Raw genomic sequence first — 72089 nt, 5'->3', positions numbered from 1 at the left:
GGTGGGTGGTCCTTCGTCCATACATGTAGACGGGACTGCAGATGATCAGCAGCTGCGGTAGAGGGAATATCTTGAATATCAGGAGAATCTGTGGTTGGAGATGGCAGTTGCCCTTGGATTTGAGAACATCCTGCTGAGTCATCTTGGTTTGTTGGACGAGAATGGAGTTTTCTTGAACAGTTGGGAGAGGTTCCCCCTGGATTGCTGATGGAAGTTCCTCTAGAACCTGAGAAGGTTCCCCCTGGACTGCGGATGGGAGAGTGATAATCCTTGGATCGGTTCTAGTGTCAATGTTTTCTATGATTTCATCATCCGAATCCGAAGATATGTTTGATGGTAATGCTTCTCTGCGGGTGGGACTTTGAACAACATCAAGTACTGGAACCTCGACGGTTGTTGCTTGATCCGGAGTAGAGCTTTCCCCCTCAACCGGAGAGGTGAAAGTATTGAGAGATGCTACTTCAGATATAGATGGTCCAGAAACATCAGCGTGTTGTTGTTGAGCTGCGGGTGACACAAGAACTTCGGATAGTTTCGCCATTTCAACAGGGTCGAAAAGATCGTTATAATTGACTTCAACTAGATTTAAGGGACCTGAAGAGGCAGGAATATCGCTTTCCATGATTGCGGTGGTTTCAGTGGATGGAGGGGCGTTGCGGATGTGAGAATCATCAAATTTCACATCGAAGCTTTCAATGATCAGCCTTGTACGCCTGATGAGCACTCGATAAGCAACCTTGTTAGTGGAATAGCCAAGGAATATGCCTTCATCAGACTTCAGTGCAAATTTGTTGAGCTGATCTCTGTTGTTGATCACGAAACATCTACACCCAAAAATATGAAAGAAGCGAACATTTGGCTTGCGGTTGTTAAGGCCCTCATATGGTGTTTTATTGAGGCGTTTGCACACAATGCTTCGGTTTTGGATAAAGCATGCGGTTGCTACAGCTTCAGCCCAGAAGTAGAGAGGAAGATGGGCGAAGTTAAGCATGGATCTGGCTGCTTCTACTAGTGTGCGGTTCCTTCTTTCAACTACTCCATTTTATTGCGGTGTATATGGGGCTGAGAAGTTGTGAGATATGCCCTTTGACACCAAGAAACTGTTGAGAAGATGATTAGTGAACTCAGTGCCATTATCACTGCGGATGCGTCTAACTGGAAGCTTGATCTGAAGTTCGATTTCTTTGATGAAGTTGATGAAAATCTGCGGTGTCTCTGATTTGAGTATGAGGAAGAAGACCCATGTGAAGCGTGTATAGTCATCAACAATAACCAGTATGTACTTCTTGTGGTGGAGACTGGCTACGGTTGATGGACCGCAGAGATCAATGTGCAATAGCTCCAGTGGTTCAAAAATAGAAGAGTCCATTACTAGAGGGTGACTTGCTTTGGATTGTTTACCACATTCACAAGCCGGACAGAGAGTATCGTTGCTGAATTTGAGAATAGGGAGACCGCGGACTAGTTCTCCGGTGACCAAGTTGTTGATGTACCTGAATTTGAGATGAGCTAGCTTGCGGTGCCATAGCCAGCTGACTTCAGATACAACTTTGGATAGGAAACACAACTGCAGTCTACCAATGATCAGAGAGACATCCAAAGGGTACATGGTACCTTCGGATCGGGATTTGATCAGGCATGTGTTCCTGTCACTTGTCATTACGTAGCAAAATTGATCATCAAATTCAACACGATGTCCTGCTTTACATAGTTGGCCAACACTGATGAGATTGTGTTTGAGGCTTTCTACATAAGCAACCTTCTGAATGGAAAAGTTCTCCGTAGTGAGAACACCATAACCTCGGATGATACCATTCGCATTGTTGCCGAATGTGACATTTCCACCATTGCATATTTGCCTGAAATCCCGAAGGTACTCTAACCTTCCGGTCATGTACAAGGAGCAGGCACTGTCAATTAACCACTCATCTTCTTGTTCCTCCTTGCACAAAGCCTGAGAATTACACGATTAATTTAGGCATCCAAACTAGTTTGGAGCCTGGGACTACTGATGCGTTTCTGAATGATGCATGGACTGAGGTTGCAGGGTCAGGTCTCTTGTCAACTTTTGATCCTAGTCCTGGGTGTTTGAGCAGATTTGGAGTGTTGTGAGTTTTTTTTGAAAAAGTACGAGGTTTCTGACTCCGATTAGATTTGACATAAGATAAATCCTTCTGACAACTACACTGACATTTACAAAAAGAGGTTTTATTTTTTGATCTGACACTATATTTGGTCAGTGGTTTAAAGGATGAATTGGACTTGTTACCAGTCCGAGGTGGGTAATTCCTGACATGAGTGTTGTTGGGTTTTGAAAAAGTGCGTTTTTGAAAAGATTTAGCACATGTAGATCTCTGAGTTCCTTTTGGTGGAGTTGGTAGAATACCCTTCCACCTTTTGAAATTCTGATGTGACTTTAAAAGTGTTGGAATGGGTAAGATACCTTTCCATTTTGGATCGTCCAAGGAATACACTTGAAAACCATTGTTTTGAGAAGACTTTTCACTCTTTTGATTTTTGTCAGATGAACTAGGAATGACTGATGAAACTTGACATTCCTTTTTGTTTGTTTTCTTGATAGGAGAGTTTTTTGAAATGTAGTGTGAGAAAACAAATTTTTCTGGACTCTTGGACTTTGGAATTCTGACATGCTTCTTATTTTTTGAAAAAATTTGTCTGTTTGTGACTCGAGATCTAATTTCATCTTTGAAGGCCTTTTTGGCCAAGGATTTTGGTGAACCGCACTCATTGTTGTTCAACTGTGGTTCCCTGGAATTCTTAGAATGATTTTGAAAACGTGGGATTGAGTCATCCGAACTTGAAGACTCTGGGATCTGAGAGCATTGTCCCACTTCAAAGTTCTCTATAGGTAATTCATGATGAATCGCCTGAAGAGTCACAGTTCCTTTTACTGAGGACTGCGGTAGTGACGTTTTAACTACTGCAGAGTAAGTCTGAGTTGAGACTGCGGTGGGATTTTTGTGGGATTTTTGTCTGCAGTGTGATGAACTGCGGTCTGAGGACAGAGGCGGAAAATCTTTTGAGACTTTGGGACCTTCAATGACAATTTCTTCATCAACTACGGATGATGTTTGAGAATTTGGGTAAATGGTGCCACAGATAGGAATTTGATCACCTGTGTGACCTGAAACCTCAGGCACAATTTCCTCAATGACACAATTATTGCTTAGAGTATGCAATCTACCGAAGTGAGTTTTGATATCTTCGGGAAAGGTCTTGTCATTGACTGGGAAATGAAATTCTCGGTTTGGAGGGACATACAGTCTGTCTTTGTTGAACCGGGGTGAGGAATCCATTGCGGTAGGATATCCATTTGACCAACCCCAATTGTATGTATTGTCCACGGTTCCATTGTTCACCAAATTTTCAATAGCTTCACTTTCATTAAACTATTTTTCAATTAAGAGATTTAAGCGTACAATTTCACTCTGAGCTAAATCTCTCTGATTCAAAGCTATCTCTAATTGGGTTTCACTTAACATTCTTGCATCTTTTTCTAACTCTAGGTCCTTCTCTAACATAGCCATATTAAGTCTTTTGTTATCCAGTCGTCCTCTTACGTGGAACATCTCTTGGGACGCAATGTTCTACTCATCTAAGGCTTTGTTATAGTCTGTAAGGACGGCAACAAACGTGTCATTAAGATCATCTAAGTAGGGTTGACAGTCATGCATGCTATAGTTTAGAGTTTGGATCATGAGTTGTACCTATTCGACGATGCTTAGAGTTCCATCCTTTGCCATGTAGCAGTAGTTCTTGTTCAACATTGTAGACCCATAATCATCCGCAGTGGCCAGCATGCAGATTTTCCCTTTTCCTTTGACACTGCTGATGGCTTCATCTTCGTCTCCGGATGACCAAACTTGATGGTCTCTTTTGACATGGGCTACGTATGCCCTTGCCTTTTCCGCCTTTTCTTTGTCTTCCAACTCTTGTGCCATTCTAAGGTAGAAGGCTCGGTCTTTTACTACATTGGCCTTACAATCTCTTGCAAAGTGATTCTCTTTGTTGCATTTGTGACAAATTACAATATCAGTCTTGTCTTCTGAAGGAGTAACGGAGTCAGTGGTTTGAGGAGACTGCGGTACCTCCTTTGGTTGATTATTTTGAGATTGCGGATATGGATGAGAACTTTTGGGATATCGAGAATGGTTATTCTAGGAACCGAAGTTACGGTTGAATGGAGGTTTGTTGAGCTGTTGATTCTTACGGAAGGAAGGAGGTGGTAGATGGTTGAACTGTTGGCTAACCAGAGCAATAGCCTTCTGAAATTCTTCTTCCTCATCATACTCTGAATCGGCTTCGTATGACTGCGGTGAAGTGTCATACAAGGAAGAGTGAGGTGACTGCGGTGGAGCTTGTGCTATGAGAGCAAGTGGTCCTCCGAAGTCATCACAGTCTTTGAGTACGGTGGATTCTTGTGCTTGCAACTCTCCATAGAGCTTGTAGAGTGACAAAGAGTGAATCTTTCTATCGCCTTGGACTATCATCTTAGCCGTAGTCCAATGTCTTCCCAAACCATTAAGAAACTGAAGGTTTGTTTCATGGTTACTGCGGATGGTGCCCGCATTGGATAACTTGGTGACTATCAGATTGAACCTTTTGAAGGAGTCTTCTAAACTTTCTCCAGTATGAGCTTTGAAGTTGTTGAACTAATTGAGTGCGGTAGTGAGCTTCTTGTCTTGTGCTTGTTCTGAGCCTTCGTACAAATTCTTGAGAACTTCCCAGATCTCTTTTGCTGATTTGCAATTTATGATAATATCGAAGTTGTCAGGAGCAACTCCACAGGAGATTTCATAAAAAGAAACAACATCATTTTCCATTTTATCGAGATCATCCTTGGTGGGACGGCTCATGACTGGTTGACCTCCTCCTAATCTCGTTGTAGCGCCGTCGGTTTGAACAGGTGTAAGGACTGGGACATGTGGTCCTTCTTCTACGGATCGCCATACATCTCTACCAAGTCTTCTCAAGTACCTTTCCATTCTTTGTGACCAGTGATGATATTCATTTTCTACCAATATTGGGGCTCGGTTAGAACCACCAACAATGTTGGAAACATTCAGAGGTAACGATTGTGCCATTTTGAAGTTGTTTTTTTTTTTGAGAAATGAGCTTAAGTGGTATAGAAAGCCTTTTGGAAAATCAGAGTTCCGTTTTCAAAAAGCAACCACTATGGCTCTGATACCAATTGTTGAGAGAAAAACTTTGAGACACACTTGAACAGACGTTAGAACAAGTAGTAATGCGGAATAGTTAATCTCGAAGGATCTAAAAGCTCAACAATAATATTAATAAGTTAGAGTTAGATAGTTAGAGAGTTAGTTGCGGAAAAGTAAAGAAATAGAAACGACAACAATTGTTATATCAAGTATACACATAAGTTGATTCATAACAAGGAATGCATTCAAACCAAGTTAATAAGGAATATCAAACTTAGTGATTAAGTCACAGAAGACTTGCTCCGAAGAGGGATTATGATCAGTAGAATTATGATAAGATTTATGTAAGAAGAGATGAGTAAAGAGAGATAGAGAGATAATTTCAGAAATGTGTATTCAGATAGAATGCATAAGTTGTCGGATACGAATACAAGAGAATGAGCTCTTATTTATAGAGACTCATAAAGTACACTAGATTACAACTCTATGAGTAGCCATGCAAGGCATACTGGATAATAGAGTGTATTACAATAAAGACAAGTAAAGTAATCTAGCTAAATTGACTGCGGAAGATTGACTCCGGTTGCGGTTGCGGTTGCTGATGAACAAGATGACTGCGGGTGCTGAACCGTTGTGGTAGCAGTAATGGTTGCGGTAGCTGAAGTTCAAGATGGTCACTTTTATGATTAAACAGAAATCGATTGTACCCTCTCATTGAAAGCGATCTTTTACTTCACCGACGAACATCGATTTCAAACGCATCGTCGGCGACGATTCAGTCAATATCCACAATCAATCTTGCCGAAAAGTTCGTAAAAATCAATCTGGAAGGTAGATTTGATTGCTATTCATTTCCGATTATCTCATTTAATGCATTTTAAACATCAAAATTTTCGATTAATAAATTTCAAAACCAAAAATCTAAACTATCTGTTACATTATGTAATCGATGAATCTGTGAATACAATTTTATTAACAAAATCGTTTTAGACTGATTTGAAACCCTCGGATGATGAACTTTTAAGAATTTGTATATATAACGAAAACCTAATGATTTAAATTTCTTCAAATCGATACATAAATCATGAATATCTATATTACAAACCGTAATTTCCTAAAACTTTGTGAATCTAACTCGAATATGAGTTTATTAACTACATCGAAACCCTAATTTCATGAACTTTTGTGAATTTGTATAATTACCAAAAACCTAATGATTTAAATTTCTTCAAATCGATACAGAAATCATGAATATCTAAATTACAAACCGTAATTTCCTAAAACTTTGTGAATCTAAGTGGTTTTTGAGTTTATTCATTAAACTGAAAAACTAATTTCACATTTGGAATTCACAGTGTGCTTTGTGATTTACATTTGATTATTTCAAAAAATTCAATGTTTCTGAGTATTACATTTTTTGACAATTCACAAAGTGAATCATCATTACATATCAATTTAACATATCATTGATTCAAATTGTGAATTCACATGGTGCTTTATCATTTACATTTGATTTTTTCATCTTGTGCAAATTCACATTTTGCATCTATGTTTAATTGATATTGTATCTCTTATTGTGCTTCTCATTGTAAATTTATAAAGAGTTGCATTGGTAATGTTTTGATTCACACTGCATTCACAATGTGAATAAATGTTATGTTAAATTCATCTGTAATTGTGATTCACATTGTGAATTATATGAATAAATCATAACTTTCATACCTGGAAACTGATGTTTGAATTAATTTGTTAATCAAAAACATGAAATGAAGAAAAGATCAACGAAAAAAAGGATAATAAGAAAAGAATGAAATTGACAAGAAATCTAAAAGATGTTCTACCTTCAACTACAAGTGAAAAAATTGAAGATATTCAAGATAAAAAAAAAGGTTAGAACATTAACATTCAGATTAAAATAACTAATTATCTAATCATATACTACATACTTATTAAAAAAACTAATTCACAATGTGAATCTTTGATGTAACTCATATCCTCTATACGTGAAAAGATTCACCATGTGTCTGTGTACATCACTTGGTGAACCTCAAACTATTTTGGTATAAAATGTAGAGATTCACATTGTAAATCTTCGATGTACACTCAAGTTCTCAAAGATTTACAATGTGAATTTCTTAAAGAATTTTTTTCAAGTTGATTGCCACTTTCGCTTGTTTTCACTATGCACACAATACGTGAAAAGATTCACCATGTGTTTGTGTACATCACTTGGTGAACCTCAAACTGTTTTGGTATGAAATGCAGAGATTCACAATGTGAATCTTCGATGTATATCTCACATTCACACAGATTCACAATGTGAATTTCTTAAAAATATTTGCAAGTTGATTACCACTTTAGTTTGTTTTCACTATGCACACAATACGTGAAAAGATTCACCATGTGTATGTGTACGTCACTTGGTGAACCTCAAACTGTTTTGGTATGAAATGCATAAATTCACAATGTGAATCTTCGATGTATATCTCACATTCACACAGATTCACAATGTGAATCTCTTAAAAAAATTTGCAAGTTGATTAACACTTTTGTTTGATTTCACTATGCACAAAATAATTAAAAAAATTCACCATGTGTATGTGTACATCACTTGGTGAACTTCAAACTTTTTTGGTATGAAATGCATAAATTCACAATGTGAATCTTTGATGTAACTCAAAGCCTCACAGATTCACAATGTGAATCTCTTAAAAAAAATTTTGCAAGTTGATTACCACTTTCGCTTGTTTTCACTATGCACACAATACGTGTGTAACGCCCGTAGATCCGGGCTAGTCAATTTAGAGACGATAAGCGTCAAAAAAATGACTTTTTGATAGAAGATTATTTAGAATGAATAATCTTAACTAAGTTGTAGTATATCTTACAAGGATTCCGTACATATAAAGAACGCTGAAATCCGAGTTATAACGAAGAAGTTATGACCTGACGAAGTTTCGCGACAGAACCGGCACGACACAGTGCGACGTAAATAGTGAATTTACGATAGAGCGAGATTTGGCCTTAGTGATCTAAACGAAAGTCATAGATTACGTTAAACCGAGAGCGTACATAAAAAGAACGTCCAAATCTGACTTCGTATGAGTAAGTTATGATTTTTCTAATTTTCGACTTAGCGGTATGCAGCCCGAATACTCGACTTGAGATCGAGCGGTTTTTAGCCGAAACAATCTAAATGAGAATCGAATATCTCATCGATAGTAGTCCAACAGTAAAAAAGCAGACGAAAACGGGTGTCGGATGAAAAAGTTATGAATTTATAATAGAGTTTTCCTGTCCCGGCCTACTAAAAATAAATAATAAAAATAAAGTCAAAATTAGCCGACGGAGTCTAAACGAAAGTTGTAGAGCGTAGTCTCACCTACGCGTGGATAAAAGAACGTCGAAAACGGAGTTCGTATGAGGAAGATATGAATTTTTGAAGTTTATTAAATAATTAAAATATTAAATTTAATTATGAATTTCGATATTATCCGAAGGGGGGGGGGGGAGTCAGCGGCCTTATCCGGGTTACGTCCAACGTACCTAAGATTACGCCCAGGGTAATCGAAGGTTCCAGCCCCTATAAAAGGAAGTCGAGGCTGACGAGTTTCTTTGCTCATTTTCTTTCCTTCTCTCGCGTTTTTGCCTCGTTTTTCGTGCAAGAAATATCCTGAAGCCCCGGTATTAATCCCGAGCCCCGAAGCAAGTCCCGAAGCCCCGAAGATCCCAAGGAGTAAAATTCCCGAGCCGATGCTCTGCCCGCAAGGAGCCCGGTTTTTGTGAAGATCTTCCAGATCTACCGAAGAATACTACTTCTACAAGCCGTAGTGTTGTCCGATCATCTTCTGATCAAGCGAGTGTGTGGTTACTTTCTTCTAACACATAAATATGAAGTATTTTCTTTGAAATACGTGTTATGTGTATATATTGTTGTTTATTTGGAGTGAGTGTATAGTCCCTTTCATAAACACAATTTTAATACAAGTATTGTTTGAATGTATTAATTATATGTTTTGGGTGAGAGTGTAGTCACTCTCTTTTAACACATAAATATGAAGTATTTGCTATGAAATACATGCTATGTGTTTATATACTATTGTTTATTTGAGATAAGTTTGGAATGGATGTTTTATATGGTTTTTAAATGAGTTAAAATGTATATGTATTTTATATATACTAATATGTTGGGTAGAACATGGGTAGATGAGATAGTTGGTATGTGATAAAATGATGAGGTATGTAAGATGATTAAGAATAATATTAGTAGATGCACCAATTAGAGAATGTCATAATACTAGCAGATGCGCTTAAGAATAATATTGGTAGATGCACCAAATAGAGAATATCATAATACTAGCAGATGCGCTTATGGGATAATCTTGGCAGATACGCTTATAGGATAATGTCGGCAGACGCGCCTAAAAGAGAATGTCATAAACCTGGCAGTCGCGCCTCATAGTGTATGACGTAATCCTGGAAGAGGCGCTTAAAGGATGATGTTGGTAGATGCGCCTTATGTAGCAATAGATTTTGTGCCAATTCCTTAGGTCAATCCTTAGGAATGAATGAATGACGGGTAGTTGAATTCTTAGGGTAAAATCCTAAGAAATAAAGAAGATAATGGGGATGGGTAATTGGGTTGATTGTTTGATGGTTGAATATAATAATTATATTATTGTGGGTTGAAAACCCTATATGCTCACCAGGCTCCCAAGCCTGACCCACTCAGTTTTCTTTGTATCACAAGTATTAATACGAAGACATATTTCACTGAGAGATTAAAGGAGATGTAAATCATTAGTGTAAATAAATGTAAGTTCTGTTTATGCTTATGTGTCTGTATCGGAACATGACATCCCGAGATTTTGTTATATAATGAAAATACATTTCTTTAAGAAATGCTTTGATAAATTCTTATCATATTTTGTTTTGGGAACAAATTCTGCAACATTTTTCTTAAAACGATTACTCTGATTTTAAAAACAAAGCGTAAACAAATCGGTCTTTTCTGCCCGTGAAATTAGGGATGTCACAGTTGGTATCAGAGCATTAGTTTAAGCGAACTAGGAATTTGTAGGAAATTTCTAGACTTAAACTTAGAATGCTAAGTATTGATCGTGAGGAGTGTGTCTAAAATATGTTAGGTAATACACCTAAATAGACACAAGCACTAGTTTATTTTAGGAATGATGCCTAAAATGCTTTTATGTGCTAATTGTTTTGTGTGATAGTGATGAGTTGAAAGATATGAAGAAAGTCTTTGAACAAGAATTCATTTATAAAAGTCAAAATGAAGATGAAACAAATGTGATGAATGAAGATGAAGAAAAAAGCGATGATAATTTGCATGAACATGAAATAAAGAATCAACCAATCATGGTAACACCAGGAAATTTGTACAATGATCCAATAATGCATGAGATTGCTGATTCTATTCAATGTATTTTAAATTTTGATGATTATGATGATTTTGACAATGTAAAAAGTTTTAGAGAACAAAAAAATAAAAAAAAATAATAGATGATAAAAAAAGAAAAAACAATACTAGAAAATCATCAATGCCTAGTTTTTCACTTGGACTTGGTGTTGGTCTAACACAAGAGTTTCAGGAAGGAGATGAAAGCGGTGAAGATGAACACGAGAAGAAAGAAAGAAAATATGAAAAACTTGATGAAGAAGAAAGTTATGATTCAGAAGAAACAAAATGTGACAATAATATCTTGGGAATTGAAGATGACCAAAAGGGAAAAAGAGAAGCAGGAAAAAGATTAAAAAAAACCATCACTGAATGTATCTTCTCCTTATAATAAAAAAGAGGTTTGTGCATCAAAAATTATAGATCCAGATGAAGTAAAAGTATCTGATAGAATATTTTCCAGAATAGGTAATAGCAGGTAATAATTCATGTTATCTTTTTTTAAATACAATAGTATAAAAATACAAATATAAATTAATTTTCTATTAACTGCTTTTTGTTTTATTTGATTACAAATTAAGTGAGAAGGTATTTCAAACTAAGAGAGGTTATGTGCTTGGAAGAGGAATGATTGAAACCATGCAGGTAGGATTATGGGTACATGCACATGTCATTGATGTTGGACTGATGTTATGAACTATGAAGAAAAGCTTAAATCAAATTCTGCAGTGAATCGGTATTTCTTTGATACATCAATGGTAGTAAGTTAATATATATATATATATATATATATATCATGATAATGTTGATAATATAATAAATAAAATTTTCAATAGTTCTGAATAAATAATAAAATTCACACAGTGAATCCTATTATAATTCATAATGTGTATAATTTTAAATTTAAAATTTACCTTATTGTGAATTTAACAATTTACTTTTTAAAGTTTGATGTATTTTTAAAATTTTTTGCAGAGACAGTTCATATTTGACAAAAATATCCCTTTCATTGAAAGATCTGATAAATTTGAGTCAAATATCAAAGATGCAATGAAAAAGGACAAAGAACTTCTGACATTTGAAAATTTTCACCTGGTAATAAATTGTTCTTTTTGTTGAGTATATTACATCTTTTAAACAAAGTTTAACAATTTAGAATATTAAACAAGTGTTTTTCCCAGTTCATCAAAAAAATCATTTTTACATCATTTGCATAAACTTAGAGGAACCAGCGGTTGATGTCATTGACAATAGGAATTCAGTTGCAAAGTTTTCTAGAACTTATCGTGATGCACCTAATGAATTGGTAAGAATAGTAAATTTACATTTTAAATATAAGTATTAATAGACTGATAATTTGAATAAAATAATAATGATAGAAAATGACAATTTCTTTTTTGCAGAAAATACTTTTTAGTGGGTACTTGATGAGGGTCAATCACAAATAAGCTTTAATTTTGGAGGGTGTTGAACCAGAAAGGGTGAACATGAATTGGCGCACGAGGGATAATCATGTTGACTGTGGAGTTTTTTGCATGCGTCATATGGAGACATATATGGGAGATAAAACAGTAAATTAGACATGTGGGTTGCCAAAAGAATAAAAACAACAACAAAGTGTGTTAAACGATTTACGCATTAAGTATTTGACAAAGATACTATTAAGTGACGCAAAGACATACAAGTTAAAAATCATTGCACAAACAGCTAAGTTTGCAAAAAAGACTAATGAAGAAATAAAAGATTTGCTCAACAAGGGATGAGAAAAAAGGGGAGAAAGGATATAGTACTTCAAGGATTGGAAAAAGAAGTGTAAAACTTAAAACTTAGTTTTCTATTCATAATTGGTATAAGTTTAGATGCAATTTAATTTCTTTAAGAACATATACACGCTTGTTATGTTACAATTTGATGTGAGTTTCTATATCAAAATGAACTTTACTAATACTTAAAAGATGTTTATATTTTCATGTGAATGTCTAAATTTATGTTATACAATTACATGTTTTATTAAAGATATGTTATTGGTGTGTGTGTGTGTGTGGGGGGGGGGAGTAAGTATATTTCTATTTTGAATAAAGAATTAAAGTACATTGTCATTTCATACATTTACTTCATTTCTTTTGGTCTAAATGATTAAATGTTAATGTAATAACAATACAATAGATGTAGAAAAACATTGTTTATATAAAGTAACATTAACCTTGTGAAAATTTTATATGTGATATTCACAATGTGAATTAAAGTACATATTATAACATGTATATTTTATATGTGAGGTTCACAATGTGAATTACGGTACATATAGACCATTAGAACAATTAATAGTTGAGCTTCACAATGTGAATTAAATTACATTAAGACAATCTTTAACATGAAATTTTTATATGTGAGATTAACAATGATAATTAATATACATAAATTAAATCATTAACATGAAAATTTTATTAGAAAAAATTCAAAAAACTAACAATAAAAAAATATATTTTACCAAAAACAATAAATTCGAAAAAAATATATTCTATTATTAGAAATAAAGTCTAAAACAATGAATATCAAAATTAACATGAATATTTCAACATTTCTATCCATTGAATGATCATTACAAAAATCAAATCTTATTTTATTAGTCTTAAAAAAATTAGAAACAATCAGCCTTCTGTAACCTCAGATTCTAAGTCAGACTTCTTTAACCTCAAAATGCAACTCCTAGCATTGTGATTTGGTTTATGACATAAAATGCACAACCTAGAACCCTTTTTAGATGTCTCAATAACTTTATCTCTAGTGCTCTTGATTCTTTTACCAATGGCCCATCCCTTGTTTCTGATCCCCTGTGGATTATGAATGTTGATAACATCAGGTACTGCAGCTCCAATAATTTTTTCAATGTGAACTGATCTACTCGAAGATGCCCTTGATGAGGTACATAAAGGAATACCACTATCAACCTCCTGAAATTGCTTTATATATTTAGCCAACTCATCCTCATTATTTGTTATATTGTTAATGGACAAACGAAGAATAGCATACGCATCTTGAATCAAACATTCATTTTTACTGCCTTTATGAGGATACACGTACTTTTTTCTCAACAATCCATCAGTTATGATATATTTTCCCCATCTCCTCAAAATGAAATTTGATGGAATTTCATCATACTCTTTCATACTTAATATGAAAAACATATGACGACATAACAATCCTTCCTGGACAAAAAGCATGCAGCTACAACTGATGCTAATGCTATCACCCCTTCTACTAAATACAACCTACAAAATTATCATTAATAAACAAATTAACATTGATTCACATTATTAATCAACGGGACATCAAAAATCATAATACTATAATATAAATATGTACTTCAAATCAAATTCACAAAAAAAATACATATTCCATACTAATCTAATGAAAAGTACAAACCAATTTATAACTCTATAAGAATTCACACTATGAAATGGCAAAACATCCTACATTCACAGTGTGATTTTTTAAACTACATTTTATATTTAATAAAAACTCTATTAGGACAAAGAGACATACCTTGTAACGAGTATTAGGACAATGAGAAGGAAGACTATTTCGATAAAAATCATCAGAATCTTAATCCTCATTCACATTTTTATCAATCAACTTTTTTTTTCTTCTTATCTCTCAAAACATAAACTTCACTTTCATCTTCAATAACTACAAATTCTTGAACACAATAAAACATGGATTTGTATAACTCTTTTTGATTGTCCAAGAAAATATTATGTGTATAAATTTCCGATGCATGATTTTCAATAGCCAAAGGAGTCCTTAGCTTGGGGGTAGTAGTTGTGGACTGATAATCTAATAAAGATTGATGATGTCTTTGCTTCTCCATTGCACTAGCAAATGACATCATGAACATCACCAAATTTGATTTATGATACAAAAAATGTGAGAAAGCATAATTCATACTCTCTGATCTTGAAGTAGTTCACATCAAACCACAAAGTTCAAGATCTCTCATAAAAGCCGGAATCCATAAATCCCTTATTTTAAAAACACTCTTTAACCAGTCATTTTCTTTTAGATGAAACTTATCTAACATTGTTGACCCGAAACTTTCAAAATCTTGTGGAGAACATTGAAGATCCCATATAATATAAAAAAATGTCTTTTGGAAGTCCGGATGGTTATAAAAATCGATAGGAATATAAAAAAAAGAAACACATAAGAATCATTACATAAGTTGAATATTTGATGTAATTCATAGTAATATAACATTTGTTTCACATTATGAATTCACAATGTGATTTATGATTTAGATTTGTTTCTTTCATCATATGCAAATTTACATTGTGAATTCACAGTGTGCTTTATGATCTATATGGTTATAAACATATATATGAATCAAGAAACAAAGAATATACCTTTTCCTCAAGTTTTTGAGTGATGTGCCACATGCATAGTCTATGCTTGGATTCAGGAAAAACAAAATTAACAACTTTCTTCATTGATGAATCCTGATCTGTTATAATCATCATGGGTGGCTTGACAAATACTTTACGGAACTCTTCAAGCAACCACACATATGCATCTGCTGTCTCATGAGCTAGTAAACCAACACCAAAAGTAACACAACGCTTGTGGTAATCAACTCCAGTAAAAAGAACAAAAACTATGGAATACCTGAATTTTTTTTTTATAAGTATTATTAAAAAGAACAAATACCATAAAAAGAACAAATAAGGATTAGGAATTACTTGTTTGTTTGATAAGTAACATCAAAAGATAGTACATCTCCAAATTCCTTAGAGTTGGCTTTCGAAGTATCATTAGCCCAAAAAAGTCTAGTAAGATGATCATCAACATCTTTTTGGACCTCAAATGAAAAATTAGAGAAACACAATTTTCTGTTTGTCAATATGTCCACAACCATTTGGGAATCTTTGACACCAATTTTAGAATTCAATTCTCTATGAAAATTTTCGAAGTCAACTGCAGTGTCCCTCCCCTAGAATCAAAGCCACCCTTCATACTACTCACCAAGTTATAAGCTTTTGAATCACCAATGTTACAAGTACCAACCTTATGTATAAAGGATTCATCAAGAAAATCCATTGTCCTATTAATCCTTAATAAGTGCAACTAATCTTGAGCAACAAGTTCATGGTTGTGATCTTCAACAAACACATAAATGTAGAACATTAAAGAACATCGGAGATTCTTGAACTTTGAAACAGCAGGACATCCGTTCTTCTTAGAAGAAGTTCTCATTCTCTTAACATCTGAAAATTTCACATTAATATTTTCATTCTTGAACGACTCCGTGAAACCAGATCTACTACATGTGGAATATCTAATACGAATTGTGCCATCATTGTATCTTTTTTGACTTGACATATTCACATCAAAACCAGATTCTTGACCATAAGTCTTATAAAAGTCAAGACCAATGTCCAACGAATCAAACAACAATCCTTTGAAAGGCTTCTTATGTATCAACTTATCATAACGAACAAGCTTAAAAGACTCAGTATTGTAAAGCTCAAAATAAAAACTATAACGAGAATTACTGCTATTTGAATGATCAATATTCATACTTGAAGATGATTGATCATGAACTGCAAAAGAAAAAAAAACATCTATTTTATTACATTACATAGAAAATGTGAAATTTATATTAAGAAAAAAAAACTTACGTGATTATTCATTAATAGTTGAATACAAATCTGAACAAGAATTATTGCTATTTGAATGATCAATATTCATACTTGAAGATGATTGATCATGAACTGCAAAAGAAAAAAAAAACATCTATTTTATTACATACACAGAAAATGTGAATTTTATATTAAGAAAAAAAACTTACGTGATTGTTCATTAATAGTTGAATGCAAATCTGAACAAGAATTTAAAGAACTCATAATGAATCGGTAACCTGGAGTTTATATAGAGATTAGAATTGATAATGATACAAAAAAGGAAACAAATAAACAAGATAATCACAAAACTTTAAAATATATGCACAAGATAAGATAAGATTCTCAAAATCACTAAAAGTTTGGAAAAAACTTAAACGCCAGAAGATGCACAAGATAGAATTGATTATCTAAATGTCGAATATGCATTACAGACGAATGATTACAAAAACGACCGAAGGAAAAATAGTAACATCAAACGGATATTCAACATACGACATAAAATTAGCAAATTAACTATAAAAACATAACTATTTGAAGATTAAACGGTAAAATCAAGAAAATTTGACAATCAGACGGGTACAATAACAATAAAAATAAGTTGATAAACAATGCATGGGAAGAACAACGGTAAAATGAAAATCTATAATTGACCTAATAATCATAAACGAAAGATGAATACATGTTAAAAATACCTGATTATTAGCTTAAATATGAAGAAACTATTGGTCAATTGGATGAAAAAGGTTGAGATTTCGAAGAACAGGCGAGATTTTGGATCGATCGGTGTTGAAGATGAAGGAAAGTAACAGAAGAAGCTAACGGAGACAAACAGGAATATTAAATGAGACACTGAAATTACCAAAATGCCCCTCCATGTTTTTTTTGGTTAATTAAGGGTTAATGGCCAAGATTAAAAGAAAATAGATGGTTAAGATGGGTTCCTTGGTTCCTTGATCCATATTGGTTATATATTGAACTTTTCTATATATATATATATATATATATATATATATATATGATAAAATTACAAAAATGGTCCCTGTGGTTTGCCAAAAGTAACAAACTTAGTCCCTAAGTATTTTTTTGATGTGTTTGGTCCTTGTGGTTTGTAAAAGTTGCATTGGAGGTCCTTTTTCATAACTCCGTCAGTTTATAGCCGTTTGGAGTGATTAAGTTCAAAAAATATGGGGGTATTTTGTTATATTCGCATTTGCTTCTCCACCCCCCTTTAAAAAGCCCTAGCCAACATTCAGAAAAATCAAGCAACCATCTCTGAAAAATCGAAGCTCTCCTCTCTACCAAGAATGGTGATATGTACATGTGGAAGTGTTGCTGTGAGAGTCATATCTTGGACGGACCTCAACCCAGGAAGGCGATTCTGGTCTTGTGCCCGAAACAGTCGAAGCTGTCCATTTCTTGGGTGGGTGGATGATCCGATGTGCCATAGAGATGTGGAGGTGATTCCTGGCTTGCTAAGGAAGCTGAACAATTTTCAAATGATGTTGAGTCAAGCTCGTGTAGATGCTGTGAAGCTGAAGTGGATGCTTCTTCTATCTTGTTTTTTTTTTCGTTTATATATGTATGCACTAAGTAGGAGTTGGATTTGGGGATGTATTTGGTCAGTGTATTTTGGGGTGTATTTTGGGATGTATTTTGGATATGTAATGTCGGATGAGTGTATAGATCTGGAATGGGATATTACCAGTTGATTTTGGGATGGGATGTCATGTATTAGAATCTTAATGTAATGTATGGTTTTGGTTAATCAGTTTAATGGTATTTTGTATTATGATAATTATAAAACGTTGTTTTTGTGTTATTGATCAGGAATGTTGGCATGGAATGGAAAGAGCTTTGTCCATTTATCAAACATTTGAATGGAATGAGTAAAAAAACAAGATCAAAACATTATAAGTAAACAATGGAATGGAATGAGTTTTGGTCATTCATTTAAAAAACAAAGGAATGGAATGAGTTTTGGTCATTTATCAAACAATGAAATGGAATGAGAAAAATACAAAATCAAAACACTATAAGTAAACATTGGAATGTAGTCAGAATCATCCTCTTCTTCTGTATGCTCTTCCGAATCATCTTTTGAATCTTCTGCATGCCCTTGTTCATCTTTTTCATCCTGTTCTTCTTCAACTTCAACCTCTCTTTTAAAGTTACCCATATTTTGATATCCATCACTATTAAAAGGCTCAAAATCATCTAGTATTTCCCTATGATCCTGGCAATTAATATCAACTGTAATATCTTGCATTGTATCAGTTTCTTTTGGTACAGGGAAATACGAATCATCCTTAAAATCATTAACCACATCTTGTTTGTTTGGCTCAAAAGGAACTAGGGACATGGAAAATCATACACACCATCTTCTATTTGTGCTTGATTAGTTGATTCTTTAAGTGGGACATTCATGTCTAATTTCTTGCTACAAGAACCAATTCCCTTCTTCTTAGGCCTAATCCTATTAAGTTCAGGAGAAGGATCATCATCCAATTGCTTAATAACAACGTTACTCGGGGACATGAAGTAAGTGTGAAGTCTTGTAGAACCATGTTCAACGTACACATTAATCACTCTGTTTTAAGGGACATATTGAGCCATAGATATAACGTCTTGATCATTTCCTAGAGCCTTCAATCCAAAATCTAAGTCTAGATTAGGAATTCTATTATGATAGTACATTGTGTCATCCGCAGAATACCCTATCTCACGAATCATGTCATTTAGATCATGAACTGAAAAAAGATTAGTGTCAACAAAGTTAAAGAATGCCAACCTTCCCTCAATGTACTTTCTTCATGGGAACTTTGTAAAAAATCCACCATGATGTATCTTTAAAGTGAAGAAATTGTCGTGACCATCTGAAAAAGAAAAATCGATGAGCTTTGAATATACACGCCAAGAAACACCAAACAAAAAATTAAACAACTTACTGTAATCTTTATCAAGGTCGGGTGCAATCGTATGAGGACCACGTAAATTCCACATACACAATACCATTTTTAGTTGATAAACCCTAAAATCAGATGCGAGGGATGAAGGATGAAGATCGTCAAGATGATCAGTAAGCTAAGGTGAAGTGGAGATGAAGGGGGGTTTCTTGGACTCTGGTTAATCAGAGGATAGGTTAATGACGTATCACTGCCTAATCCCATCTTAAATGAGCGCCAAACATAAAAAGACGAATATACCCCCACATTAATGACCCCAAACGGCTACAAACTGACGGAGTTATGAAAAAGGACGTCCAATGTAACTTTTACAAACCACAAGGGCCAAACACATCAAAAAAATACTTATGGACTAAGTTTGTTACTTTTGGCAAACCACAAGGACCATTTTTGTAATTTTGTCTATATATATATATATATATATATATATATATATATATATATATATATATATATATATATATATATATACACACGCGCGTGCAAAGCGGCGGGGTAAAATAATTTCTAAAATTTTTATTTGGAGGACCGCATATAGTTAGGTTTTGTTATTTGTTTCCTTTTTGGAAACATGTAATATTCCAATGAGTCAATGAACATGTAGTGCATTAACAAATATAATTTATGATTAGAATATATATATATATATATATATATATATATATATATATATATATATATATAGTATGAGCAGTTTGTCCCAAATCCCGATCCCGTATCGGTAGCGTACCGGAACCGGTACCGAACCATACCGAATTTAAAAATACGGGACGGTACTTGGTACTCCAAATACATGAAATTCGGGAATCGGTACTGCCGGTACCGGTACCGGTGATGTTAATTCGGTTCGGTACTCAGAATTAACTTTCGATCAAATTCGGTATTCGGGAAATCGGGAATGGGACGGATTGGTACCGGTTCCGTCCCACGCTCATCCCTATATATATATATATATATATATATATATATATATATATATATATATATATATATATATATATATATATATATAATGTACATTGTTATTTTAAGTTAAAAATAAAAAATACATTACTCTTTTGGTATAAAAATATGATGTTGTTTGGTGATAAAAAAATATTTTGTTTTTTTAGGTTAAAATAAAACAAAATTCTTGTTTTGGATTAAATGTTAGTATTTTACTATTTTTGTTTAAAAATAACAATATATTGTTTTGATTAAAAATAAAAATATAATGTTGTTTTGGATTTACAATTAAAAGTATTTGTATATAGCGACATCTAAAAATAGTTTCATTTCTATGAATAGTTTTTTTCGACCAATATTTACATTTTGACGATTAGGGTTGTTGATCGGGAGGGGGGTATGGAAGGTTTGCAACAAAATTTGAAGGTCATTTGGACCAGACCTAGAACTGGACCGGTACTAGTTTTATATAGCTGGGTCAGTTATTAGTTCTTGGATTGTTAATTTTCCGGTACCAATTTTACATACCCACGCAAAATGGCGATGAAGAGTAGTTGTAAGAATTGTTGTCAAAATAAATAGAATTGACCATGTCAATTATAAAATAAATAGATTAGTTGTCTAAATTGTTTTCTTTTAAGCAAGAGAACCATATTGTATTTTTATATATAATAAATCATATATCTATATGGTTCCACTTTCCCTTGTGACATGGGTGTTGCTTCAAAGTTGTTTAACGTGCAACTTTATCACAAGTCTTTTAAATAAATACAAAACTCATCAACAGAAAAATGCTTCTATATTATCAAAACAAAGTCATCCATGCGGCTGTTGCATGTAATATATTTCTTGCAACATAAATCAATCCATTTTTACCTGCAAAGGCCAAAAAAATAGAATTTGTTCAACCCCACAAGAAGCAAAGGCAATATATGTAAAGATGGAATAAGTAAAAACAACACACACAAGAAGCAAGGGAGATGTATTAGAGATAAAAGTTAAAAATAACAAGCAACTGAACATCAATAACAACAAAAATAACATCAAAGGATACAAGGGTGGATACATAGTTTGATAAACTGTTGAAATACTTCCTACTGCAAGTCTCGGGCAAAATGTTACCACTCAAATTAACACATTGCCATTACCAAAAATGAAAAATAACCAAAAAAAAAAAAACAATTTCAAGATCATACCTCCATCACTCCCTTCTTCCTCTTCTGCTTAGTTCAAACCATTTAAAGAAACATGGTTGGCCATTATTAAATATATGTATAGTTATTAGGTTGAATGAAACATTTTTTATGACATTTCTGGTAAAAATTAGATAGTAATACACAAATAAGGAGCAATTTCTCTTTTCTCCTTACCTTTGAAGCCATTCTGAAAAATCTTCTTCATTCCTGCAAAATATGAACTGAGAAAAACAAATAATCATCAACTAATTAATATAAATTAATTCTGTTAAAAAAACTAATATAAAAAATAGACAATTAAAAGAAACATTAAATAGTGATGAGGTTCTGAATCCTTATAAGCATTCTCTTTACCAAAATATAACAAAGAAATCAAGTATTATATTATCAAACCTTATGGGTTGAACCTTTCTACAAGTTGGGGCATTCCTTAAAATCCATCCACCCCAAAATGGCAATATCGAACTAAAAACTAAATGAAGTGAAAAAAAAATATTACCTTTCTAAGAGATTGAAGAAATTTAGTATGTTGACCAGATGTAAGACATAAACACCATTTATAGATTATGTTTATTAGACTTTGTAAGCCACTTCATTCTTCTTCCTCATTTTTCTGTTTGTATTATCTCAAAAAGATAAAATGTAGTAAGAATCCGACATATAAGAAGGAAAACATATAAAATGCAGAAAAAAAAGAACCGTGTACCTTGGAGTTGTCAAATCAAACCTTCACCAGACATGTTTTTCGGCAAAAATCTCAAAAGAAAATGTGGGGAAATCTAAAAAAAAGTAAAAAATGTACTCTAAAAAATGCGAAGATTGAAAATGAAGCACAATTAAAAACGTATATGAAGAACCCTATGATAATGGTTACTTTCATTTTTTAGATAATACTTGCAAATATCCCACAATCAAACAATGTTTATGAAGATTAAACAGGAAGCACAATCAAAGTTGTCCAGATAGTTACCATTGCTAGTTTAGATGATTATCACCTAAACCTGCAAAAACCAAACCCAACAACAAAAAACTTCAATTTTATTGTCTTCAGAAAGCCAAATCACCAAAAGATTGTTATAATGCCCAACATAAATGAAGTATTTCTGAGAAAGAATAACAAATTAATATACCTAGATCGTGGGTTTAGGGTTATTGTCATTGTGAAGCTTGAGTAACAGCAACGAGTGGAGACTAAAAATCAGATATAAGTCTATAACATATAAGTATATAACCTGGTACGATGATAAGAAACATATGTGGAGAAAAAACCCACGAACAAAAAAAAAATACATTAAACAACATCATGAAATTGAATCTTACCAGATATCGTTAAAAATTTCCAGGTTGGTTCCCTTTAGATCCAAACATAGCTTTGATGCATCCTCTCATCAGCCCCGTTCTCTTTTCTCTCTTTTTTTGCTTGACATTTCTTTTCTTTCATGTTTTTTGTTCAGCCCTAACACAAACAGAGACTATATGGGAAATAGGACGACGACGACGAAGCTCGTGGAGGTGGTAGTGACTGGCGGTGAGAGTGGCGGCTGACAGTCGGCGATTTTAGGGCTAGTAGAGGTTAGGAGATCTATGTTTAGAGAGAGAAATGTAATGTATAGTTAAAAACAACTGAAACATGCCATATACGAGGAAGGAGGATCAACATGAAAGATCTTTGACTGCATTTTAGGGATTCGAAAAGGCTGGGTCAAAATTTCCGCCGGAGGTAGGACAATGGTGGTGGTGAAGGAGATGAGGTATGGTGGTGGCTGATGATCTTTAGGGTTATTCTAGAGAGCAGAATGAGCATTTGGGGGAGGAGAAAAAGCATGAAGCAGGTGGGTAAAAGGTTATTATTGTCGATTCAAATTTGTAATTCCCAGGTTAAATGAACAGAGGAAGATATGAAATCTGATTTCAAAATATCAAATTTGAAACCGTGTTTAAGAGCATGAATATATATTCAGTTTTGGGGATTCAATGATCACAACATTCTGCGGTGTTTGATGGGTTTCAAACTACAAATCAGTCCGATAAAATAGAAATTCAAACGAAAAAAAATGAAGTCAAAATCAAGACTCGATCAAAAATCAAATATGTGTCATTGGCAAGTTGTATATTCAACTTAAAGGTTTGGACGATTTTAAATTTAATATTATTTGTACCGTCTGTTTAATGGTTTCTCCCTCTTAAAAAAATAATATTATTATATTCAATCTATTTATAGAAATAGTAAGATTTTTTTTATAAGCCGTTTATCCGCGCCAAGCTCTGGGTATGAATATATTTTTTTTTTCAGAAATTAGTTTGTAGAGATGATTAGTTATAAGTTTTACACACATTAGTTAATAAAATGGTAACAAACTAAATGGGAAATGGAAGACGTGTTTAACAATTATAAGATAGTTTATCTAATGTCTAAAGGTTTACCACGAAAAAAGGATATGATGAGGCCATGGTTCGATTTTAATTAGCAACATCAAAACATTGTTTCCAAATACCATGTTGCACTCTAATCTTCCCTCATGATTTTTTGGAGATAGCAAAAGATGATCCATGAACTTGAATGAAAATTTTGTTTGAGTTCATCTAATAAAGTCATGAGTTATATTTTTTTTACCTAACACCAAAAAGACATTATCTTTTTTCTTATATCACTTCATTTATAAAGTAACCTATCTAAATATCAGTACAAAGTGCTAACAATATTTTCAAACTTCTTTATTTCTAACAATATTTTCAAACTTCTTTATTTCTTTTAAACAACAAGTCTTCGTGTATTAGAGCTAATAACAACATTTGTCGGTATAACTTATATTGTTAACCAAATGAAAAAGGATCTTGATAAAAATAGTTTAGTTAATAGTTGATGTTAGTATTAGTCAAAATTTAAATTTGCTATACGTTGGAAAAAAAAAAGTTAAAATCTAACATGTTTAACATATTTGACTATTTCACAGGGAAATCAACATGTCAATTTATTTTAAATAGTTTCATTAAAATTTAACCGGTCTAACTCAAAGAAAATTAAGAGCTTTAATATTATCCACGCACTAAGACAATAATACAAATTTATAAATCAATAAAAATATTTTATTTTATTTCTCCTCTTGTGAAAAGTATGGATTTTACTTGGTGAAAAAGTAGCCATAAGTTACATAAAGAATGGCAGAACATCAGACTAATTCACCTCAAATCCTAACATTAAACTATTGATCAATGGATTAAAACTCATTAAACGTACATAAGACTTTGACTTCTTTATAACCTATATTACTTCTTTATAATCTATATTGCGTTGCAGATGTTTTATCAATACAGTGTGTCGAGTAGTTTTGTTGAATGCTGGATTCCATTGGCCACTTCCATCAAAATGTCAATTAACAACAATATGAGCCTGTAGGTATTGCTACAAACACAAAAGGTAACACACGTTTATAAATCATATTAAATCACCTTACACAGATAAAAATTCATATGATTAATATACTTTCTATAACCATCTTGTTATTATATTATTATTTTACTTACAACATGATATACCCTCATTCTTCATATTTGAAGCAATTCCTAAGTGAACATTTATACAACTAACCATAAATCGAATGGTCATATTTCCTCTGAAGTATTCCAATAAACTAATAGTTAACTCTTTTAGTGATAAGATAAAAGTATAAAACCGACTTTAGTAGTATTAAGGAAAAGCTCACTCCCTACAGGATATGATCTCTCGAGTATCAAGCAAAATACATTTAACACATTATTTCTAGTTTTGGTTTATTTTATTCAAAACCTTTCTATTTAGCCCGCAAAACTAATAGCTCCACCATATATAACAAACAAAATTGAAACCCCACCAAAAATATCCCACATAATTACTTCACCTTGAACGACTCCACCACATTGGCATGTGCTTCATATTTGGTGGTTTCAACAAATAATGATATAAATCCCTTGATCGATTAAATTAATTTCTCAATGTTAGCAGCTTCCATCACTTTCCTCTTTCAGCTCAAGCCTAGTTCATTCTAGCAAGTCCGAACCTCTGCGACATCAATAGTGGCTTCCTTAATCTTCAAATTCCCAATTGAATTTTTGAAACTGCCAAAAACACAAATGGAGGAGATTAATAAAACCCACCATAAACATAAAATATAGAAACAAGAAAAAGGGGTCATTAATAGGATAATAAGATGATAGATTTGAGATTTATAGGAGGGAAAGTTGTAGTGTAAGAACTATATTGGCTCAATCATTTATAAATAAACAATATAATAGAAGTCCTAAAAATAGTTCAACCAGGATATTGCATCATCTAGTAGCCTGAATGTATAAGCATCATTGTCAACATGAGCGATAACTCCATACCCTTAAAATAGGAAAGCCCCATAAAATAGACATCATAAGAAGATAGCATACATTTTTTTGCATGTGTGAGCTCATGAGATTCATCATCAGATTATCTGTTTTTCCTTGCCAAACAACCCACAAGCTTATAGATTGATCCTGAAAACATCTATAAAAGGATAAAATGGAACAATCAATATAAGTTTTCCTACTTTCTGAAAATTAGGTGTAATTACACAAATGGAAAGAAAATGATAAAAAAGGATTATAAATCATACCACAAGGGGTTACAAGGAAACTGAAAGGGTGTCAACCTGAAATCGTGAAGAAAAACAATGAAATCATGAAATTGTGAAGAAAAAACTTACCTAGCCAAGAAATTGTGAAATGTGCAATATAAAACATATCTAATGTTGACCGATTCAATCAACTTGAAGCTAAGGAATGACCGATTCAACTTTGATCGATTCAGTTGGAATAATATAACTGGGTGACCCACAAAATAAAAGTAGCTACGCTATAGAATAGAATAAAAAGAGTGTTGGTGAATTTTTTAAATAAAATGTTGAACTAAGAAAAATGAAAAATAAGAGTATATAATGTTCTAAAAAACAAATAGACCGCTTATACTCAAAAACTTAAATTATAGTGGTTTTTCTTGGTTGTAATCCTTTGTTGTATATATATATATATATATATATATATATATATATATATATATATATATATATATATATATATATATATATATATATATATATATATATATATATATATATATATATATGAGTAAGTGTCAAATTATAACGATGTATAGAGATCACAGAACTTATATGATGAACTACATGCTTTTCTTATTTGACAACTGGTTACTCCATTTCTTCATAGCCATGCCATAAACCCCAAAACATAATGGAATCATTTTACCTATCCCCATATCCATATATAAGCATCTGTAGGATTTTTTTTTTAAAAAAAAGAAAGAAAGAAAAAAATGATAACCATAAATAAATAATTGTAAAATTCACAAAACCAAAAACCATTCGAACTTACCTTTAAAGAATACGGAAATGGAGTTGAAAATTATTGCCAAAACATTGTTAAAGGTCACTTGGAAATCTTTTGCTAGGAAGCAGAGATGTTGTTGCCAGATTCGCGTGAGGAGGTCTGAGATGAATCACAGTCAAAAGAAATATCGATGGGTGTAAACGGTGGTCTTATAGCGATTATGAATCACAGTCAAATGACAGAAGCGTTGATGAACATGGCTTCTGAGGGAAAGAAGCGTCGGTCATCATCTCGTCATCCAAAGTCAGTCTAACCTGCCATTAATCATAACAAAGGAGAAATAGTGAGCTGCCGTGGTGTGTGTGCATCAGTGTTGTAAAAATCGGTCTAGGCGGCCGATTAATCGGGGATTAATCGCTAGGCGGTCTTCAACCGAATAGGATTAAGGCTAATCGGTCGGCTTAATCGGTTTTGGTCAAAGGGGGTCAAAGTCGGAGCTAGACGGTTCTAATCGGTCCTAGACGGTCGTAATCGGTCCTAGGCGGCCTAATCGGCCAAATTTTCAAATTTTCAAAGTTTTAAATATTAAAACAAAATTTTCAAAATTTCAAAAGTTCATAGTATTTCAATGTTCAACTAATATATAAAAAAATTAAATTTTAAACTTTTCTCCAAAATTTTCAAAATTTCTATGTTTTTAAATATACAAATACCCAAATTTACTTCTTTTCTTAAGATATATTAAAATTAGTATAACTTTTCTTATTAATTGAATGATAAATTGTTGTGCTTGTTAAACTTATTATTAAACTTTTATGCTTATTTATTTATATTTTTACGATTAAAGTTAGATTTATAAATTTTTGAATAATTTTCTTAATAATTAATGGTTCCTGATTAATCCTCCGATTAATCCCCGCCTGGCGGATTAATCCCTAGACCCCAATCCACCGACTAGCTAACGTCTAACGTTTTCTGCAACCTTGGTGTGCAAGGACAGAGTGAGTGGGTGAGTGGCGGACTAGCGTGGTGGCCATCCTCTTCATCTTCTATCACAGAGAAATTGAGGGAGGGGATAGCGAACCCTAGAAGGTCACCGACTACATTAAAGAGGTTTAGAGAGAAATAGAGCATTACATGAAATCAGATTTCAAATTTTCAAATTTGAATCTGTGGTTGAGAGAATGAAATCCAATTTCAAATTTTGAATCCCATTGTGAGTGTAGTATGTGATTGAGGGTTTGGAATGCCTTTCTTGATACATGTTAGAGAAAGTGCAAGATAGTGATGTTTATGGCTTTTTGAGCAAGAGACGGAGATGAGAGCGAAACAGAGAAATTACTCCTAAAAAACCCAACAAATCAAACATTAACATAAATTGATTCCACAATCAAAAAGAAACAAATGGAAATAAGAAAAAACGAAACTTAAACCTTTTTACAGGGGAGAGGAAGAATCTAAAAGAGAGGGGAAGTGGTAGGGGTACAAAGGCTTTTGATCGAGGGTGGTGGTGAGTGATGGCGGCTGTGTAGGGGAGAAGGGGATACAGATGCGAACACTATGACCTGGAGACGAAGACGATGGTGAAAATGGCATATACGATCTAGGGTTTTGGAGTGGTTGTGAAGTGTGATCAGGTTTGTGGAATTAGAGGAGCACATCAATAAAATATAGAAGGAGATGGTAGAGATAGGGGCCGAGAATAAGGGGACTTTGGTATTTAAATATCAATCCATTAAATCACAGTTGGATAAGAACTTAAATCAATGCCTTACTTTTTCAGCCCCAACTAAGATTCCTGTAATGCATAAATTGATAGTATATACTTAGGGGTTGTACCTCTTAAAATTCCACTAGTTGTGGGTAAATGCTTATTAAGGTGTATATATATATATATATATATATATATATATATATATATAGTTCAATAAACGCAGCCTCTGTTGGCTTTGGATTGGAACTCTAAAATGTGTTGTAGGTTGTAGGTCTATTCTTGTATTTTTATCACCCTCGATTGAATTTTTGGAAATTGTTTATTACGTTTGCCTTTAAAAGCATATGGTATGGGCAACTTAAAATGATGTTATAACAAGAAGCAACAAGAAGAGGGGGTGGTGTTCATGGTGTTATAACACCCGTTAAGAGGAGAGAGATAGAGAGAGAGAATTTATGCAACCAATAGAAGATCACGTTTCATCTAGTCATGACTACAACAAGAAGCAACACAACTAGGGGGTGTTTGGCTTGTCTTTTTGAGAGGCAAAAGTTCTTTTTGGAAAAGTTACAAAAAGTCAGATTTTCCTAACTTTTCCAAAAAGTCGGTTTTCCTTCTATCTAAAATCCAAAAGTAGCTTTTAAAATGTCTCTACCAAACATCTTTTACCTTTTATATTTTTCAAAAAGGATTTTTGTCTATCAAAAAGATAGCCAAACACCCCCTAGATACAACAAGAAGGCGGGTGGTGTTCATGCATCTTAACGGCGTTGAGGATGCTCCACCTCAGCAACAACGAGATGCAACATGCCCCATACCTTCTACTCTAAATCAATTAGAGTTGTGATTTAGTGAAATTAATGAACACGTTTATTGAGCTTTCATTGTTGAGCCTGGTTGGTATATGTTCATTATTTTTGTTGTAAAATACGACGGATCCAAATTGACTTAAATAATATTAGCTCAATGCGGAATGGGATCAAAAATTATCAAAGCGTAATAATCACAACGTAATACGAATAAAATAAATAGAATAGAGACACAGGAATTTACGTGGAAACCCAAATCGGGAAAAAACCACGGGCAGAGGAAGCCGAGAAACAATTCACTATAATTTGCAGTGTTTACAGGGATTATGAAAGAGATTACAAATAGAGTGGGAGAGCTAATATACTCGGTGGTGTATCAATATATATATATATATATATATATATATATATATATATATATATATATATATATAATGCTTTTATATATATATTTGATTGTGGTTGGGTTGATATTAAACCTTTCTGTCTTAGGCTATTTATAGCCAAAACAAAAACATATGAAAGGAAAGAAAGAAGACGTCCAAAATTGTAGGCGGAAAAATTTGTAGGCGCCTAATAATTGACCACCGTCCATTCTTCATTCCAAATTCTCATATATATATATATTATAATATTTGACCACCGTCCATTCTCATTTCAATTAACATATATATTACTATTCATAGTCAAACTATGAATAGTAAATGATAAGTTACGGAAATAACCCCTGAACTATTTGCCACTTGCTAATTTTTGAGGCAACTTTTTCCACAATCTCCACCTTGACATCAAAATTAAGCAAGTCATGCTTTACGATTAGTCAAAACCTATAGCTCATAAAACTCTAAAACTTCCATAAGAACCTGCAAATTTTATATAGAGAAAAATTGTTTCCGAAAATAAATAATACTTCCTCCACCACGAGCCTTCAGGCTCAACTGCGATTAGAAACACCCACCATGTCCAAACATAATTTGAACTTGGCTATAGGAAGAATTTTAGTAAACATATCAGCGTGATTATAATCTGTATAAATCTTGTCCACAACACAATCACCTTTTTCAATGATATTCCGCACAAAATGATAACGAATATCAATATGCTTTGTTCGGTCATGAAACATTTGATCTTTACTCAAGAAGATAGCACTCTGGTTGTCACAGAAAACTGTGGTCACCTTTATTCTATCATCGAGTTCTCCAAATAACCCCTTCAACCAGATATCTTCCTTAACTGCTTCTGTAATCGCCATGTACTCTGCCTCGGTAGAAGACAGGGCAACTGTAGACTGTAACTGGGCTTTCCAACTAACAACACAACCATTTAGAGTAAACACATACCCTGTAATTGATCTTCGTTTATCCAAATCTTTGCCATAATCTGAATCAACATATCCGAACACCCCAGTGTTAGATTTACCAAAACGTAAACACATAGAAGACGTACCGCGTAAATAACGAAAAATCCATTGTACTGCTTTCCAGTGTTCTTTCCCCGGGTTCGCCATGTATCTACTAACCATGCTAACAGCATAAGCCAAATCAGGGCGCGTGCAGATCATAGCATACATCAAAGATCCAACAGCACTAGAGTATGGAACACGTGCCATGTAAGCCATATCAGTCTCATTAGTAGGACTCAAAGCGGATGATAGCTTGAAATGAGCTGCAAAAGGTGTGTTGACAGACTTTGCTTCGTGCATACTGAAGCGTCTTAGGACTTTCTCAATATAACTTTTCTGAGAAAGATGCAAGATCCTAGACTTTCTGTCACGAATAATTTCCATACCTAAAATCTTTTTGGCAGCTCCTAAGTCCTTCATTTCAAATTCAGCTTTCAACTGGTCTTTTAACTTCTGAATCTCCTTCATATCTTTCGCTGCAATCAACATGTCATCCACGTACAAGAGTAAGTAGATCTTTGAACCATTGTCACCTTTCCTGAAATAAACGCAGCTATCATAGGTGCACCTGCTGAATTTGTGACTGGTCATGAAAGAATCGAACCTCTTGTACCATTGTCTAGGAGACTGCTTGAGGCCATAAAGAGATTTGTTCAACTTGCATACGTAGTTCTCCTTTCCAGGAACTACAAAACCTTCAGGTTGTTGCATAAAAATCTCTTCCTCAAGCTCACCATTTAGGAAAGCTGTAGTGACATCAAGTTGTTCTAACTCAAAATCGTTAGAAGCAACCAACCCCAACAATACACGAATGGAAGTATGTTTGACAACTGGGGAATAAATGTCAGTGTAATCAATACCAGGAATCTGACTATAGCCTTTAGCTACTAACCGAGCTTTGTATCTTGGTTTATCATTTGGGTTGACAGGTTCCTTGAGCTTGTAGACCCACTTGCATTTAACTGGTCTCTTCCCTTTCGGAATAGGAACTAAATTCCAAGTACTGTTTCGCTGCAAGGATTCCATCTCATTTTGCATAGCGAGCATCCAATCATTTGAGTCTTCAGATTTGATAGCCTCGTCATAATTCGCAGGCTCCGTTGCGGACTCGATATTATCAGCAATAATAAGAGCATATGCAACTAAATCAGATTCAGCATACCTCTTCGGAGGAATAATCTGTCTTCTCAGTCTATCTCTTGCAATGCTTGGAGTAGTAGCTTGTGGTTGTGAAGGTGTTGAATCTTCACCAACAACATGCTCATCCGACGAAGAAGAATCTTGATGCTGATTTGTACTCTGATTAGTGGTAGGTGAAGTAGGAAGCTCCACCTCCATTTGAGCATTCTCTTTATTTGCTTCGGATGATACATCTGATGCATCTGTTCTTTTAGAAGAGTCAGCAACTGGTTGAATCATAGCAGACTCATCAAAAGTAACATCTCTTGAGATGATAATTTTCTTCAAATCAAAGCTCCATAACTTGTAACCCTTTACACCTTGATTGTACCCAAGAAAAACGCATTTGATTGCTCTTGGTTCTAGCTTCCCATTGTCAACTCGTGCATACGCTGGACATCCGAATGGTTTTAAATCTGAATAATTTGCAGGTTTACCGGACCATAACTCAAACGGAGTTTTCTTCTCGATTGCTCGTGACGGTGATCGGTTGATAACATAGCAAGCAGTCGAAGCAGCCTCCGCCCAAAAAGACTTTGGCAATTTGGAGTTAGAAAGCATACACCGGACCTTCTCCATAATGGTGTGATTCATCCTTTCAGCTACACCATTTTGTTGAGGTGAATGGACTACTGTGCGATGTCGAGTAATGCCTTCCTTTTGACAATAGACATTAAACTCTTCTGAGCACAACTCAAGTCCATTATCCGTACGAAGATACTTTACCACCAGACCTGATTGCTTTTCAACCTGAACTTTCCAATTTCTGAAGGTAGAGAAAACGTCTCCTTTATGTTTGAAGAAGAAAGACCATACCTTCCTGGAGAAATCATCAATAATAGTGAGCATATAAATAGCTCCACCTTTTGAAGCAACTCGAGCCGGTCCCTACAAATCCGAGTGAACATAATCAAGTGGTCCTTTCGTTGTATGGATACCACTTGCAAACCTCACTTGTTTTGCCTTGCCATATACACAGTCTTCACAGAAATCCAAATCAACAATCTTTTGTTGACCAAGTAAACCTCTTCGACTCAATTCTGACATGCCTTGAAAACTCATATGGCCGAGTCGAAGGTGCCAAAGACGGGACTGATCTGGATCAGAAAGAGACTTTGAAACAACAGCAGCATCACTCGAAATTGTTTTCCCGTCAAGAAAGTAAAGATCTGAGGTTTTTCATTTGGCTCTCAGTTTGTCGGAACCGTCTTTGAATACCCTGAGAACTCCACCTTTACCGGCAAACTCGTATCCCTTTTTGTCAAAGGAACTGAGAGATAACAAGTTTCTTCTGAGGTCAGGAACATATCTAACATCCCCCATGGTTCGAATAACTCCGTCAAACATACGGATCCTGACTGAACCATGTCCAAGAACTGGACATGTAGTATTGTTACCCATCAACACATAGCCCTGGTTAACCTTTTCAAATGTGTAAAACCAGCTTTTGTTGTGACACATATGAAAAGTACAACCAGAGTCGAGTATCCAATCGCCAGTGGAATCCAGTTTATTTGAATAAACTGTCAAAAGTTCTCCAATACCTTCGACCTCAGCTAGATCGGCTTCACCCGAAGTGCTAGCTTGTTTACCATTTGATGCCGTCTTCTCTTTTTCTTTATTCTTCAAATTGAAGCATTCTTCAAGCACATGTCCCTTCTTGTGACAATAGTTGCAAAACTTTCGTTTGCCTTTTGACTTGGATCTGGTTTTGTTGGAAGATTGAGAAGTTCTACTTCTCTCTGTTGTTCTTCCTCTGGCATTCAAACCTTCGGCTTTAGCATCACTTGAACCACCACCAGTAATATGCTTCATCTTCTCTTTGGAATCCAAAGCTGTATAGACTTCATCTAAAACTAGAGTGTCACGGCTATAGATAATAGTATCACGAAAATGGCTATAGGATTCTGGCAACGACGACAGTAAGAATAGAGCCAAGTCTTCATCTTCATACTGAACATCCATATTCTCTAAGTTATTTACTAACTCTTTAAATGTGGATATATGTTCAGTTAAAGAGCCTCCTTCAATCATCTTGAGATTGAACAACCGTTGCTTCAAATGCAACTTGTTTGGTAAGCTCTTGGTCATCAATAGTTGCTCCAACTTTAGCCATAAAGAAGCCGCTAACGTTTCTTTTAGAACATCTTGCAAAACATCGTTTGACAAGTGCAAACGAATCTGGGATAAAGCCTTCAGATCTTTCATCTCCTTTTCTTCTTCGGTCCATGTATCGGGCATCTTATTGAAACCCAAAAGCGCCTTGTGTAAATCCATCTGAATGAGAATGTCTCTCATTTTTACTTGCCACAACGGAAATCGGGTGTTACGATCCAGTAGTGGAATATCGTATTTTACCGAAGACATGATTAATTACTTGATAAAATGATCCCAACGAGCTAATATCACAACCCGGATGCTCTGATACCAATTGTTGTAAAATACGACGGATCCAAATTGACTTAAATAATATTAGCTCAATGCGGAATGGGATCAAAAATTATCAAAGCGTAATAATCACAACGTAATACGAATAAAATAAATAGAATAGAGACACAGGAATTTACGTGGAAACCCAAATCGGGAAAAAACCACGGGCGGAGGAAGCCGAGAAACAATTCAGTATAATTTGCAGTGTTTACAGGGATTATGAAAGATATTACAAATAGAGTGGGAGAGCTAATATACACGGTAGTGTATCAATATATATATATATATATATATATATATATATATATATATATATATATATATATATATATATAATGCTTTTATATATATATTTAATTGTGGTTGGGTTGATATTCAACCTTTCTGTCTTAGGCTATTTATAGCCAAAACAAAAACATATGAAAGGAAAGAAAGAAGACGTCCAAAATTGTAGGCGGAAAAATTTGTAGGCGCCTAATAATTGACCACCGTCCATTCTTCATTCCAAATTCTCATATATATATTATAATATTTGACCACCGTCCATTCTCATTTCAATTAACATATATATTACTATTCATAGTCAAACTATGAATAGTAAATGATAAGTTACGGAAATAACTCCTGAACTATTTGCCACTTGCTAATTTTGGAGGCAACTTTTCCACAATTTTATTAGGAAATAACTTATTAGCTCAACTAAATTAATATAAATTTACCCTTTTACTGCTATACATTATCCTTAGCCATGAGTTCCAACAAATTTACTAAATTTTTGTAAGAGTTGTATAAAAAGGTTATTGTATGCAAAGAAAAGGTAGCACCAAAGAAAGGAAAGAGTGAGTTTGAGGTTTTTGCTGTTCCTACTAGGCTAGGATGACTTGACCAACAATTGAAGTGGGTCAAATTTTCGTCTTTTGGCAAAAACTTTTAATCGAGGGCTATACTTTTGATCAAAAATAAAAAAACATATACTCTTATCTATAAGCTTATTCCTCATGCTCTAGCTACTTGTAACAGGTGTTGATGTTTCCTTTCAATCTTGCGGTTTTGTTGTGGGGTGTAAGGTACAATGAACAAAAAAAAGTTTTTAGCAATTTTGGTTCACAAACTCAGTACCATTATACTGTTACTGCAGCAGGAACAATGCAGAAAACAGAAAAACAACAGCTAACCTTGCCTCTGTATTAAATCCCCGTTTTTGCCCTTAGACCCAAATCAAACAATGACAATAACCAAGCAAATGAAAGTAAATAGAGAATAACAATAGATTTACGTGATTCAGCAAGCTTGCCTACATCCACACTAGAAGAGAGAGTAATTTGTATTAGGTTAAGAAATTGACCTCACTTTTCCCTCTACAATTTTCGTGTTGTATTTTTCTGTCTTCCTTCACCGAGTATATCATAACAAGATACGTGGGCCATATAACTTGCGCCAAAACAATTTGGGCTGTTAACTAAAATAAACTGGGTTCAACTTACAATTCTCCACCTCTAACTCATTTGATAGCACTACAAGAATAAGCATCTATAAGGACTTTTGTCTTAAAGGACTTTTGTCTTAAAGGCTCTTTTGTCTTAAAGAAGGTTTCCAATTTCAATTTCTTTATTGTCTCTTGACCTTATTCTTGGATTGCAATCCTTCTATTCTTCACCTTTGAGAAACTACTACTTGTATCACCTGCAGCTTGGAATTGAAATTGGAATGGGAATCAGAAGCAAACAAAGGATTCTGCAAAACTACCAGGGTCACCAAAGGACTACATCCATGTCCGAGCAAGAAGGGTTCAAGCTAATGATAGCCATAGTGTTGCTGAAAAAGGGCATGTCAATTCCATTCCATTCTATTCGTTTCAATTCCGTTCCATTCTTTTCTTATGAAGCCAATTGACATTCTTCTTCTGGAAATCTCCGGTCAGAAGAGAAAAAATCAGTGAGAGGATGAAGTTCCTTCAAGATCTGGTTCCTGGTTGCAACAAGGTACAAAGAAAAAATTATTATTTATTATATATGAAAATTTTGTACAAATTGTTTGTAATTTGAGATGGGATTTTTCTTTTTATTTTTTATTTTTAATTAAAGGTGACAGGAACGGTTGTTATGTTGATGAGATTATGATTTACGTACAATCATTACAGAGGCAAGTTGAGGTATATACAGACTAATTCAAAGATAAATATGTTACTTTTCTTAATTGTCTAAATACTAATATATCGATTTTGTGTAGTTCTTGTCAATGAAATTGGCAACCGTTAATCCTAGAACAGGTATGAACATAGAAGCTCTTTTATCTAAAGATATAAACGCTTTTCATACCATATCCAACTTTTTTGTCAAGGGGCATTTTAGTAATTCCCATACTTTTCTGTCTATTTTTTAGAGTTTCAAAAGGGCATCCATATCAAACGGCATGAAACCTATTAGTAAATGAATTCAAAGGCAAGATAGTCTAAGGCCCATGTTAGAAGGAGGAGGCGAGAACACATTTGGTGGCAACTTGTGGGGGTGAATCAATGTTTAATTTGTATAAAACTTTTAAACAATTTCAAATTATATAATATGTTTTGGTAAACAATTAATTGTATAAGATATTCAAATGCTTTGATATTGTATGATATTTTAATGTTTTTGTAGTTAAATTTAGTGTTTTTGTTCTTTTGTGTTTGAGAAAAGTAGAAAAATAATAAAAAAAATAGGAGCTTAATGTAAATTTTGTACATCTGTGGAGAAGACATTTTGTTGCTATAGACCTTGCTATAGGGATGGCAGGTTGTCTCTATAGGTCCAACAATGTGACGACAACCATGAACCAACAACGACGATGTCATATTTAAAAGGTACCTATGGTGAGGGTATCTATAGTGACGACTGAAACTATCTATTGCGACGAGGCTATAGCGACAAAGGCTATAGGGACAACTTGTCATCACAACCACCTATAGGGATGAATTTCTATAACCTATAGAGACAAAAAATGTCGTCCATATAGGTTTCGTTTCTTGTAGTGTAGACCTTAAATTATAGTTGATTCACCAAGGATAAATTGCACACCTTGATCAACATGATCTGATTCCACAAATCTAATAATTTGACATGTATTTCCACCTAAACATAAACCCACATCAATGGTTCATTTCAAATATCTCAGGACCCATTTCACAGCTTCCCAATGTGCCTTCCCCGGGTTCGCCATGAACCCGCTGACCATACTGACCGCCTGTGAAATATATGGACGTGTACACAACATTGCATACATCAAACTGCTGACTACACTGGAATAACGCACATGATCCATGTATGTCTTATCTTCCGTTGTAGTGGGAGATTGTCTACTAGAGAGCTTAAAATGTGGAGCCAATGAAGTCACCACTGACTTGACATTTTGCATCCCGAACCTTGAAATAACCTGCTCAATGTAGCCTTTATGGATCGATGATTCGATCTCTCTCTCTCTTCTAATCTCCATACCCAAAATTTTCTTAGCAATTCCCATGTCCTTCATCTCAAACTCTTTACCAAGTTGAGATTTTAGTCTATCTATCTCTACCTTGCTCTTCGAAGCAATAAACATGTCATCCACATACAAAAGAAGATAGATATAATCACCTCCATGAATTTTCCGTATGTAAACACAATAATCATACAGACTTCTGGAGAACCCATGCTTCAGCATGAAGGAGTCAAACTGCTTGTACCACTGACAGGGATATTGCTTCAATCCGTATAGTGATTTCCTGAAGCGACATACTTGACTTTCCTTCTCCATAACCATGTATCCCTCAGGTTGATACATATAGATTTCCTCGTCCAATTCTTCGTGCAAGAAAGCAGTTTTTACATCGAGTTGTTCCAGCTCCAAATCACCATGAGAAACAATACTAAAAAACACTCGAATAGAAGTGTCTTTCACTACTGGAGAAAATATCTCATTATAGTCCACTCCATCTCTTTGTTCAAACCCCTTAGTCACTAGCCTTGCCTTGTACCTTGTACCATCGAGTTCAGAAGGATCCTCATTTTTCTTGTACACCCACTTACAACCAATAACTTTCTTCTCTACGGGCAATGGGACCACCTCCCAAGTTTGGTTATTCCGAAGAGACTACATATCTTCTTCCATCGCAGCCGATCATTCTCACTATTGCCAGAATAGCTTCCTTAAAGGAGACCGACTCGTCTTCCTCCATCGAGAGTACGCACTCAACCAAATTTGAATGTCCAAGGTGCTTAAAGAGTTGATCAAACCCGAACTTTTGAACTTTTATATATGCTCGCCTCGACTTAAAATAAACTATCGTCGGCTTAGTACATCTACTTGCTAAACCGTCTCATATTCAATATCGTGGTGAATACCACCATGATATTCCTCGTGAACACAACTAGAACCTTGTTAGGTTTTAGGTGCTATATTAACTACTTGAGACTTGACCGTCTCAATGTCATCACCAATTGACACCGTAGCTTTTGAAGAAACTACATTTGAGTTCTCGTCAAAAGTAACATCTCTACTAATTATAAACTTAGAATCTTCCAAACACCAAATATGATAGCCTTTTACACCTGATGTATATCCCAAGAAAATTGCCTTCTTGGCTCTTTCTTCAAGCTTTCCTTCACTAATATGTTGTTCACCCAAAGATTATGAGTTTCTCATAATCTGCAATGTGACATCCCCATTTTCACGGCCAGAAAAGACTGATTTTGTTTATGCTTTATAAAAATCAGAGTACCTCTTTTAATAAAAATGTTGCAGAATTTGTTCTCAGAAAAACATGATAAATACGTTATCAAAGCATTTTCGAAGAAATGTATTTTTATTCATTTAAAACATTTGGGATGTCATCGTCAATATAGAAACATAAGCATAAACAGAACTTACATTCATTTTCACTAGTGATCTACATCTCTTTTAAATCTCTCAGTGCAAAGTAGCTTCGTATCGACACCTGTGATACAAATAAGCTGGAGTGGGTCTGTAACACCCTAAAATTTCAAACCAATTTTTCAAAATTGTAAAAACACATTTTTATTCATTAATTGTTTATAAAACACCATTGTATCACATAGTCAATCATAACATCATATCCCAAGATCATAATCTAGAAATCTCCTCGTGTGTGTACTGATCAAGCCGGCGCCTTCCCGCGATCCTCACTAGTACCTGAAACACATAACACAAACACTGTAAGCACGAAGCTTAGTGAGTTCCCCAAAATACCATATATAACACATATTAGCCACTCGAGGCTATAATTCTGTGGGTCCGTGCACCCAAACTCTGTGAACCCTCAGGTTCTAACTCTGTAAACATGCACAACATAAATCACATAGAATAACGCAGTGCAACACATACATAGCATACAACACTGTATCACATAACTCTAGTTACCTACTCAAGGTAAAGTATAGTGAGGAGACTCACCTCGGATATCTCAGTAAATCTCTGACTCGGTAAATTCTGGTCTAGCCCCTGCCTAATCACATGAAATAAATACTCTAATTAATACAACCCTCCGGGCTAGGCTAAACTCTATCTCTCTATACATCCTCTAGGAAGGGTAAAAGACTATCCTACCCTTCCGATGACTCTAAGGTCCAAACATTGACTAACCCTAAAAGTCAACAAAGTCAACGGTCAACCTTGACCAAACTCGCCGAGTGCACAACTGTGACTCGGCGAGTCCACACGTGCTCTTCACTCTCCTAGTCCTTATTCGACTCACTGAGTCAACCTCAACTCTGCAAATCATCATTAATCACATTCTGAGAAATGTCCCGACCCAACTCGCCGAGTCCGGCTCCTGACTCGGCGAGTACCATCGTGCACTCTGACCTCTAGATCCCCTCTGACTCACCGAGTCGTTCCCTAACTAAGTGAGTCATCAACTGTGTGATTATCGGGGAAAACCCTCGCTCTACTCGCCGAGTCGGCTATTGAACTCGGCGAGTTCATGCCATGCTCAAGCTGAGCTGACCTCCTGAGGTCAGATCCGCTCCCCTAAACTATAGATCCAGCTTCCCAAAGCATTATAATTACGTAAAGCTAGCATCTTGGTGCTCATGCAAAGGCTCAAAGGCCTTATTTGAAGATATGGCCTCTAAAGTGACATCCCTAGCTCATGACCTCCAATATCACCCATAAAGCTCAAGGGAAAAGGGTCTCTGGACCTCTTTGGGTCCAGATCTACAGCACCAACACGAAAAGGGACCAATTACTCCATATAACCATCCTCTAAAGGGCTAAAAAGGCCCTAACTCTAAGGATTACACCATAAACTGAAGAAGGGTCAAATGAATACCTCAAAATGAAGTCTTCTGAACTCTGGAATCACTGGATTATCACCCTCTTCAGCCTCCTCTTGTCTTGGTCCTCTTCTATTTGCAAAACACCAACAAATGATCAAGAAATGCCTCCTTTCTTCTCACAAACGCTCTAGCTCACTTAGGGTTTCTATCTGGGGTTTGGTAGCCACAAATGACGGCCATAAGGCCCTTTAAATAGGCCCCAAACCCGAGGAATTAGGGTTTCATTAATCAACGTGGACTCGCCGAGTCCACGTATGGACTCGCCGAGTCCACGTATGGACTCGCCGAGTCCGGCCATTAACTTGGGTGAGAATCCGCGTCCCTACTCGGTGAGTTCATGCACCAACTCGCCGAGTCCCCCCTCAAACTTCAAAAATAAAGGAACAAAATACTATACCTGGGAATTCGGATGTTACAATTCTCCCCCACTAGAATCAGACTTCTCCCTCGAAGTCTCTCTTTCTGCAAACATCTCTGGATGCTGCTCACGCATCTCTCGCTCCGACTCCCAAGTCAAATCTGACCCTCTCCGATGTTGCCACCGGACCTGCACCAAGGGCACTTCCTTGTTCCTCAGAACCTTGATCTTTCGATCCACAATCGCAACTGGCCTCTCGACATAATTCAGGCTCGCATCCACCTGAATATCCTCCAAGGGTACCACTGCCGACTCGTCGGCTATACATTTCCTCAACAGAGACACATGAAAAGTGTCGTGAATCTGGCCCAATTCCGCAGGTAGCTCCAATCGATACGCTACCCTGCCTACCCTGGCCAGCACTCGGAAGGGACCAATATAACGGGGTCCCAGCTTGCCCCTCTTTCTAAACCGGATCACTCCTTTCCAAGGAGATACCTTTAGGAGTACGAAATCACCGACCTGGAACTCAAGCTCTGACCGACGTCTATCCACATAACTCTTCTGACGGCTCTGGGCCGTCAGTAACCTCTGCCTAACCTGTTGAATCTGCTCGGTCGTCTGAAGTACAATCTCTGTACTACCCATCACGCGTTGCCCGACCTCGCCCCAGCAAATGGGAGTCCGACACCTCCTCCCATACAATAGCTCAAAGGGTGGCATACCGATGCTCGAATGATGGCTGTTGTTATAGGAAAACTCAGCCAAGGGCAAATACGTGTCCCAACTCCCTCCAAAATCCAACACACATAACCGAAGCATGTCCTCGAGCGTCTGAATCATCCACTCACTCTGTCCATCTGTCTGGGGGTGGTATGCGGTACTGAAATGCAACCTCGTACCCAACTCCTCATGGAACTTCTTCCAGAATCTGGAAGTGAAACGCACATCTCGATCTGAGACGATTGAGATCGGCACTCCATGTCGTGATACCACCTCCCCCACGTACAACTCTGCTAACCTCTCAGTGGAAGAGCTCTCACTGATAGCAAGGAAGTGAGCACTCTTCGTCAATCTGTCCACAATCACCCAAATTGCATCGACGCCCCTCGCAGTCCTCAGCAATTTGGTGATAAAATCCATGGTAATCTGTTCCCACTTCCACTCGGGAACCTCCAACGGTTGCAACTTACCATGCGGTCTCTGGTGCTCGGCCTTAACCCTGCGACAGACAAAGCACCTCTCCATGAACCATGCGACATCCCTCTTCATACAGGGCCACCAATAATCTTTTCTCAAATCCAAATACATCTTAGTGGCCCCGGGATGGATCGAAAACCTCGACCGGTGTGCCTCCTCCATCAATATGGTGCGTGCCCCGCCCACAAATGGCACCCAAATCCGACCCTGGAAAGTCATAAGCCCCCTGCTATCGGTAACGAACTCCGATACATACCCGACAACCCGCTCTCTCTTCCGGTTCTCCGGTCTAATGGCCTCAGCATGGGCCCCTCGAATGGTGTCCAATACCGGGGTCGTCACTGTCAATCTCAAACATACATCTCGTATAGGGGCACTCTCCACTCTGCGACTCAGGGCATCGGCTACAACATTAGCCTTGCCCGGGTGGTACAGGATCTCACAATCGTAATCCTTCACCACATCCAACCATCTCCTCTGACGCATATTCAGGTTGGACTGATCCATCAGATACTTCAAACTCTTGTGGTCCGTGTATATGGTACACCGAACCCCATACAGGTAGTGACACCAGATCTTAAGGGCGAACACTACTGCCCCCAGCTCCAGATCGTGGGTGGGATACCTCGTCTCGTGAGGCTTCAGCTGCCTCGATGCATATGCTATCACATGCCCCCTCTGCATCAGCACCGCTCCCAGCCCCGATATTGATGCGTCACAATACACCACAAGTCCTCCAACCCCTCCGGAAGGGCTAATACTGGGGCTTCGCACAGTCTCTGGCGAAGTGTCTCGAAGGAGGCCTGCTGCTCTGGGCCCCATGAAAAAGCAACACCCTTCCGGGTCAATCTGGTGAGTGGCACGACGATCTTGGAGAAATCCCTGATGAATCTCCGATAATAGCCAGCCAACCCTAAGAAACTCCTGATCTCGGTGGGGGATCTCGGCACCTCCCAACTCATCACTGCCTCAATCTTGGCCGGATCGACCAAAATCCCATCCTGATTAACGAGGTGCCCTAGGAACTGGACCTCTCGTAACCAGAAATCACACTTGGAGAATTTGGCATAAAGCCTCTCCGATCTCAAGACTCCAAGTAACTCTCTCAAATGCTCCTCATGCTGCTCTCTGGATCTCGAATACACCAAAATATCATCGATGAACACGATCACTGAGTGATCCAACATCGGTCTGCACACTCTGTTCATGAGATCCATGAAAGCCGCCGGCGCATTGGTGAGCCCGAAAGGCATCACCACAAACTCATAATGCCCGTAACGAGTCCTAAACGCTGTCTTCTGGATATCCTCATCTCGTACTCTCATCTGATGATATCCAGACCTCAAATCGATCTTGGAAAACCAAGACGCTCCGTGTAGCTGATCGAATAAATCGTCGATCCTCGGCAAGGGGTAACGGTTCTTGACCGTCAGTTTGTTCAGCTCCCGGTAATCAATGCACATACGGTGTGAACCATCCTTTTTCTTGACAAAAAGGATCGGTGCTCCCCACGGCGAGCTACTCGGCCGTATAAACCCCTTCCCCAACAGCTCCTGAAGCTACGAGGATAATTCCTGCATCTCTGACGGCGCAAGGCGATAAGGCGCCTTGGCGATAGGCGCTGCCCTCGGAACCAAATCAATACGGAACTCCACCTGCCTCTCAGGAGGCACACCCGACAACTCCTCGGGGAAAACATCCGGGAACTCACGCACTATCGGGACCTCATCGACCGACCTCGGTCCATCTGCATCTACTCTCGTATCCATCACATAAGCCACAAACCCACTACAACCCTGCTGTAGACTCTGCCTCGCCCTGGCGGCCGAACAAAATGCTGACCCAGATCGGGTACCCTCGCCGTACACCGTAAGTACTCCCCCACTAGGGTCTCGAATCGTCACTAACTGCCGCTCACAGTCTATCACAGCCCCAAATCGGCTCAACCAATCCATACCCACTATAACACACACGTCCCCCATCGCAATCGGGACCAGATCAATCGGAAACTCGACACCGAAGATCTCGAGCACACACCCCCGAAACACTTCTGTAGCATATACTGATCGCTCGTCGGGTATAGAAACTCGTAGAGGTCGACTCAACGCCTCTCGCTGAACACTGATGTGCCAACTAAACGCCATCGATACGAATGATCGACTCGCACCCGAGTCAAACAACACTAAAGCAGGTACAGAACTCACAAGAAAAGTACCTACGCATAACATAATATAAGCACAATATCATAAAATTAGCATAAACAAAGAAAGAATACATACCAGCCACGACATCGGGTGCTGCGCGGACCTCCTCCGCGGTCAACTGGAAGGCTCTCTCTCGTGCCTTCGGCGCTTCGATCTTCACTGGCCGACTATCAGTAGCTCTCAATGCAGCAGGAGCAGATCACGGAGATGCACCCTGTGCTGACCCACGTAACTGCAGACACTCTGCCTTCCGGTGTCCGGTCTGGTTGTAGTGAAAACAGACTGTGAACCCCTTGGGGCAATCCTTGGCCATATGCCCCTCCTTGCCACACTTGTAGCAAGACCCTGCTCTGCACACTCCATCATGACCCTTGCCGCACTTGCCACAAGTGCGGCCCTTCTGGCTCCCAGATCTCGAATCGGCGGGCTTGATCCGCTTGGCTGCCGGCTGAGACTGTGCCGGTCGCCGATCCCTCCCCTGAGACTCCGCCTCCTCCCTAGCCTGAGTCTCCAGCTCTATCTCCCTCTTCCGAGCATTTGCCTGAAGCTCGGCAAATATTCGGTACGACGAGTTCGCCACGAACTCTCGTATGTCCCTCCTCAAAATACTCAGATATCGGCTCATACGTGCCTGCTCGGAAGACACGTGCTCTGGGCAGAACATCGCCCTCTCATGGAACATCCTCGTGATCACTGTAACAGACTCAGTACCCTGCTTGAGAGTCAGAAACTCCTGGGCCAAACGCTCCCTCTCCACCAGAGGAACGTACTCATCTCGGAACATAGTGGTGAACCTCTCCCAGGTCACCGCAGCAAGCTCAGCAGGCGTATAATGCGCTGTCACAAATTTCCACCAGTCCTTCGCGCCCAAGCGAAGCTGGTTCAGCGCAAACCTCACCCTCAGGTGCTCTGGACACGAACATGTGTAGAAACACCCCTCAATGTCAGAGATCCACCTCATCGCGGCTATCGGATCCTGAGTCCCATCAAACTCTGGTGGCTTCGTGTTGCTGAACTCCTGGTACAGCAACGCGTCACCCCCTTGTGGCCTGGCAGCAGCAACGGCTGCAGTGGCTGCAGCAACAGCTGCATCAGTAAGGGCAGCATACCGCTCATCAAAAGTCTCTATCAATGTGGTCTTAATAGACCCGAACATCTCTGGAATCTCAGCGCGGATGGCAGCAGCCACCTCATCATGAATCATCTGGCGGAGCTCCTCGTCGCTCACAACCCTCTCGCTAGGCTCTGGTCTGTGGCGTGTCCCAACCATGTCGTCTCTCTGAAATAAAACACAAGATATCAGAGACTCGCTCGAGTATACTCACACTCGATAACTCAACCCCACTTGCTCCCTAGTACCCAAAAGATTCTTACTTAGGGTGCGTACTGCTCCGGTGTTTTCAGTAGTATGGGCCCTATACTACCATCCACACCGCACCAGCGTTCACTCTAAGTCCTCCTCCCTGGATCCCAGATCACAAGTACACTACGTCTCACTAGCATAGGCTACCCTCTAACAGATCCCTCATAAGCTCCTCGCTGCTATCTATTCACTCTCAAGCATCACCTAGCAGCAAACTCCCTAGGCTAAGGTATCACAAATCAGGCCACTCTAGTCCTAACAAGAATACCTAGCCCACTCTAGCATGCATATAATAATATATATCATAAATCATAATGTAAGGGTATTTTGGGAAATCACCGTTCGGGCGCTGGCTGATCGTACACACTGCTCTGCTCTGCTCTTTTCAAAACATTTTACTCTTTAAAAATTTTGTGAATTTTATTTTGAAAATCTATCAAATCCTCAGTTTGAGTTCAGACACGCCCGAAGGTGCACCCGAATCCCTCAAACCAAGGCTCTGATACCAACTTGTAACACCCTAAAATTTCAAACCAAATTTTCAAAATTGTAAAAACACATTTTTATTCATTAATTGTTTATAAAACACAATTGTATCACATAGTCAATCATAACATCATATCCCAAGATCATAATCTAGAAATCTCCTCGTGTGTGTACTGATCAAGCCGGCGCCTTCCCGCGATCCTCACTAGTACCTGAAACACATAACACAAACAATGTAAGCACGAAGCTTAGTGAGTTCCCCAAAATACCATATATAACACATATTAGCCACTCGAGGCTATAACTCTGTGGGTCCGTGCACCCAAACTTTGTGAACCCTCAGGTTCTAACTCTGTAAACATGCACAACATAAATCACATAGAATAACGCAGTGCAACACATACATAGCATACAACACTGTATCACATAACTCTAGTTACCTACTCAAGGTAAAGTATAGTGAGGAGACTCACCTCGGATATCTCAGTAAATCTCTGACTCGGTAAATTCTGGTCTAGCCCCTGCCTAATCACATGAAATAAATACTCTAATTAATACAACCCTCCGGGCTAGGCTAAACTCTATCTCTCTATACATCCTCTAGGAAGGGTAAAAGACTATCCTACCCTTCCGATGACTCTAAGGTCCAAACATTGACTAACCCTAAAAGTCAACAAAGTCAACGGTCAACCTTGACCAAACTCGCCGAGTGCACAACTGTGACTCGGCGAGTCCACACGTGCTCTTCACTCTCCTAGTCCTTATTCGACTCACTGAGTCAACCTCAACTCTGCAAATCATCATTAATCACATTCTGAGAAATGTCCCGACCCAACTCGCCGAGTCCGGCTCCTGACTCGGCGAGTACCATCGTGCACTCTGACCTCTAGATCCCCTCTGACTCACCGAGTCGTTCCCTAACTTAGTGAGTCATCAACTGTGTGATTATCGAGGAAAACCCTCGCTCTACTCGCCGAGTCGGCTATTGAACTCGGCGAGTTCATGCCATGCTCAAGCTGAACTGACCTCCTGAGATCAGATCCGCTCCCCTAAACTATAGATCCATCTTCCCAAAGCATTATAATTACGTAAAGCTAGCATCTTGGTGCTCATGCAAAGGCTCAAAGGCCTTATTTGAAGATATGGCCTCTAAAGTGACATCCCAAGCTCATGACCTCCAATATCACCCATAAAGCTCAAGGGAAAAGGGTCTCTGGACCTCTTTGGGTCCAGATCTATAGCACCAACACGAGAAGGGACCAATTACTCCATATAACCATCCTCTAAAGGGCTAAAAAGGCCATAACTCTAAGGATTACACCATAAACTGAAGAAGGGTCAAATGAATACCTCAAAATGAAGTCTTCTGAACTCTGGAATCACTGGATTAGCACCCTCTTCAGCCTCCTCTTGTCTTGGTCCTCTTCTATTTGCAAAACACCAACAAATGATCAAGAAATGCCTCCTTTCTTCTCACAAACGCTCTAGCTCACTTAAGGTTTCTCTCTGGGGTTTGGTAGCCACAAATGACGACCATAAGGCCCTTTAAATAGGCCCCAAACCCGAGGAATTAGGGTTTCATTAATCAGCGTGAACTCGTCGAGTCCGGCCATTAACTTGGGTGAGAATCCGCGTCCCTACTCGGCGAGTTCATGCACCAACTCGCCGAGTCCCCCCTCAAACTTCAAAAATAAAGGAACAAAATACTATATACCTGAGAATCCGGATGTTACAGGGTCAGGTTGGGAAACCTGGTGAGTACATAGGGTTTTCAACCCACAATAATATAATTATTATATTTAAACATCAAACAATGAACCCGATTACCCATCCCCGTTATCTTCTTTGATATTCCTTAAAGAATTATCTTAAGGGTCATCTCCTATATCATATTTACCTCTCATCTTTTTACCTCACATTTCCTTATATGCTCGTTCCTAAGGCATGAATATGTAGTTACAACGTCGTCTGAACTCGTAATTCATAGTAAGGGTTAGTGTAACGACCCAATTTTCAAGTCCAATTTTTTTTTAATTAACTGACTCGTAAAAACATTCATAAGAAAATACTGTGAAAACACATCATCTCATGAAACAATGTATCATGTCTGAAAACCCAAGTCATAAAATAATAACATATCATAGTACAATCCCAGGAAACTCCATGCGGAAATCATGTGCGTTTGTGATGCGATGCTACACCGCCGGCTCCTTCCCCTTAGACGAAGAGGTACCTGAAACCAAAACTGAAACCGTAAGCACAAAGCTTAGTGAGTTCCCCCATCATACCACATACTATACAATAACATCGGTATCTTTCAACCGGTAATCATCATCGGTATCTTTCAACCGGTAACTATCATCGGTATCTTTCAACCGGTAACTGGGGACTATTCCACCCCTACCACTAGCATACAACAACAAGATATAAGCATACAGTCAGGCATATCCGGGTACTGACCTACCCTTTGGTCCTAAGGACCACTGTCAGGAAACTAATCCCTACTACACACGTAACATATCATACAAATAAAACTCATGACCAAAACACGTAACCAGACCAAGATAATTATCACAAAGACAATCATCTTCTAAATACTCCTCTTTGGTGGGCCGGCATTGTGGCCTTAGACCCACCCCTACTGGAAGGTAACTCACCTCGTACAAGTAGTTGCTGGTAATCTGTGCGGGAAACTTCCGTCCGCTGCTGCTCCGGAAATCCTCCGGCTACAATCCCCACAAAACACTCAGTTAGAACTGATATCTATTCTTCGGGTAACATGACCATTTTACCCCCAACCAAGTCCAAGCCAAAGTCAACTTCCAGTTGACCTGACTCGCCGAGTTGGGTCGTCAACTCGTCGAGTCCCTTCCCTTTACTCGTCCTTATCTATGACTCGACTCGTCGAGTTTGGCAACGACTCGACGAGTTCCCATTCCTTACGGACATCAATGAACCTTCATACGACTCGCCGAGTCGGATGAACACTCGCCGAGTTCACCTTCAACTGATGAACAAGTCCTGACCCTGACTCACCGAGTTGTATGAACAACTCGTCGAGTTCATCTTCAAATATAAGGAGATTGCCTTGGACTCGCCTAGTCTGTTCTAGCACTCGTCGAGTCCCATGAACTCCAGGTCTAAAATTAATTCCAATACATTGGGTCACTCTTTCTGTCCTGCTACAACCCTTCTAACACCCAACTGAGTCCTTTTGACCCTCAACATATATGGGACTCAAAGCCTTGGACTCGTCGAGTCCCAAGAACGGACTCGCCGAGTCGATGACATCCATACCCCAAATCCTCGATTTCTGATGTACAACACTTGACCAAAAGATAGATCTAGGCTCCTACAATCGTTCTAGCACGTAAAGTTACAAACTTTACGTGCATGCATGGGACTTTGAGTCCAAAAGGTCCTAAAACAAGCTCTTAGGTTGCATGAAGTCTTCCTTGGGTGGAAAAACACCCACTTTCTGCCTTGTGACCCCTCAAAGGACCTAGATCCGAAGCCTTGTCCCCAACCATGCTTGCATTCATGGTTGGCTACCTAAAATGGCTTATAAAAGCCCTAAATCTCCATAAAATGGGATCTAGAAAATGAACAAGCAAGTTAACAACTTTATACCTTCTGAGGACTGAAAATGAAGCACAAACTCGAACCCCTCTGGTCTCCTCTTGTTTCCTCAAGCTCTTCTCCTTCCTTCTTAAGACCACCAACACCAAAATCCACCAAAATGACTTAGATTGCTTCAACAACGACTAGGGTTTTCTATAGAGGGTTTCTAGGAGCATAAAGGAACGGTGGAGGCTGTATAAGGTTGTTTAAATAGGGTGCAAACCCTCAGTTTAGGGTTTTGTCCAGACAGAGTCTACTCGTCGAGTCCGGGACTCGACTCGACGAGTCCATCACTTAAATCCTGCGTCTCATCCCGCTTCTACTCGGCGAGTTGGTCCTTCAAGTCGCCGAGTCCCAGGCCAAAAATGCAAAATTACTAAAATAAAATACATACCAGGAAGCGGGTGCTACAAATCTCCCCCGATTATTTTAGACTTCGTCCTCGAAGTCTGCTACTCGATCCTGGAATAGCTTCGGGTAATGCTCCATCATCTCATCCACTGGCTCCCAGGTCCATTCCGAGCCCTTCCGGTGCTGCCATTGCACCTTCACGAGCTCCACCCTCTTGTTCCTCAGATCCTTCGACTTCCGGTCGAGAATCTCTACAGGCCGCTCAATGTAATTCAGGCTGTCATCGACCTGAATATCCTCTAATGGTACCACTGCCGAGTCGTCCGCCAAACATTTTCGTAACTGGGAGACGTGAAAAGTGCTATGAATCTGACTGAGTTCGGCTGGCAGATCCAACCTATATGCCACTTTGCCCACCCGGGCTATAACCCTGAAGGGTCCAATATACATGGGACCCAACTTGCCCCGTTTCCTGAATCGGATGACGCCCTTCCATGGCGACACCTTCAGGAGAACCATATCCCCGACCTGAAACTCCAGGTCCGATCGGCGCTTGTCGGCATAACTTTTCTGCCGACTCTGAGCAGTCTGAAGTCTGCTCCGAACCTGATGAATCCTCTCTGTCATCTTGAGCACCACTTCAGTGCTCCCCATGACCCTCTGGCCAACCTCACCCCAACATATCGGGGTTCTGCACTTTCTCCCGTATAACATCTCGAAGGGAGGACGGTCAATACTCGCATGATAGCTATTATTATACGAGAGCTCCGCCAACGGAAGGTAGGTATCCCAGCTACCTCCGAAGTCTAAAACACATGCCCGCATCATATCCTCTAATGTATGGATGGTCCGCTCGCTCTGACCATCCGTCTGCGGGTGAAAGGCGGTGCTAAAATGCAGACGAGTACCCAGCTCGTCATGAAACTTCCTCCAAAACCTGGAAGTGAACCGCACATCCCTGTCTGAAATCACCGATACTGGCACCCCGTGCCGCGCCACTACCTCCCTGATATAGATATCGGCCAACCTTTCAGACGAAGTACTTTCCTGAATCGGGATAAAATGGGCGCTCTTGGTCAATCGATCGACGATGACCCAAATCGAATCCACTCCCCGTGCGGTCCTGGGAAGTTTTGTGATAAAATCCATCGTAATGTCTTCCCATTTCCACAGCGGGATATCCAACGACTGCATCTTGCCGTGTGGCCTCTGGTGCTCGGCCTTGACCTCCCTATAGGTCAAGCACCGCTCTACATACCATGCTAAGTCCCGCTTCATGCAGGGCCACCAATAATCGGGACGAAGATCTCTACACATCTTCGTCGCTCCGGGATGGATAGAAAATCTGGATTTGTGTGCCTCCTCCATCGGGATCTGGCGCACGCCTCCATGATAAGGGACCCACACCCTATGGTGAAGAGTCAATAACCCTCGGCTATCATAGTCGAAGGAGGAAACCTACCCCACAATCCGCTCGCTCTTCCGATGTTCCTCCTTCATGGCCTCCTGCTGGGCCTCCCGAATATGCTCCAACAGCGGAGTCACCACTGTCATCCTCAGATAGATATCCCTGATCGGCACTGCCTTGCGGCTAAGCGCATCGTCCATGCCATTGGCCTTCCCCGGGTGGTAGAGGATCTCGCAATCATAATCCTTCACCACATCCAACCACCGACGCTGCCTCATGTTTAGATTTGGCTGGTCCATGAGATACCTCAGGCTCTTGTGGTCCGTGTAAATCGTACAACGAACCCCATAGAGGTAATGACGCCAAATCTTGAGGGCGAACACAACAACTTGTAACGCTCTACTAATTTCAACCAATTTAAACTTTTCAAAACAACCAATATTCATTACAAAAAGGTTTTGAATTCATTTATCATCAGAATATTTCCCAAGACCACATCATAAGTACATAAATCATGAGGAGCGGTACGATCACGCCTTTGCCTTGCCACGATCTCCTGAAGTACCTGAAACAATACACTAAAACTGTAAGCCCGAAAGCTTAGTGAGTTACCCCCAAAATACCAACCACAATACCATACACATATCATATCATATCATAAACAGAACAACCATGCATATCGAGTCTACAATGTGACTGGTCTGCCTGCACCAGGCCTTCAGTCCACCCGGTCCACTCTCTCTCCGAGTCTACAGTATGACTGGTCCGCCCACATTGGGCCTTCAGTCCATCTGGTCCACTCTCTGAGTCTACAGTATGACTGGTCCGCCCGCACCGGGCCTTCAGTCTGTCTAGTCCACTCTCCGAGCCTCGGCACGTCTGGTCCTCCCCCTTAGGATCTTCAGCCTATCCGGACCGCTCGCCGGGCCTTCGGCCTAACCGGTCCGCCCTGGGTATGTTGGCCTACAGCACAAAGCAGGACCCGCCTCAACCCAACCCCAGTCCAGTCAACCATGTGCACATAAATCAATCAATCACATAACGAATCTCTAACCAGACAAGCAGTCTAACAGATCACATATCATAACAACGTCCTAACCAGGATTCCGACCTAACTGGTCACTAGCATAACCCCTATATCCCGGGTACCGACCTTAACCAGGTCTCTAACACATACCATCCTAACTACCAGGATGCAGACATAGCTAAGCAATAACATAACAACAACTACCCGGATTTCCATCCGATAAAGGGCCGGCCTTGGTGCTGTAGACCCTGTCAGTATAGTGAGGATAACTCACCTCACAACTGCTGACTGGAGGGATAAGATCACGCTGCTCCAACCTCCGACACGACTCTACCACTAAACAATACCAAATTGCTGAACTCAATAAATACAAACAATTACCAAAATACCCCTGGAAGTCAACTGGTCAACTCTTGGTCAAAGTCAAAGTCCGCAGTCAAAGTCAACCCTCCTGACTGACTCTACTCGCCGAGTCAACCTGCTGACTCGTCGAGTCCCTGAACTCAGAAACTCTCAATCCACGACTCAACTCGCCGAGTCGCCCCAAGACTTGCCGAGTCCAACAAACTCTGAGTCCTTCTCGCTTAACTCGACGAGTCGTCCCTCGACTCACCGATTCACAGCTCAACCCAAAAGTTAGGACCTCACGATCAGACTCGCCGAGTCCAAGAACAGACTCGTCGAGTCCAAGGCAACATTCAACATACTCGCCGAGTTGTTCTTCCAACTCGCCGAGTTCCTGCCTGTCTTCAAGCTACTCGCTGAGTACACCCATGTGACTCGCCGAGTACCTCTAGTTCTTAATCCATACAGTGGTTTTCCAAGCCATGTAGGGGCTCCAAACCATAGATCCACTCCCCTACAACCCATCCATCACATAAAGTGGCAAACTTTACGTGAATCCAAAGATATCTAAGCATAATGCACTCATGGGCTAAGGTTTGGGACAAAGGAACTTCACCAACAACTCTTGGGCATAGACTTTATGACATATAGGACCATCACAAGCTTAAATCTGAAGTAGCATCCTCAGATCCAAGCTTCTATCTCGAATTAGATCTCATATCAACCACTATACATGAACCCATGAAGAAATAGCTTAAGGAAATGGTTCCTTACCCCTGAAATGAGCCCAACCAACTGTAGATTTCTGATCTCCCCAAGCTTCCTGATACCAGCCTCCAACCTTCAAGCTTCAAGCACCAAAGATCATCCTCCAAGCTCTAATTCACTCAACAATGGGGTCTCCTCACGAATTAGGGCTTCTGGAACTCAAGGGAGGGTAAAGAGGCTGGGGAGAGGGTATTATGTTCTTTATATAGGGCTCAACCCCCGGGATTAGGGTTTTCTCCATACAGCACCAACTCGCCGAGTCCACCCATGCGACTCGCCGAGTTGGTCACTTAACACGTGACCCGCAACGCGACTCGACTCGCCGAGTCTATCCATCGACTTGCCGAGTCGACCTTCTTATTTACACTTTTAGCCCTTCAACTATACTTCTGAATTTCCGGGATGTTACAATTCTCCCCCACTTAAATTAGGCTTCGTCCTCGAAGCCTGCTGCAGCACACAATTCCAGATACTATTCTCACAACGCATCTCCTGGAAACAACCGACTCCGGTTCCTCCAAACACTGTTACCAAACCCCTATAAAGTCTAACTCCTTCTCACAGAGTCACGACAATCGCTTCAAGCCGGCCACCGACTTCTTTCTCTGATTACAACCCTTATTAGCCAATGATCACCCGATGATACTTTCCTCACTCCAAATCACAACAATCATTAAACCCTTACCAAGCTAGATATCACCCTGAACCACCGGGTCCTGACCCGGTACCGACTGCTAGGACTTATCCCGCTTCCTTTCGGAATCCAACTCTTTTCCTTCCGTGCTGACAGGATGACACATCCTGCAGCTCCTGAGCAACTCCCATGAGCTCTCCTCCGAAATCGCATACACATGCTGAGCCTGCTCTACATCCTCGGGTTGGAAAAACCCGACACACTGACGATACCATCAGACATCCCCAGGATGAATTACCACTATATACATAACCTCCTGATCACAACCATACTTAAATCCAAGGCTCCATCCTTGCATCTCTTCCGAACTCCTCTGGTTCTAAACCACCGAAGATTCTTCCGCAATCTCAACAGACACCCAACCTAGATGTGCTTCCATACCACTGGCACAAACACAGTGCTCAACCACCATACTCTTAATCATTCATTCTCACTACTGCTTTCACTTCCGTGAACCAACACTCCCTCCCGGAGTTACATACCTTCCTCTTTCCTTACCCAAGGAAATCTACTTGTCAACCTTGCCACTACAGACAAGTGCCACGGTGCTCACACCCCACTCTACACTATCCCTAGTAGAGTAACCGCTACTCCATGTATCGCACATGCTCTGAATCTGCTCGCAAGGGCTCTCGGGTCCATGCACTACCTTCCACTAACATGATCAATACCCGGGGCCAGACCCACTGCTTGCTACTGCATCGCAACATTCTCAATCCATCTCCTCATATAGATCTATCAACACGTACAGAGTCTTCAGCATGATTGGACCGCCTCACCAGGCCTTCAGCCAATCTGGACCACTCTCAGAACCTTCAACATGTCTGGACCGCCCTCCTGGGCCTTCAGCCTGTCTGGACCGTTCCCCGAGCCTTCGGTCTGACTGGTACGCCCACCGGCCTTCAGTCTCCCCGGACCGCTCAAACTATCATACACCATCCCGAACTATTCCTCCTGGGAATCTCTCCCATACATACTGTTCTACCCCACTTGGGGTTCCGAACTCTAACTCCATTCCATCTACTCAGATCCTGGCCTACCCCTAGGCCCAACCTTGGTCTGTATCCCGCCCCACTCGTCTGCCACTTTACTCATACCAGCCCACACTCTTGGCTGACTGAAACACTGCTGAATCCCAAACAGCTACTCAACCTCAACTACTTGTCGAATCTCCGGAGAATCTTCCAATTCTCCCCACTTAAAGCACTGTCCACCAACCACCGGTGACCCAACCGGCATAAATCAAGCATCCCTACTCAACATACTCCTGTTATCCATAAACTGATTTCCTCTGAAACGAGCAACCTCTACAAAATCATGTTCCGGCATCGCGCATCTCGAACTCTAAGGGAGTTCGACTCCCCACTGAACACTTCACAAAACACAATTTCTATACCCGACAACAAGACCATACAACCAAATTCTGACCATCAATCCCTTGGATGCTAACTGATTCCAATCCCCTAACTACCGACCCCTTATTAATACCATAAACCCGAAAGACCGAACGAATACAATACCATGAATTAAGCGAACGAGACTAGCATATATAATATTCCATAACAACCATAAGATAACAAGATATCGAGAAGGAAACATACCCGCAGTTGAATCCGGCTCTGCCCTGACCTCCTCCGCTATAAGCTGAAAAGCACGCCCCTGAGCCCTCGGGGGCTCTGATACCAACTTGTAACGCTCTACTAATTTCAAACAATTTAAACTTTTCAAAACAACCAATATTCATTACAAAAAGGTTTTCAATTCATTTATCATCAGAGTATTTCCCAAGACCACATCATAAGTACATAAAACATGAGGAGCGGTACGATCACGCCTTCGCCTTGCCACGATCTCCTGAAGTACCTGAAACAATACACTGAAACTGTAAGCCCGAAAGCTTAGTGAGTTACCCCCAAAATACCAACCACAATACCATACACATATCATATCATATCATAAACAGAACAGCCATGAATATAGAGTCTACAGTGTGACTGGTCCGCCTGCACCAGGCCTTCAGTCCACCCGGTCCACTCTCTCTCTGAGTCTACAGTATGACTGGTCCGCCCGCACCGGGCCTTCAGTCTGTCTGGTCCACTCTCCGAGCCTCGGCACGTCTGGTCCGCCCCCTTGGGGCCTTCAGCCTATCCGGACCGCTCACCAGGCCATCGGCCTAACCGGTCCGCCCTGGGTATGTTGGCCTACAGCACAAAGCAGGACCCGCCTCAACCCAACCCCAGTCCAGTCAACCATGTGCATATAAATCAATCAATCACATAACGAATCTCTAACCAGACAAGCATTCTAACAGACCACATATCATAACAACATCCTAACCAGGATTCCGACCTAACCGGTCACTAGCATAACATTACCCTATATCCCGGGTACCGACCTTAACCAGGTCTCTAACACATACCATCCTAACTACCAGGATGCAGACATAGCTAAGCAATAACATAACAACAACTACCCGGATTTCCATCCGATAAAGGGCGGGCCTTGGTGCCGTAGACCCTGTCAGTATAGTGAGGATAACCCACCCCATTTCTATCCCTGCCCAAAATACTTCACGAAACAAACATACAAGCATGCATATCGGGTCCTCAGTCATCAGACTAGAATACCCCGACCCACAGTCTCCTGAATGGATTGCCCCAGGTTTGTTGGCCTACCACCTTAGCCCAACCGATCCTCCCGATCCTCCATGCCTACAGCCTACATCTGATCCACACCTGGTATCTTATCCTACAACACACATCAAGACCGCCTCAACCTTATCCACTACCATATGTCGACATATAAACAATCAAGGATCAAGTAGGCACATAATACATGCAATTACTAATCATACAACTCACTGCCGCCTACTAGACCCCTCACAGCACATTGCTCCGCTACCAGCTAATCTCCATGGAATTCATATCCATAAGTTATTGGAGGTGAGATAACCACTCGAACAGATGATCCTACTCTAGAGCCATAACCAAATAAGGAACATGCAAGAAAGCTTAGATTGAGAGTTCTTAGGCTATCCTACATGACTACATACATTCCCTAAGGCACTCCAGTAAACGATAACGAGTCCAATGGTACTCTAACTAGCATACCACTGCTAGTGCATCCTAACACACAAGGATATATATATATATATATATATATATATATATATATATATATATATATATATATATATATATATAGAAGATCTCTACAACACAAAAAATCCTATATATATATATATATATATATATATATATATATATATATATATATAGCAGATCACTACAACACAAAAACATCCTATACACAAGGATACATAACCAACTCTCCATGGGATGCGTAACCATATGTACCAGAGGTGAGATAGATACCCGAACAGATGATCCTACTCTAGAGCCATAACTAAACAAGGAACATGCAAGAAAGCCTAGATCAAGAGTCAAGCAGATCACTACAACACAAAAACATCCTATACACAAGGATACATAACCAACTCTCCACGGGATGCGTAACGATATGTACCCAGAGGTGAGATAGATACCCAAAAAGATAATCCTACTCTAGAGCTATAACCATACAAGGAATAGGCAAGAAAGACAAGATCAAGAGTCCTTAGTCTATCCTACATGACTACATACAATCGCTTGGGCATCCCTATACTAATGATAACCAAAACTACTGGGCCAGCATTGGTGTCTTTGGCCCATGGGTATAGTGAGGAAAACTCACCTGAAATGAAAAATCCTAGAAACACTATGGCACGCTTCCCTTTTAGCACTACTTTCCCCCTCAAGCCCTCTAACACCAAAACAGGGAAAAAACTTAATCAACAATAAAAAAAACCCTTAAGTTTTATCCTAATTCAAATTGGTCAAAAAATCAATGGTAAATCTTCGTTAAAGTCAACACCATGTCGTGGCCCTTCGCGACCATGTTGTAGGGGCGTAAAGTCAAACAGTCAATCATGAAGGACATTTCCACGTTGTGGTCCTTCTTGGCAATAGCGTGGAAATTACAAAACAAAGAAATCACCATTTTTAACATCACCATGCTGTGGCTACCCTTCGTCATGCCATGACCACTAGAAAATGTCATTTCTCTCATTAAGAGCTTTATCCTTTCATATCTAAGCTCATACTTCCAGAGTTACTCTTCCATACTGACTTAATGGATAAAGTTTCCAACTTTATCCATTTGGACTCCATTTCATGGCTAGTTCGAGCATTTAAAGTCCAATAGGTCTTTAATGAGGTTGTAACATGAACATGGACACAAAATGCACTAAGCATGGTCCTTTTTCTCAATCAACAGAAGTCCAAGGACCCAGGAAAGCCACCACACGTTCTGGAGTTCTTCAAACTCCAAGAACATCAAAGAAAGGGATAAAATCACCCAAATATGACCTAGAAATTGAATCTAGAAGGAAATATGTCAAGGTATGAACTTTATACCTTCACCAACTCAGAAAACTGAAGAGAATGATGGATCCAAACTTGCTTCTTGTTTACTTTCTTCCTTATGAATTTCCCTCTTCCAAAACTCTACTAAAAACCCATGAATAAGGCTCAAAATTGATGAAATTGGATCTCAAGCATGCATGGAGGCTAGGGTTTAGAGATGGGGAGGTGGACGATGAAGAATATAACCTAGAATGAGATTTAAGGTGTTTATATATATGAGGGAAATGCTAAAATCTCAAATTTGAGCTGCAGTGGCTACCACGGCGTGGCCACTTTATGCAACGTTGTGGTACCTCTAAAACACGCGCTTCATTAAATATCATGCCACGTCATAGGCATCCATGCCCCACGTCATGACAGAGAGTTTTCTCCAAAACCCTTATTTTGATTCCTTAAGTCTTGGACAACCTTCTTCGGGAAATGGGTGTTACAGCCTCCAACTTTTCCCACACCGTAATTGTCGATTCTTCACTATCAACCATGAAGGCAAGGCAACATCCATTTCAAGGGATAAAATGATCGATTCTCATTCTTCAAGATCTAACTGCTTCTAATCCTCATCAGACGTATCTTTGTGCCTCTTTGTCTTACCCGCCAAAGCCTTGTCTAACTTCTATGAAATTAGCAAAATTTTCATTTGCATCCTCCAATAAGAAAAATCATTCTTCCTATTGAAATTCTCTAATTCATACATCCCAAATTTAACCATACTGCTCGTAGACATCAATTACCCACTTGATTCATAATCTGCCTTTCTCAAGACTTTTATCAAACACCTTGTGCTCAGAACACAAAGTACCACCTAAATACCTCAAATTTGAGCTTTACTACCGGAGTTTGATATTAAGCTTTTATACTAATTGTTGCTTCAATAGGAACAATGCAGAATACAGAAAAACAACAACTAACCTTGCCTTTGTATGGAATTCCCATTTTTGCCCTTAGACCCAGATCGAACAGTGACAATACCCAAGAAAATGAAAGTAAATAGAGAATAATGATGGATTTACGTGGTTCGACAAGCTTGCCTACATCAACACCAGAAGAGAGAGTCTTTTGTTTTAGATTAAGAAATTGACCTCACTTTTCCCTCTATAATTTTTGTGTTGTATTTTTCTGCCTCTCTTCACTGAGTATAACATAACAAGATACATGGGCCAAAATAGTTTAGGTTGTTAACTAAAATAATTAGGCTCAAATTATAGATACATAGGTAAAGAAATTGGAAAGGTTAACTTAAAAAGGTTTGTGTTTTATCACATAAAATAAATGTCCATGTTGATCTTGAATAACCATCAACTATGATGAGAAAGAAGGATACTCTTGTAATGTCCTTTTAGTTGCTTCAAAGTGCCATCAATGAATCCGGCCTTCCTTTTTTCCAGCAATGTTATCTGAATTGAGTACTTTCGGTTAAAGGACCAGAAACTTGAAAGATATTTAGATCATTCCTCTCAGATTAAGAGTAGAAAAATTAGGAGTAGAAGAATTAGATGAAAGATTTACATTATTGTTAAAAATTGGGTCTGAATTCATGTTTAAAAATTGAAACATCCTTCCCTCATGTTGAACCTTAGTGTATGTAATCAAATTTCAACTTAGACATAAGAAAATGACATTGTGGTCCCCATAGAGCCTTTGTAAAAATATGAACTAGTTGTTTGTTAGTTGGGATACAACCAATCTTGTATTGATCACAGACTAAGTGGTAGTTAATGTCTAGATGTGTGGTTCTTTCATGGAATACATGGTTTTCTGTAATGTGTATAGTTGCTTTGTTGTGACACCATAATGAAATTGGTATTCTTAGTTGCACTTTCAAGTATTTGAGAATGTAACTAATACATAAAAGTTCACAAACTATGGTTGCCAAACTTTTGTATTATGATTCACATTACGGAAACAACCTTCTGTTTCTTTGTTTTCCATGAGACTAACAATGATCCCATAAAGATGCAATAAACAGTAAGTGACATTCGAGTATCTCTATAAGTTTCTCAATCATAGTCACTACCTCAAGGTATTTTTGGTTAAACCCCCAAGCATACATAATTTAGAAAAATTACAACTTTGATACCACAATGGAGCTATTAGAATTCTTCACTTCTTTGATATTTGCTTTTTGATTTCATTGAATTTACCACCTTTTTGTTTGATTTTTGGTATCTTCAACTTTTTTTGATTCTTCCAAATTTCGATCTTTTTATCTTCATACTTTAATAGCTCCAAAATTCTTACAACTTTTTGGTAATTTCTCTCTCTCTTTTTTTTATATAACTCACTTTTTCGCTCAATCCTACATGCTTAAGCAAGGAGCTTAACTTCAACTTTTATTGGTTAAAGGTATTAGTCTAAGTGCAATGACTACATAAGCTTTACTGGATAAATTTCTGGTACACACTGCCAAACTTATTACATCATATAAACTACCAGATTACCTTTCATATCTCATGGCTTTTCAGTAGGAATGAGAAGCCACAGATACACTTTAACATGTGTTGGCTTAGGTAAACATATGGGTTCTCATCGGATCATCCCATAAAATACTAGCAAAACTAGACTTTCTAAATTAAACTATTATTTCAAGTTTATAAATTTTTAAATTTTCCTGATCTAGCAATTTTTAATTTTCCAATTTAAATATAAATTGCTTTTTCGACCCCCTACCCCACAATTATTTCATAAAATGCCCTCATTTTATGCATAAACTATTTAAGCACATAAAACAGTAAAAAGGGAGAAAAAAGAACAGAATCCCCTGGGGTAGTAGTGGCGAGATCGAATGGGGATGCTAAAAGTAGCTCCATAAATTTGCTGGAAGACTAGAAACTGGAACTGCTACTTTTGAATGTGCCGGAAAATAAAACCAAGAACACCGACTTCTGAAAGGTGGTGCGAAGGATTGCAAACTAATGCAATGTATAGTGACCACGATGTAGGAAAGTGTCAACCACGTCGTGTCGTCGAGTGAAGAAAAATCCATATCGTGAATAATAACATGGACATGACGTGGTAAGTAGTGGCCACATCATGGTATCAAGAATGGCAGCCTCCTCTCGCAATGAGAAACTCCCCCACGACACAGGAAAGTGTCAACCATTTCGTGGTAGCCGGGATGATACTTCTGCTTCACGTCAAAATAAAACTCCATGGTATGGGAACAATTCATCCATGTCATAGGAATCAATATATAATTAGAAATGCCACTCTTCAAAAAATAATCTCTCACGAAATCGACAAGCACCCCACACTTATTAATAGTCGTGACTCTCGATTGTCAACTTCAAACTCTCACACGACTTTTTCTCTCATGATAAAACAACAGTCGGTCCTAGCGGCTGAACTTACTGCCAACTTTCTAAGGGCGAAAATTCAACAAAGATCTAAAACAATCAAAGAGCATCAACATGGAAAACAAAATTACATAAACTAAAAATAAACTATACTTCCTAATTTAAGAAAACTAAATACACACCAAAATAAAAATAAAACTAAGTCTAATAAACCAAAAATAAAAAGAAAAATAAAATAAAAAGGATAATGCAATCACTCATCATCCTCGCCGTCGTGTTGCTGCGTCCCAGATGGCCCTGCTCCATCACCCCTTTGTCCATATGGCGGAGGAAAGGGAACTGGATGATGATACCCCTGTGAAGAAAATAATCCAGTCAATGCCCCCTCAAACCACTACTGCCTAGTCTCCATGTAGTCAAGCCGGTCATCCATATGCAGAGAAAGGATATGCGCTGAGATAAGTAACTAAGATCAATCTCCTACTGTGGTCCCTACTGGGTTCCTCGTGGAGTAGTTCTACGCCTTCCTCATCTCTCAGGCACTGACTCAACTACACCCTCCTATTCGGCCATGTCATCAAGTTGAATTCATAAAATACCATCCTCGCCACGCTCAAGTACTCCCATCGATTCCAACAACTGTAAACTCATCAACCTCGCATCATAAAACACCATCAATATCGTGATATCTCTCGTCAACAATAGATAAGATCTGGCTAAACGCGGGATGAAGAGCCCAACACAAATTGGGCTATCCTCTTGAAGCCCCTTGGCCCTCCTCCCCATATAAGCAACTAAAGCAATTGGGAGATTAAGGTGCGTCCCTGGTGTAAAACGGAGAGTTGTATGTTGCGTTTGGGAAGGACGAATCGCTCCAGAAAAGGAATCTATTGATTCTCTTTCAATTGGTTAGACCATAGGTGCGATGATTTACTTCACGGTCGAGGTGTCTGGTTCAAGTCCAGGATGGCCCAGCTGCGCCAGGGAAAAGAATAGAAGAAGCGTCTGACTCCTTCATGCATGCTCCACTTAGCTCGGGGGGATATAGCTCAGTTGGTAGAGCTCCTCTCTTGCAATTGGGTCATTGCGATTACAGGTTGGATGTCTAATTGTCCAGTGTGTTTTTGGTCAAAGGGAGGAGCGTTAGCAAAGGAAGGAGGAAAGTGGAGGATCATTAGCGACGATGATAGCAACTATGATAGCGACGATGACAATAAAGGGAGAGCCCTTTGAGTTTGATATTTCATTTCATTCAATCATAAGGATGTGCTCGAAATCTTTTTGTTGATTTGGGGGAAGTTCTCGTACCTTCACCTCTACAATTCGGTAAAGCGGCTTCACCTCCTTGCTTTTGTTCAATTATAAATAAATAACCACTTTAATGGAGATTTATAGCATCATTCAAGTAAATACAGAGTAAGATCATAAAAACATAAGCGTGGTTATGGGGCTAAAATTGCTCTCTCCTTCTTACCCGCTTGATTTCTAGTTGGGTAAGGGACGACCACTCAGTCCAAAATCTCATGGGCGTTTGGTGAGACTCCTTCGAGCCAAATTTAAGCCCCGAGAGCTGGTATTGCCCCCTGATGAGCTGTTCGAGACTGCATTAAGATTGTTATTTCCATTGTTCAATGTGTATTCAATAGCTGGTCCTTTCAACTACTATTCAAGCTCGTACGACCATGAGAATTAAGAAGTGACTTTGTACAAAAGTACATTGTACCATCAGTCAATCAAATTTCTCCTATCCACTCTCCAGAAGAAGCGAATAAATCCATCTTAGGAGGAAGCCACTAGTTCCATAATAGAGAACACCAAGGACTTTTCTGGCCATGAATTCTAGAAAAATGCCAATAGGAAGCAGAGGAGAAAAGAACCGAAGGGTAATGATGCCAATGGATAGGCATTCAAATCACTATCTTAAAATACCGTATATAAGAGAAAGAGTGGCTCGTGCATCTTTTCTTAGACAAGTATAGTAGGCAAGGGAATTGTTATAACAAGCATGAGCGGGAATGAGCAATGACTTGAGTTTCGTTCTGGAGTTCGAGCATGACAGACCGGGAGGCTAGATTTGAAGGAATCGGCGGATCAATTTTGTGTTATATATGGTAATCCTTTTGCGAATTAAATCCTAAATTGACTATTTGTGAAAAAAAAGAGAAAGGGCGGGTTGTATAATCTCACTCTTCCCGTATTAGTTGAGACTTCAAGGAGGTTTTCCCCAGAATGAAAGAAAAAATGAAACTGGTTCACGTAAGAATGGACGTCTTGGTTCACGCAAGAGTGCACATAGAATACCAAAAGGACTTATTCATGTTCAAGCAAGCTTCAATAATACCATTGTGACTGTTACAAATGTAAGGGGTCAGGTGGTTTATTGGGCCTCCGCCGGTACTTGTGGACGAGGGGGTATTATTATACATTTTCCCAAAAGAACATTCTTTCATTTCTTTCTTCCCCGTCGACCACAGCTCGACATTTTTGCAAACACCGACCCAACCCTTACTCAATAGGGCAATTAAAAGAGGAGAACAAGGACAGCTGACTATCGCTAAACGTCAGACTACGAGTATACATTATATGATTGAAAACTGCCACTGCATACTACCCGATAATTGTAGGTCTGAATGATTCCTTCTCTCCAACAGCTATTCAATCAATGTGAAGTCTGACTACGAGGCCTCTTAGCCCGCAACTGACTACTTATTGAAATATCCTTTGAATCCTACTACATAGGCAAGATCTCACTCTTCATGTTGGGGGCGGTTTCACACAGTTTATTACTTCCGTGATGTTGACTATTCTTTATTTAAGGAAGTCAGAATGGTTTACTATACCAGACCAGATTATTTATTTAAGCCTTCCCTCTAGGATAGTGTATTCGTGTCGGTTAGACGTCAGCCATGAAATCCATCACTATGCCGAGCAAATCATGGGCATTCACATCTTGGTCAAAGGGAACTGTGCACGATTCTCTCGTGAATCGCCAAAGAAGGAGTTGAATGGTATTACTGGATCACAGTCCCTAGATATCTTCCAAACATATCTCCTTTTTTCATTGCCTTTTCAATAGCACAAGTAAAGGTCTGGTGCGCATAACTGCTGCCATCTACACTTGGAGAAAGGGACCAGAAAGAACCTACTTGTAATATCCTCTTTATTAAATAAATAAATAGGTAAAATTGATGAATGAATAGTCACCCTAAATCCTTATTATTTAGTGGGGGTGATGGTTTTGGGGAGCCGAATGTTATAATTTGGATTATTCGGGGGTTAAAGTGTAATTTCGGGAGTTATTTTGCAAATATTTTTAGAATACATGGGGTGTTTATTAAGTATTAGACTTATTATGAAAGGATTTTGAAAGCTGAGGGCCGTTGGGTAAATTTTGGATTGGAGTTGAAAGGAATTTCCGAAGCTAGGGTAGAAAATGGTAAATTCTAGACTTTATTTGGAAAGAATAATAGAAGGAGGGACCATTTCTGTGATTATGGGACAAAGATTAAGGGATCCGGGTATATAACCCTAATACCACTAGTTATCAAACCCTAACCCTAAAACAAACACCAACCGCCACCCTCATTACTTCAATCTTCAGCCACCGCCACCATACCTCCTGCCTCTTCGCCATCGGAATGCTATCGCCATTGCCGGACGTCGTGAATGGCCGAGAGAGAACCACTGAAGACCGACTGGAAGTTGAACACCGATGAGTGGGTCGTGAATGACTGGATTCATCCACTGTTACATTGATGCCGTCGTAAGCGTCGCCGCTGCTCTCATTGCCGGCGAAGCAAGTGCTCGAGTCCAACCCTGTGGTCGTGGGGAGACCAATTGAACATGTTCAGTAGCCGTTCGTCCCTCTCCATTGATGGTGCAACCCTCCGTTCACCCTCTTCATCGCTGCTGTTGAGACCTGTCGTCTGCCGCCGCCGCCATGCAGCTGCTTCGCCTTGGTTGATGACCTCCGACCTTTGCATGCCACCAGGTGGGTGGCTACGTCCGTTTGGCATATATCATCGAGTGCTGCTGTTGCTAATCGTTTTTATGCTCGTTTCTGTTGGACGAAAATGTAAAGGAACCACCATGGTGGCTGCCGCCATGTATCACCGCCGGCCACCACAAGGGTGGTTGTGTGTGTGTGTGTGTTTATCTTAGTGGGTGTGTGCGTTTATTTGGGATTTTATTGTATATTGTAATCGGTGTCGGAATAATAAAAAGAAAACTCATAACCACCACCGTGAGGTGGTGGCTGCCGCCACCAGCCGCCGTGTTGGGTGGCGGTGTGATTTGTTTGAATTTAGATTTCGTTTGGGACGATTGGACAAAATAGACTAGACCCATAACCACCACCGTGAGGTGGTGGCCGCCGCCGTGTGCCGCCGTTGACCACCACTACCCGAGGTGGTAGTGGGTGGTGCCCGACTTAGGAAAACCCTAATTGTCCTAATGAAACCTTAATGAGCCTAAGGACTTAGCTTTTGGGCCTAATTTGATTGTGTTTGGTTGGAAACCCTAATTAGGGTTTGGAAAACCCTAATTTTGGAAATATGTATTTTGGATTTGTCGGGACCCACGTTTGGACCATTGGATTTGGGATTATGAATTAATCCCAACCACACTATATGATTGACCTAGTAGATTTATGGACTTAATGGATTAAGTCATTAATGGCTTAAGTCGGAACACTTAACCCTAATTGTCATTTCATGTGAAAACCCTAATTTTACTTGGGCCTTAAGTTGGGCCTTTCTATTGGGTTATGGTGATTGGGCTATTGATGGGCCATCCAAGAATAATCATATGGACTAATAATATATGGATGGGCTTTAAGGTAAGGCCTATGTGAGGGTTTGGGCCCAATTTGGAAAAATGGCCATAGATGGGCCATAACTGGGCCTTGAGGATTATGAGAGGTTGGACCATTGGAATGCCAAATGTTTGGACTGGACTAAATGATTGGGCCTTAATACAAGCCCATATAGAGGTTTGGGCCCAATTTGGAAAATTGGGCCATAAGTTGGGCCTTGATTGATTATTTGGCTTTAGGCTTCAAAGTCTGAGTTTGGGCCTTTGTTTTGAACCAAACTAGGTTAGGGGTAAGAGAGTCTCCTTACCCTAAGTATGGAGTTGTGGTTATGCATTGGAACCCAATTACTGATTAGGTGTTATTTTGATGATTGACAGTTCGGGAAACTGTCATCCAACAACTAGAGTTTTGTCTGCGGGACTTCAGCAGTGCGAGGTGAGTCTCCTCACTATACCAATGGGTCTAAGGCACCAAGGCCGGCCCATTTTATAATATGTGATATGCTAGTTGATTATGTGTTATGCTAGTATGACCTTTGCATGGAAGACCTCGGGGGTTTCCCGAGGCAGTAGACTAAGACCATGTGGGGGTTCCCATGGCAATTAGTTATATGTGTTATATGGTATGCTAGATATTATGTGATATGTGGTATGCTAGATATTTCTGTGATATACGGTGAGCTAGTTGACTCTATGTTGCTTGCATGGAAGACCTCGGGGGTTTCCGAGGCAGTGGGATATCATACCATGTGGGGTTTCCATGGCATTCCAGGCTAAGACCATGTGGGGGTTCTCATGGCATTTGGTGTAAGAGCTTGGAGGTTTTCCATGGCCTCCTTAGTAAAGACCTCGGGGGGTTCCCGAGGCACTTGAGTGTAAGACCTTGGAGGGTTTCCAGGGCATCATTATATGTTTGCATGTTTAGCTCATATGTTTGTATGTATGGTTTGATTGATAGTTACGGAAGACCATGTGGGGGTTCCCATGGCAGGTAGTAAGACCACGTGGGGGTTCCAGTGGCACTAGGTGTAAGACCCTGGAAGGTTTCCATGACTTCCTTATATGGTTATATGCATGGCTTATGCGATTGTTATGGTTTATGTAGCTGTTATAGCTGATATGGATTATGTGGTTATGTGGATTGTGTGGGGTATGCTCTGGGAAACTCACTATGTTTCGTGCTTACATTTTGTTTTTGGTTTCAAGAATCATTGTTTTGGGAAAGGAAGGGCTTGGCTTGATCGCAACGCACACTCCCATGTTTTCCACAACGAATGATTTTGGGATGAACTCTGATAAATGCTTTAATTAGCGATGTTTTGGAATGTTTGGAATAAATGATATCTGTGTTTTGGTTATATTAAAAATGAAATTTTACCCCTGATTTTTGCGTCATTACACTGCTGACTTGAACTGAGCATGAATTTCATTTGTATTTGAGCGTAAAAGTAGCATATTGCTTTGAAGGTTTCCAACCTACTGGTTTAGCCAAGAACCAGAAACCGAATGAAGGAAGCAAAGATCAGAGTCAAAATATGTTGTGGAGAAGAGCTTACTTATGAGCGGAACACGAAGTCGCAGGGGCTGGATTGAATCCTTCTCAGGAAGAGCTGATGCTTGCTGGGTCTTTTTGTCTTGCAGCTATGGAAAAGCCTATAGTATAGGGATGGAATCGCAAGAAAAGCCTCTCGCTTTCAAGTCGAAGGCGGGAGATGAGTGGAAAGTCTTCAAACTCTTCCCACTACTGTCAAAACTCTCAGATATCTTTCCTTGAAGCCTCCTACCATAGGAAAAACAAATCTACAGAAGGCACTCTCTCAATATTCTTATGATGCATGAGAGTCATAGAAATCAGACGATGTAATAATCTGTAAGTAGTGGACTGGCTCATCTTCCCTCTAGCAGTGGATTGTATGTACATTTCCCTAGTAATATCAACCCAAAATGTATTTTCGTTGTAGTCAATAGTCCGTCCAGTAACACAATTAGCAAGAAATGTCAGAAAGTGTACACCCCTCGTCTCATCTGTAGTATAAATCCCCACTCTCACGACAAGATTAATCACACTGCACTCCCTGCTCACTCCACCAAGTCGAAAGGAAAAAGGTTGTCCTATCATCAGGGGACTTCCTAGGATCATAGGAAACTGTAGAATATAACTCCAACAAAAATTCCCGATAAAAAGGTTCATGTATCCTGAACAATCTGTCCCAACCTCGGCATACAAACAACGACACACCACTCGCGTCCAAATAGGTGTATTGCAAAAAATTCCGGATCAGTTCATCACGTCCAGTTTGGGATGACAATCACCAATAAAATGATGACGCGATATCAATTTCTTTGGTGAGCAGTAAACTAAGCTTGTTGAGATGAGTTTCATCGTTCAGACTTTGTGGGAATTGCAAGAAACGGTGATCAGTGATTTTCTCGGGTTGGTTTCTTCTTTGATTTCTTCTGGCCATAATCTGCAAAAATTAAGCACAAAAAAAACCACAACAAAAAACACAACATTAAACAAATTTAATGGAAAAATCATGAGTTGGGCAGTCGACGTACGCTGGGCGTACGTCCAGCATACATTGGGCATACGTCCAATGTCGCTAATCGCTTGGCTGTTTTACATGTTCTAGGCCGAGTCAGTCCAAAGGTGTGATATAAATTTCTTAATCGGTCTAATAAGCGTAATCCAACCACAATCTCATGTAAAATCGATCCCAATTCAAGAATGGTATAAACCCTAGATTTCTATTTAGGCACAATGCAACAAGATTATGAAATTAAACCACAAATTAAAGTAGATGGGTAATCATATAACATACCTTAGTATCGATTTTAGCAACAAAAGAAGAAAAGTTGGAGCTTTGTGTAGAGTACAAGCCGATACAGCCGGTTTTGAAAAATAAGTGAAAGAGAAAAAGAAGTCAGGGATGAATGTTTAAGCCTGGTTGATGATGTATGTCGGGCGTAACCCCAAAGTACGCGGGGCGTACTCGGTTTGCCATAGGTATGCGGCAAGTAGTCCATAACTATGTTGGGCGTACTCTCTATGTCGAGAAATTGTTGATCACGATCTTCTTCTGTACGTCGGGCGTACAAAAACTTACGTTGGGCGTAATTTGATGATTTTTTCCCTTTTTGCCCATTTTAATTTCTTTTTCCATCTAATTCCATTTGGGGACTTTTGAATAATGAAATTCTGCACAAAACAACAACAACAACCTTCCGACAAGTGACACATTATCAACAAAAATAAAAATAAAAATAAAAAAACAAATAGCGAATAATCAAATAAACCAAATTAATTGAAAACCGTTCCCCGACAATGGCGCTAAAAACTAGATGTGTGATTTTATATATATTTTAATTGCTCAAGTTTTAAATTTATAAAACTAATTTTATCGCAACCGGACTAACACACACTAGGCAGTGAACCTAATCATGTAATAGTATAGTTGTGGTAAGAACAGGCGTCGAACACAAGGGGAACGATCGTGAATTAATTTAGAATGTTTGATTATAGGTTACACAAAACACACAAAAGCAATAAAAATGATTTTATTAAAACTCAAATAACACTTAACATCAAATATTGATAAACTGACTAGAAGATAAATTTCTTTAGGTACTTTGGTCTAGATAAATTACATCTCAAATTAATGGCTAACTACTGATACAATTGATATTTATTTTTTATTCACGGATTCCTAATATGACTAGCATCATGATCACGCTACTAATCCTTTGATTTGAACACGACTATTAATTCATTGATCAGGTGAACAAACAATCACGCAAATCAGTATTTTGTTCGTATTAAGCAAGATTTGATCTTATTCAACCCTAATGGTCTTAGGAGTTAAATCATGCATCAAGTGGTCATTCTACTCATGCACACACATTAAAGTTCACCATTTTAATTATTTCCTAACCCTAGGTTTTGGTCAAAACACTAGTCATAATTACCAATGGTCACTGACAATTATGGTTCAAATTAACACAGTGTGATGGTCATCTAAACTCCATTAATTCAACAATAAGGAACAAAGTAACAATCTTTAACACATATGGATCTTCAATCAAACTTGAAAAAATAAATTAAATAAGAATAAATAATCCAAATAGCAATTAAACCATAAATTCAAAGATTCATTAAATCATAAATACAAAGTAAAAGGTTTTAACACCTAAATTAGAATGTATCACATAATGGAATCACAGTAGAATGCTAATCATGGTCACGATAACAAACCACATTATCACCGGCAAGAATCTGCTCTCCAATCCCTCAGATCTTTGCTCCTGTCAGCTTAGCGGCCTTCAGGCCGCCTTTTAGAACCTTAAAACAGAACAATATAAGTTACTTGTCAACTAAGGATCAAAAAAGAAATCTAGTTCTTCCTTCTGGTTGGCCGAAAATCGCTTTTTATAATATTTGGAACCGACTTACGTACATTGGGCGTAATGGAATTACGCGGGGGGTAATAATGAAATCTTCGCGTTTTTGATTTGGAGATAGGCCCAATATGCAGGGCGTATTACGAACTACGTTGGGCATAGTTGACCATTTCAGAGTTGGGTGTAGTGGGCTGCCTTCAGCACCTTTTTCTCTTTTTGCATTCTCGGCCTAATTTCCGTCACCTTTTGCTTCTTTTCTGCTCTAGCAACAATATACTTATAAAATATAAATTTAAACACTATAAATACCTTTTAGTTCTAAATAACAATAATTAAGGCAAAAATATTAAGATATGATATATAAAACTATATATAGAAATACACATATCAATGAGTCTCCTCACTGTACTTGTGGCTCGAAGGCACCAATGTCGGCCCACTAGGTTCTGTAATGCTAGTTGTCTTTGTGGCACTTGCATGGTATGTTGGGCTAGGCCCATTTATATGTTGGGATAGGTTCATGGATCACGAGGGGCTACGCTCATTGTATGTTATGTAGGCGCTAACTGTCTTTGTGACTTTTGCATTTGTATGATTGGGCTGGGTGTAACACCCTTAAAATTCATACCAAATTTAAACTTTCAAAAACATGTAAAATACCAATAGTTATTACAAAAGGTTTCCAAAATAGTTTCATATCAGAGTTCCCAGAAATCATAATCA

General features: G+C 38.8%; 1 protein-coding gene and 3 long non-coding RNA genes across 10 annotated transcripts; 1 reads left to right on the top strand and 3 right to left on the bottom strand.

The window, feature by feature from the left end:
• Positions 1–13253: 13253 nt before the first annotated feature.
• On the bottom strand, positions 13254–15514 carry LOC145158355 (protein FAR1-RELATED SEQUENCE 8-like). The gene is made up of 3 exons (XM_079077265.1): positions 15339–15514; positions 15006–15264; positions 13254–13874 (listed from the first exon to the last, which is right to left on the bottom strand). The coding sequence occupies exons 1-3, from the start codon at positions 15512–15514 to the stop codon at positions 13254–13256; spliced, it is 1056 nt and encodes a 351-aa protein (XP_078933391.1).
• A 5291-nt stretch (positions 15515–20805) lies between these two features.
• On the bottom strand, positions 20806–23398 carry LOC145160662 (uncharacterized). 5 transcript variants are annotated; one of them, XR_013738192.1, is made up of 5 exons: positions 22705–23398; positions 22515–22575; positions 22355–22385; positions 22091–22163; positions 20806–21997 (listed from the first exon to the last, which is right to left on the bottom strand). It is a non-coding gene; the product is annotated as an uncharacterized LOC145160662 (long non-coding RNA). The 5 variants fall into 5 exon arrangements; XR_013738190.1 differs by having other exon boundaries at positions 20806–21605; positions 21884–22385; XR_013738191.1 differs by having other exon boundaries at positions 22091–22385.
• Positions 23399–24493: 1095 nt separating this feature from the next.
• Positions 24494–26099, bottom strand: LOC145156900 (uncharacterized). 3 transcript variants are annotated; one of them, XR_013736966.1, is made up of 4 exons: positions 26004–26099; positions 25798–25894; positions 25263–25479; positions 24494–24787 (listed from the first exon to the last, which is right to left on the bottom strand). It is a non-coding gene; the product is annotated as an uncharacterized LOC145156900 (long non-coding RNA). The 3 variants fall into 3 exon arrangements; XR_013736967.1 differs by having other exon boundaries at positions 24494–24775; XR_013736965.1 differs by lacking the exon at positions 24494–24787 and having other exon boundaries at positions 25051–25479.
• Positions 26100–35886: 9787 nt separating this feature from the next.
• On the top strand, positions 35887–36771 carry LOC145156899 (uncharacterized). Its single transcript, XR_013736964.1, has 4 exons — positions 35887–36249; positions 36352–36419; positions 36497–36536; positions 36650–36771. It is a non-coding gene; the product is annotated as an uncharacterized LOC145156899 (long non-coding RNA).
• The last annotated feature ends 35318 nt before the right edge of the window (positions 36772–72089 follow it).

Source organism: Lactuca virosa, chromosome 2 (genome assembly GCF_052849685.1).
Source record: "Lactuca virosa cultivar CGN04683 chromosome 2, Lactuca_virosa_CGN04683_v6, whole genome shotgun sequence".
Taxonomy (NCBI): Eukaryota; Viridiplantae; Streptophyta; class Magnoliopsida; order Asterales; family Asteraceae; genus Lactuca; species Lactuca virosa.
The sequence above is the reverse complement of the archived record's forward strand: the minus strand, read 5'-3'. Positions and strand labels throughout refer to the sequence as shown.

Bases quoted from the DNA above. Each gene is read 5' to 3' on its own strand.
- LOC145158355 (XM_079077265.1), bottom strand. From the start codon at position 15,514: ATGGTTGTGGACATATTGACAAACAGAAAATTGTGTTTCTCTAATTTT. The intron at 15,265-15,338 runs GTAATTCCTAAT...AAAAAAATTCAG, and splicing joins GTTACTTATCAAACAAACAA to GTATTCCATAGTTTTTGTTC. The intron at 13,875-15,005 runs GTATATTCTTTG...ATAATTTTGTAG, and splicing joins CTCAAAAACTTGAGGAAAAG to GTTGTATTTAGTAGAAGGGG.